At 36.8% G+C, this 67,943-nt stretch overlaps 9 protein-coding genes across 24 annotated transcripts; 1 reads left to right on the forward strand and 8 right to left on the reverse strand.

Annotated features, from left to right (window-relative positions):
• The first annotated feature begins 1,180 nt into the window (after positions 1-1,180).
• On the forward strand, positions 1,181-10,046 carry LOC113710668 (uncharacterized). Its single transcript, XM_072066347.1, has 14 exons — positions 1,181-2,004; positions 3,252-3,446; positions 3,569-3,646; positions 4,314-4,508; positions 4,631-4,708; positions 5,376-5,570; positions 5,693-5,770; positions 6,438-6,632; positions 6,755-6,832; positions 7,539-7,573; positions 7,651-7,716; positions 8,029-8,161; positions 8,397-8,860; positions 8,985-10,046. The coding sequence occupies exons 1-14, from the start codon at positions 1,854-1,856 to the stop codon at positions 9,927-9,929; spliced, it is 2,886 nt and encodes a 961-aa protein (XP_071922448.1). The 5' UTR covers positions 1,181-1,853; the 3' UTR covers positions 9,930-10,046.
• Positions 10,047-10,053: 7 nt separating this feature from the next.
• LOC113709217 (salt stress-induced hydrophobic peptide ESI3) lies at positions 10,054-10,867 on the reverse strand. Its single transcript, XM_027231921.2, has 2 exons — positions 10,461-10,867; positions 10,054-10,273 (listed from the first exon to the last, which is right to left on the reverse strand). The coding sequence occupies exons 1-2, from the start codon at positions 10,539-10,541 to the stop codon at positions 10,190-10,192; spliced, it is 165 nt and encodes a 54-aa protein (XP_027087722.1). The 5' UTR covers positions 10,542-10,867; the 3' UTR covers positions 10,054-10,189.
• Positions 10,868-11,564: 697 nt separating this feature from the next.
• Positions 11,565-15,929, reverse strand: LOC113707647 (G-type lectin S-receptor-like serine/threonine-protein kinase At1g11330). 2 transcript variants are annotated; one of them, XM_072065438.1, is made up of 7 exons: positions 14,499-15,926; positions 14,178-14,285; positions 13,907-14,103; positions 13,617-13,827; positions 13,248-13,485; positions 12,972-13,122; positions 11,565-12,884 (listed from the first exon to the last, which is right to left on the reverse strand). In XM_072065438.1, exons 1-7 carry the CDS (start codon positions 15,778-15,780, stop codon positions 12,582-12,584), a joined length of 2,490 nt encoding a protein of 829 aa, XP_071921539.1. In that variant the 5' UTR covers positions 15,781-15,926; the 3' UTR covers positions 11,565-12,581. The 2 variants fall into 2 exon arrangements, with proteins under 2 accessions (XP_071921539.1, XP_027085718.2); XM_027229917.2 differs by lacking the exon at positions 12,972-13,122 and having other exon boundaries at positions 12,748-12,884; positions 14,499-15,929.
• A 913-nt stretch (positions 15,930-16,842) lies between these two features.
• On the reverse strand, positions 16,843-20,366 carry LOC113708000 (G-type lectin S-receptor-like serine/threonine-protein kinase At1g11300). Its single transcript, XM_027230424.2, has 7 exons — positions 18,957-20,366; positions 18,646-18,753; positions 18,343-18,539; positions 18,050-18,260; positions 17,659-17,896; positions 17,381-17,531; positions 16,843-17,285 (listed from the first exon to the last, which is right to left on the reverse strand). The coding sequence occupies exons 1-7, from the start codon at positions 20,245-20,247 to the stop codon at positions 16,992-16,994; spliced, it is 2,490 nt and encodes an 829-aa protein (XP_027086225.2). The 5' UTR covers positions 20,248-20,366; the 3' UTR covers positions 16,843-16,991.
• A 6,837-nt stretch (positions 20,367-27,203) lies between these two features.
• LOC140014785 (G-type lectin S-receptor-like serine/threonine-protein kinase At1g11330) lies at positions 27,204-30,605 on the reverse strand. Of its 3 annotated transcripts, XM_072066208.1 has the most exons (7): positions 29,126-30,599; positions 28,804-28,920; positions 28,557-28,702; positions 28,258-28,468; positions 27,891-28,128; positions 27,619-27,769; positions 27,204-27,531 (listed from the first exon to the last, which is right to left on the reverse strand). In XM_072066208.1, the coding sequence occupies exons 1-7, from the start codon at positions 30,438-30,440 to the stop codon at positions 27,229-27,231; spliced, it is 2,481 nt and encodes an 826-aa protein (XP_071922309.1). In that variant the 5' UTR covers positions 30,441-30,599; the 3' UTR covers positions 27,204-27,228. The 3 variants fall into 3 exon arrangements, with proteins under 3 accessions (XP_071922309.1, XP_071922310.1, XP_071922311.1); XM_072066209.1 differs by lacking the exon at positions 28,804-28,920 and having other exon boundaries at positions 29,126-30,601; XM_072066210.1 differs by lacking the exon at positions 27,204-27,531 and having other exon boundaries at positions 27,671-27,752; positions 29,126-30,605.
• A 362-nt stretch (positions 30,606-30,967) lies between these two features.
• LOC113708875 (G-type lectin S-receptor-like serine/threonine-protein kinase At1g11300) lies at positions 30,968-34,454 on the reverse strand. 3 transcript variants are annotated; one of them, XM_027231552.2, is made up of 7 exons: positions 33,100-34,450; positions 32,729-32,836; positions 32,471-32,643; positions 32,188-32,398; positions 31,826-32,063; positions 31,588-31,738; positions 30,968-31,483 (listed from the first exon to the last, which is right to left on the reverse strand). In XM_027231552.2, exons 1-7 carry the CDS (start codon positions 34,400-34,402, stop codon positions 31,181-31,183), a joined length of 2,487 nt encoding a protein of 828 aa, XP_027087353.2. In that variant the 5' UTR covers positions 34,403-34,450; the 3' UTR covers positions 30,968-31,180. The 3 variants fall into 3 exon arrangements, 2 of the variants coding, with proteins under 2 accessions (XP_027087353.2, XP_071922308.1); XR_011821462.1 differs by having other exon boundaries at positions 31,449-31,483; positions 31,588-31,707; positions 33,100-34,454; XM_072066207.1 differs by lacking the exon at positions 30,968-31,483 and having other exon boundaries at positions 31,691-31,727; positions 33,100-34,454.
• Positions 34,455-38,989: 4,535 nt separating this feature from the next.
• On the reverse strand, positions 38,990-43,486 carry LOC113710744 (G-type lectin S-receptor-like serine/threonine-protein kinase At1g11300). Of its 5 annotated transcripts, none has more exons than XR_011821463.1 (9): positions 42,139-43,483; positions 41,769-41,876; positions 41,478-41,668; positions 41,175-41,385; positions 40,782-41,019; positions 40,471-40,621; positions 40,228-40,366; positions 39,990-40,076; positions 38,990-39,165 (listed from the first exon to the last, which is right to left on the reverse strand). XR_011821463.1 is itself a non-coding variant. In XM_072066211.1 (9 exons), exons 1-9 carry the CDS (start codon positions 43,415-43,417, stop codon positions 39,104-39,106), a joined length of 2,514 nt encoding a protein of 837 aa, XP_071922312.1. In that variant the 5' UTR covers positions 43,418-43,485; the 3' UTR covers positions 38,990-39,103. The 5 variants fall into 5 exon arrangements, 4 of the variants coding, with proteins under 4 accessions (XP_071922312.1, XP_071922313.1, XP_071922314.1 ...); XM_072066211.1 differs by having other exon boundaries at positions 39,917-40,051; positions 42,139-43,485; XM_072066212.1 differs by having other exon boundaries at positions 39,990-40,051; positions 42,139-43,484.
• A 3,565-nt stretch (positions 43,487-47,051) lies between these two features.
• Positions 47,052-51,621, reverse strand: LOC113710395 (G-type lectin S-receptor-like serine/threonine-protein kinase At1g11300). Of its 4 annotated transcripts, XM_027233368.2 has the most exons (9): positions 50,210-51,621; positions 49,815-49,922; positions 49,529-49,719; positions 49,226-49,436; positions 48,833-49,070; positions 48,547-48,697; positions 48,212-48,442; positions 48,061-48,122; positions 47,052-47,227 (listed from the first exon to the last, which is right to left on the reverse strand). In XM_027233368.2, the coding sequence occupies exons 1-8, from the start codon at positions 51,501-51,503 to the stop codon at positions 48,084-48,086; spliced, it is 2,463 nt and encodes an 820-aa protein (XP_027089169.1). In that variant the 5' UTR covers positions 51,504-51,621; the 3' UTR covers positions 47,052-47,227; positions 48,061-48,083. The 4 variants fall into 4 exon arrangements, 3 of the variants coding, with proteins under 3 accessions (XP_027089169.1, XP_071922316.1, XP_027089168.1); XR_003452860.2 differs by having other exon boundaries at positions 48,061-48,442; XM_072066215.1 differs by lacking the exon at positions 48,061-48,122.
• Positions 51,622-60,501: 8,880 nt separating this feature from the next.
• On the reverse strand, positions 60,502-67,281 carry LOC113709674 (uncharacterized). 4 transcript variants are annotated; one of them, XR_011821469.1, is made up of 4 exons: positions 67,034-67,281; positions 62,288-66,820; positions 61,699-61,766; positions 60,502-60,722 (listed from the first exon to the last, which is right to left on the reverse strand). XR_011821469.1 is itself a non-coding variant. In XM_027232501.2 (3 exons), the coding sequence occupies exon 2, from the start codon at positions 66,800-66,802 to the stop codon at positions 62,318-62,320; it is 4,485 nt and encodes a 1,494-aa protein (XP_027088302.1). In that variant the 5' UTR covers positions 66,803-66,820; positions 67,034-67,281; the 3' UTR covers positions 61,491-61,766; positions 62,288-62,317. The 4 variants fall into 4 exon arrangements, 2 of the variants coding, with proteins under 2 accessions (XP_027088302.1, XP_071922323.1); XR_011821468.1 differs by having other exon boundaries at positions 61,699-61,780; positions 67,034-67,280; XM_027232501.2 differs by lacking the exon at positions 60,502-60,722 and having other exon boundaries at positions 61,491-61,766.
• Positions 67,282-67,943: the final 662 nt, after the last annotated feature.

Here is a 67,943-nt window from a genome sequence, read left to right on the forward strand (position 1 = left end):
ACAAATTTTCTTTTGTGCCTCAGTTAAAGTCACACCCTTTGCTGCTGCAAAAACTCCATTTTCTACCACATTCCAGTACTCCTTTGATCGAAGAAAATTTTCCATGAGCATTGCCCAATGATCGTAGTGACCATCGAACCTCGGCACTGCTGGTTGAATAAAGGCACTCTCTGTTGCCATTTTCGTTGCCTGCACTCCCTTAGAAGATTGCTGCTTCTACGTACCGAGCCTCTTGCGAGGCTCTGATACCAGATGTAAGGTTAACAGGAAAGAGTATTGCAGAGGAAAGAAAAAATGTGGAAGGAATTCTCTGTTATTGAATGAGAAATATTTAGGCTATATATAGCCGTACAAAACAAACAGAAAATACAATAAATAAGGAGTCTCCTGCTAACTAACTCCTAAACCGAAAGACCTATTCTAAAGCAAAGAATCCCAAATGGAATGGGATTTACTGGCTAATATTGACTAAATCTAACAATGGGGATATCGTCCCTCGCCCCATTTAAAACGGGAGAGAAAAATTCCCTCTTCCCCGCCCCCGCCCTATTACTTCCTTCGCGGGGCGAGTACCCGTCTCCTTTGTCATCCCAAATTTTACAGCAACTAGTGTTTCATTAATCTTACTTGTGCTATCATCTTACCACGTCCAAGCGATCGATGGTTACATTATTGTGAATGGACACCCTGAAAACAGAAGTCCCCTAAAAGTTGAAATTCACGATCAAATGGTTGTATTGGTTAGGAAGATCAAACGGTTTCCACATTGCCAATAACACCAACCCTTCTCCTCAGGATCTCTGTATAGTTTGTCGTTGCCACTTGCCACCCACAACTTTGGTGTTAGGTTTCACTTGTAAAGTGTTGCACCTTTTCCATTTAATGTTAACGTGATACATATAAACGGAATACCATCCAATTTGTATTGCTCGTTCAATTTGGTTATCTTCTTATTTCAATCTCCTCTTCTATTTGTATTTTACAGACTAGTGTTAAAAGACAAAAAAAAAAATCAAATCCCTGAACCAATTTTCGTAAAACAAGAGTCTGTTAAGTTCCACGCCTCTACATTATACCTTCTTACCCTGCACTTCTATAACTATTGAAATTTTAAACCCTGCATTAATCATTCATCTAATGCACCTTCTTACCCATCTCACTAGAGGATTAAAACAGCCGAAACAAACGAACATCATCAAATTATAGTGTTGAAACTTATAATTTTACTTTTCGAAGTAACTCAAAATCGTTGTCAAGTTAGTTTTGGGTATTTAATCTAAATTTGAATTGAGCTCAAATAGTACTCCATTTCTTTTCCATCTCAAGTGTATCTCCCAAATTTAGCCCCAAAGGAACTCCTAGCAAATACCTCTTAACGTTGAAACTTGGTTTTACGATATGAACTAACTCAAAATCGTAGTTTTATGTTAGTTTTTTAGTATCAAGTCTAAATTTGAGTCGAGTTAGAATTGCAGTTATCTTCCCTCTCAAATTTAGGGAATTCTACAATCCCAATTATGATTTCCATAATTGGGTTTAGGTAATTAAACCTCAGGCGCCTTGGCGACCGTTTCGTAATAGTTATTTGTAATCAATGATTATTTTTTAAAACCCCCATTAATTGCCAAAGTGAGAAAGAAAATCTGCCAATATTTCATCAAAAATTCAAATTCCGGCATTTCAACGTATATTTCCCCCATCATCACAAAAGCTTAACGCTCCAGCACCACCAGAATATATTGTGAATTCGTATACAAGTACTCTTGGTACTTTGAAGTTCAAGACCAAGCCAAATTTAGGCATGCATGCGTGCATGGCGATTGCAGATGCGGTTGAGTGAGTAAAGCTGCAAAATGGAAAGTGGAATAGTGAAGCAGGAGCTTAGTTTCATATATGGCGATCTTGAAGGTGAAAAGCTTATCGATATTACAGAGGAGGATGATGATCTTCTCATCAATTCTGATTATTTTGATTCTCTTGAAGACCAATATATTCGCCTCTCAGGTTAATTTTTTACTCCTTTCATTATTTTCTTGATAGTCTTGTCCCTTTTTGTTCATGTTCTTGGACTTCAAAATTGATATCGCTGTATTGATGAACTTGAATGCATCTTCGGATTTGTTGAATTGGGTCTTCCCAATTTTCACCTTTTCTTGTGAAACTACTGCTCGAAGTAACGCTTTCTTGATCGAATTGAGCTTAAATTTTGAGCATTAACCTGGAGACAATTCTGGTGTGGGATAGTTCTTTATAGCTGGAAGGGGTTATAAAGTTACAATCTTGGGGCAATATCATGATGCACTCTTGTTTTGATCTCTCTGTTTATGTGGAATATCTGCATTTTGGGAGAAGGAAAAAGATGGAAATAAACGTTTACTTCCGTTTTCCTTGATCTATTTCACTACTGGGAAATCGATTATTCATATTCTTGTTGACCCCATACTATTGGTTCAAATGGGCTTAATGCATCTTTCAATGGAGGTCAATCATGATTAACAAAATCTTGATTTTGTCACGTTCACTCTGTTCTTCTCTATAATCTGATGAAGGACAAGGTCATTTCAACAATGATTTGTGTCCCCCCCCCCCCTCTTTCCCCCTTTTGTCCCTCCACCTAATCTAATATAATGTAATTTTCAGGGTCTATAAATTTTTTGGACCATGCATAGAGTGCTTTAAGTTGAACAAGCTGAGGCCTTTAAGAGGGAAAATACAAGAAATCATAATCTTTGTATTACCCAAAATCTTTGAAAAAAGGTTGTCAGGATCTGTCTTCATCATTTTAGAATCTGCAACCACTAATGGACACATTTTTCGTGTTCTTTTTGTAAAGCTATTGTCGAGTGGAGATATTGTCTGTGTCTTGGTCTTATGTTGCACATATGCATTAAATTTAGCACTAAAAGTTATACTTCTCATTACTTGCTCTCTGAGAATAGTGCAATTCAACTGTGTAATCTATGTGCCGCATGTATAGCAAAGGAATCAATAGTTGCAATGGTTTTATGTATTTATGTAAGGGAATTGAGAATAGAAATAGTTGATGACTATGAGTAGTAGTCTAGGACATTTGAGCTGAAGTGCTCACCCTCTATGCATATGTCACAAGTAACTGAAATCAAAATGAAATAACATAAGTACATCAGCAGTTGTAGAGATCGCCGATTAAAACATCTTTTATCCACTCATTCGATTTCAAACTCTCTCCTCTCCCCTGATATAAAGGTCATTGAAAATATTGACTCTTTCAGCAAGATATGATAATCCAAATAAGCATGAGGGCTTCAAGTCGCCAGAGTCTCAACCGTCTCAAGAAATTGAAAGCACACCACTGGAAAAGCTCCAGCAAGAGGGACAGAAGCTATCTTGTCATGATTTTGTGCCAGCAAGACCAAGCTACTTGCGCCAAAGTTTGGCTTGGGACAGTGCCTTCTTTACTAGCGCAGGTGGCTTTCTCGATCAATGAGAGACTAAACGTCTTTAGATTTACTGCCTTTGAATTATATCTTCTATGCCTTTATGCACCTGTTCATTTTCAGAATTTTCAGAATGTTGTTCCTTTTACTAGGAATTCTTGATGGTGATGAGTTAACTTTCATTAATGAAGGCTTCAGGACAGCTGAAATGCAAAGACCACCTGATACTGGTAACAATGATGCTTTTTCTCTAGGTAGCTTTAAGTTTGATCTGTTCTTTTATAAGCGCGTGTTGAAATATGAACCCAATAAAATTTTGAGTGTCGTTAGTGCAAGTTGTGAACTACCATCTAGAAATGCAAGCTTGCATAACATCCAAATCGGAGAGTAAGTACATTTTATAGCGACTGAGATGAACTTGAAGAAGAGCTGAACCAGGTCTTTTCCTTCTCTTTCCTTTCTGTTCAGAGCAATTGAGCATAAGGCTTGAGCTTTACTCCGAGATTAATAAGACACAAAGATGGTCTTACAGTGTCCCCTTTTCTGCATGTTAACTGACATAGAGAAACTATAGGTTGTTGGAGAGATTTAGTGATGAATAATGGCAGCTTAGTACTAAACCAGCCGTAAGTTGTTTTCTGCAATGGTTTTATGTATTTATGTAAGGGAATTGAGAATAGAAATAGTTGATGACTATGAGTAGTAGTCTAGGACATTTGAGCTGAAGTGCTCACCCTCTATGCATATGTCACAAGTAACTGAAATCAAAATGAAATAACATAAGTACATCAGCAGTTGTAGAGATCGCCGATTAAAACATCTTTTATCCACTCATTCGATTTCAAACTCTCTCCTCTCCCCTGATATAAAGGTCATTGAAAATATTGACTCTTTCAGCAAGATATGATAATCCAAATAAGCATGAGGGCTTCAAGTCGCCAGAGTCTCAACCGTCTCAAGAAATTGAAAGCACACCACTGGAAAAGCTCCAGCAAGAGGGACAGAAGCTATCTTGTCATGATTTTGTGCCAGCAAGACCAAGCTACTTGCGCCAAAGTTTGGCTTGGGACAGTGCCTTCTTTACTAGCGCAGGTGGCTTTCTCGATCAATGAGAGACTAAACGTCTTTAGATTTACTGCCTTTGAATTATATCTTCTATGCCTTTATGCACCTGTTCATTTTCAGAATTTTCAGAATGTTGTTCCTTTTACTAGGAATTCTTGATGGTGATGAGTTAACTTTCATTAATGAAGGCTTCAGGACAGCTGAAATGCAAAGACCACCTGATACTGGTAACAATGATGCTTTTTCTCTAGGTAGCTTTAAGTTTGATCTGTTCTTTTATAAGCGCGTGTTGAAATATGAACCCAATAAAATTTTGAGTGTCGTTAGTGCAAGTTGTGAACTACCATCTAGAAATGCAAGCTTGCATAACATCCAAATCGGAGAGTAAGTACATTTTATAGCGACTGAGATGAACTTGAAGAAGAGCTGAACCAGGTCTTTTCCTTCTCTTTCCTTTCTGTTCAGAGCAATTGAGCATAAGGCTTGAGCTTTACTCCGAGATTAATAAGACACAAAGATGGTCTTACAGTGTCCCCTTTTCTGCATGTTAACTGACATAGAGAAACTATAGGTTGTTGGAGAGATTTAGTGATGAATAATGGCAGCTTAGTACTAAACCAGCCGTAAGTTGTTTTCTGCAATGGTTTTATGTATTTATGTAAGGGAATTGAGAATAGAAATAGTTGATGACTATGAGTAGTAGTCTAGGACATTTGAGCTGAAGTGCTCACCCTCTATGCATATGTCACAAGTAACTGAAATCAAAATGAAATAACATAAGTACATCAGCAGTTGTAGAGATCGCCGATTAAAACATCTTTTATCCACTCATTCGATTTCAAACTCTCTCCTCTCCCCTGATATAAAGGTCATTGAAAATATTGACTCTTTCAGCAAGATATGATAATCCAAATAAGCATGAGGGCTTCAAGTCGCCAGAGTCTCAACCGTCTCAAGAAATTGAAAGCACACCACTGGAAAAGCTCCAGCAAGAGGGACAGAAGCTATCTTGTCATGATTTTGTGCCAGCAAGACCAAGCTACTTGCGCCAAAGTTTGGCTTGGGACAGTGCCTTCTTTACTAGCGCAGGTGGCTTTCTCGATCAATGAGAGACTAAACGTCTTTAGATTTACTGCCTTTGAATTATATCTTCTATGCCTTTATGCACCTGTTCATTTTCAGAATTTTCAGAATGTTGTTCCTTTTACTAGGAATTCTTGATGGTGATGAGTTAACTTTCATTAATGAAGGCTTCAGGACAGCTGAAATGCAAAGACCACCTGATACTGGTAACAATGATGCTTTTTCTCTAGGTAGCTTTAAGTTTGATCTGTTCTTTTATAAGCGCGTGTTGAAATATGAACCCAATAAAATTTTGAGTGTCGTTAGTGCAAGTTGTGAACTACCATCTAGAAATGCAAGCTTGCATAACATCCAAATCGGAGAGTAAGTACATTTTATAGCGACTGAGATGAACTTGAAGAAGAGCTGAACCAGGTCTTTTCCTTCTCTTTCCTTTCTGTTCAGAGCAATTGAGCATAAGGCTTGAGCTTTACTCCGAGATTAATAAGACACAAAGATGGTCTTACAGTGTCCCCTTTTCTGCATGTTAACTGACATAGAGAAACTATAGGTTGTTGGAGAGATTTAGTGATGAATAATGGCAGCTTAGTACTAAACCAGCCGTAAGTTGTTTTCTGCAATGGTTTTATGTATTTATGTAAGGGAATTGAGAATAGAAATAGTTGATGACTATGAGTAGTAGTCTAGGACATTTGAGCTGAAGTGCTCACCCTCTATGCATATGTCACAAGTAACTGAAATCAAAATGAAATAACATAAGTACATCAGCAGTTGTAGAGATCGCCGATTAAAACATCTTTTATCCACTCATTCGATTTCAAACTCTCTCCTCTCCCCTGATATAAAGGTCATTGAAAATATTGACTCTTTCAGCAAGATATGATAATCCAAATAAGCATGAGGGCTTCAAGTCGCCAGAGTCTCAACCGTCTCAAGAAATTGAAAGCACACCACTGGAAAAGCTCCAGCAAGAGGGACAGAAGCTATCTTGTCATGATTTTGTGCCAGCAAGACCAAGCTACTTGCGCCAAAGTTTGGCTTGGGACAGTGCCTTCTTTACTAGCGCAGGTGGCTTTCTCGATCAATGAGAGACTAAACGTCTTTAGATTTACTGCCTTTGAATTATATCTTCTATGCCTTTATGCACCTGTTCATTTTCAGAATTTTCAGAATGTTGTTCCTTTTACTAGGAATTCTTGATGGTGATGAGTTAACTTTCATTAATGAAGGCTTCAGGACAGCTGAAATGCAAAGACCACCTGATACTGGTAACAATGATGCTTTTTCTCTAGGTAGCTTTAAGTTTGATCTGTTCTTTTATAAGCGCGTGTTGAAATATGAACCCAATAAAATTTTGAGTGTCGTTAGTGCAAGTTGTGAACTACCATCTAGAAATGCAAGCTTGCATAACATCCAAATCGGAGAGTAAGTACATTTTATAGCGACTGAGATGAACTTGAAGAAGAGCTGAACCAGGTCTTTTCCTTCTCTTTCCTTTCTGTTCAGAGCAATTGAGCATAAGGCTTGAGCTTTACTCCGAGATTAATAAGACACAAAGATGGTCTTACAGTGTCCCCTTTTCTGCATGTTAACTGACATAGAGAAACTATAGGTTGTTGGAGAGATTTAGTGATGAATAATGGCAGCTTAGTACTAAACCAGCCGTAAGTTGTTGATGATCTGACTGGGTATGTCATTACATGCTTGTAGCAGCCATGACTTCTGTGCGCTATTGAAATGGTGTTCTGAGAGATGTTCGAGGCTGAAAGTAAATGTGCTGTGTGGAGCAGGAATATCCTGTTTGCACATAAGCCTCTTGCCTAGGGAATCTATATTTTTGTGGCCTCCAATGGTCCTTTGCTTGTTTGTGGAAGTCATTCCCTCTTCATAAATTGCTCAGCTGGTATCTTTTCATTCTGCTATTCATTTTTTTATTTATCAGAACCAATGCTTATTGTATGGTGCTCTTTTCAGCTTCAAGGAAAACCAAGATTGGCATTCAGAATAAGGTACGTCAAATCATCAGAATCTGAAATGTGTTGCTTATTTCATTGAGAATGAATCAACTTGTCCTTTGGTTTTCTAGATTAAATCATCAGCTTTAGAGGGAAGAAACGTCAATACTCAAAGATCAGTCAAGAATAAGGCTGAGGTTTGTCATTTCCTCATTGTACAGCCAATGCATAATTGCATAGAATGAATTGATGCCTTCTTTTGCTCAGTAGCATGTTTAATAGAAAGTGTATCATCTCCAGTTGCTGAATGAGGTCCCTTTCCTGTAATCAAACAGCTGAGGTGCTGTATTCTTTCTTTTGGGGAATTAGTTTGGGGGGGGGGGGGGATAAAGGGCAAAAAGAAATATTTTAATCTCATGCCATAGTTTCTTCATGTTTTAGCATAAACAAATTATTGAGGTTCCAAATGATTGACATCGTCAATTTTTCTCATCTTTTGATCAATGAAGCACATGTCTAAAGGAGAAGAGACCCCTTCCCTGCCTCTCAAGGCTCCCAAGGTACTCAGGCGAATGACAAATGCATTGATGGGACAAAGCAAGAGTGCTAAAGTGGAGAATGTAGCTGCCAAAACTTCATCTGGTAATGCGTTACATCCTTGGAATACAATGAACTTCGAACTTTTGTACGTGTTTAGATGTAAGTATGTAACCAATTGAGAAATCTGCTTTGGGAAACTCATGCATTTATCCAGCTCTGGTTCAATTTGATTTTCTGAGTGCTGCCAAAGCTTCAACAATTTCTAGTTCTTCACATGATAGAAGTACAACTGCGTCATCTATTAAAGTTCTTTCTTCTCTTCTGAAACGAAAAACAGGATCAAGAAACAGCACAGTGTCTGACTCGACTTCCACTTCTGACGCTGCAGTGAGATACCTGTCCAAAAGTAAAGGGTTGAGAAATTGTAGATTGTCAACTCAATCATTGTCACTTTCCAACAATTTTTCTTCCGTATCACCCGCTGGTTCTTCCTTCGGTATGTCATCCTCTGGACCAGGATCAAGAACCAAGCAAAAATCTAATGATACAGAAGTTCATTTTGATACTCCAGTTACATTGACAAGGACCAATACACAAGATGAAGTAAATCCATCACCACATTTGACAAATAACCTCCACAGAAAATTCACTGCTTGCCTGCTGAATAAGCAAACAAATTCTCTAGTTCTTCAGAGCAAACAAGGTTCAGCTGATGCTTCTCATGTCCCAACTGAATCTAGGAAAAAGCTTAAACCATCATATCTTCGCATGCCATCACCAAAGATTGGGTTTTTTGATGAGGTACTTTTAGTTTCACCGGCTAATTTTTATGAACACATTGATCTACTTACCCTGAATAAGAACTCTTTAGTTTAGTTCATTTGTGCGGCTTGCTGTTCAGTGATATGTCTCTCCTGTGCAGCAGAAATCGTTGATCCCAACTGTTGGACAAGGTTTACAGTTTCATTTTGAAATGCAGTGCACCCCACCTACAAAATCTGGGCCTACAAGTAGGAAAACACCTGATAAACCTCTAAAAGCAAGGACTTCGTCAGAGACAAGGTGCATGAAACATGGTTCACAAAGCACTAATCCTGTTAAAGACAAAAAGCGAAGAGATGTTTCATCAGATGGAAAGCTCAAGAGTTGTTCCCCACAAGGTTGGAGCACCATGAAATCTGGGTCAGATTCAAGTTTGAGATTTCAGTCTGGTACATGCGGGGAAACAGAAGAAAAATTTTGCTCAAAATGCAGGAAAGTTCATTCCGGGAAATGTGAGCAAAAAAGAGTTGGCCACACTGATGAAAGGACAAGGGTTAAGGGGAGACTGAATAGTAGGTTAAGCAGAGATGCTATGGTGCAAAGAACTGATCCTGTCCTTCAACCACAGCCATCAGCTCCGGTTAAGAAAGAGAAAAATAGCCGCAAGCAACACAATGCCAATAATTCGCATTCATCAGTTGAGGACAAGGCAAAAACTTTGGCAAATCTTAAGGATCAAGTTAATGATTTAAGCAGGTATTTTGAGGTCATTGATTTGAGCAGGGAAATGCTGACAGATCAGAAAGAACATGATAATGGTTGCCCTGTTTCTCAGGTTGACAACAATATATCGAAATTGAATGGTGACAACAATGTCATCATGGCACATGGTCAGAAACAGGACATGCTGCCTAACACAGTCCCGGGTTCTAGTCCGCTCTCAAGCTCAAGAACTCCATTGGCTGACAAAACTTCCATCTCCAATGCAACTGGATTATTTACTCAGTCAACGACAATAGAGAAGTTAGCAGAGAAGCCATCAAAATCCCCTGCTCCAGAAGGCCTTCCTAATTACAAAGAGAACACCTTAGCCCTATATGAACTCTAGAATTTCCTCGTTGATGAAGAATGCAGAAGTTGTCATGAAGGTTTTAACCGGCTAATGTGGATTTTAATTATATTACCAGTGATCTTGGCTTGAACCAATTAGATCAAATAATAGACATGAGACGGAACAAACAGATCTTAATTTGGTCATTGTAAACATACACATGATATAAGTGCCAACTGGGAAAAGGAACCACAAGAGATTAGCAGTTTATTCTAAGAAGCATGAAATAGATCTACAAAAGACAAATCCAACTCCTGCTATCCCACTAATACATAGATTGCATAAACGATTCCCGGTATGTATCCCAGTATAGTCAGCAACAAATCAATCCAGAATTCCACCTGCAATTTCAAGAAAAATAAAGCAAAAAGAAGGAAACAATGTCAATGCCTGCCATCATTAATAACTAATCTGAAGAAGAAAGATTAAAATGGCAGTTGTAATTCATTGCGGTGAAGTTCTTTGGCACATTTTGTTATAAAACTCATACAGATGAAACTAATGCAGAAAGAAAAGCAAAGGCATTACCCCACATCCATAACGGAGGAAGACTCCAACAGGGGGTAACAATATTGCCAATAACACTTCAAGAAACGTCTCTGAGCCCATACTCCGATTTGATCTGCTTAGATTGAAAGGTTTTTGCTAGCTATCCAATAAACCCCCCACAAATTATTTGTCCCTGCTACTAATGAATGTACACAAGGCTAATTCAGTTCCTTAAAATTTGAGGGCTAATATCTAGTTATGAACGTAGAGAATAAAAGCAGTTTGAAACGGCAGATGAGGGGTTGTAGCCATGGAAATGTGTCAGCTATGCAGGAGCAATGGTGATATAAACCGACCACGTGGAAGTACACGTGGCATGATGTAAACATGTTTAGTTGTCTCCTTCCCCTTGACCCGGATCGTAGCCAGAAGAAAGAAGAAATAGCTTTAAAGTTAGCGTCAGACTCCCGTCTGATGGAGAAACCACAAATCAATACTTATGAAATCTTTTAATACATTACAAAAAATTAATTTTTACCCTCATCATCTAATCACATTTTACTTACCTTTGTAGACTCATAATCACCATAATCTAGATACGAAATTACTAAAACATTATAAACCAAAGTTCTTTAGTGAAACAATTTTATATCAATTTGATTTACGTAAAAAAAAACAAAAATTTTGAATAAAATTAATTCATTTTAATTATTTTTAAATTGTACACACATTGGATGTGCCTATAATACTAGTAACAATAGTTGCTATATATAATATATATATATATATATATATATATATATATATATATATTTAGCAATAATTTCACTCAGAAATTTGTCTCTTACACTTATTCATTATTGAGCGAATTGGAGTGAAAAAGAAAAAGTAATTTGAAACTATGAATATCACTCTCCTAACCTTTTTTTTTTTAATTACCAACTTTTCTTTAAATATTCACACACAAGGACAAGAATTTCAAGGAGAACACTTTGTCCAATATGTGATTTGTTGGGTAATAATTATTCATGCGCTAATTAGTAAAGAGTTACCCATTAAACATTTGCTACAAGTTCGAGATGGCTATAATGTACATTGGACATGCTCGAAAACAAATAGTAGATTTCAAAACAGGCAGCGGGCTATGGACAAGAAGAAGTATAGTATTCAATATTCCTGCATGGAAGAATCCGTTATTGGCCTTCCATAACTGTTTAATAAGCTGAGAGGCCATTAATGGAATAGAATAATGTGTTCGAATTTCGAATTTGGACAGTTCTCAAGGCCTTCATTCCATTTCAATCATACCAGGGATGAGAAATGTGGAGATGGAAATTTCCTTGGACGGAGAGGACCACCCAATAATCAAGAAATTACCTGTTCAAGCAAAGCTCAGCTGATCCTTTTCACTGCAGAAACTTTTGCTTTGCTTCTCAGTTGGAAATCTGATAATTACACTCCAAAGCTGTAGACTTCTGATCCAATTTGATTCCATTGAAATTTTCTTAAATTTGGGACTTGTGGTAATCAAGTATGGTTTGGGATCCTGTCATCCTGAAGAGGCCCCGTCATGGTAATGGTGTCTTAAGGCTCCGCAATCTTCTACACAAAGCAAGCACAAAAAGAGAAATACTAGACAATGAATTTGTCAGTGCTGTCATTTTCGGGGACCCAATGAGAGAAAATTGTGTCTATGATTCAAGAAACTGCAGAAACTTTGCACTTCATTTCTTCTTCCTCTTACTTGTGTCTAGTTGATATTTCTAGGAAATTCCTGACTCACTAGATTAGTCATTAGCGGCAGCTATTGAGACAAATAGGCAAATGCATCCCTCGTTTGAAAACCCCCATTTTGAGCCTGTGCTGCAACTGATATGATAAATATCTTGAAGCCATTGAAAAAAAGTTATCAAGTACTTTTCACAAAGGAAAACGTGCTAAAAGGTTGCCACCATAGTTCTTCTAAAGCATTCTAAACTTGCATAATTACCAACAAATGTTACAGAAAAAGGTTGAAGTGATGCATGCTAATAGGCTTGCTTGCTTGTAACAACCTTAGATATAATACCGCTCAATTATTTACAACTTCTGTACAGGCAGTATCCATTAGTGAAAGCTCAAAAAGAGAACTAAAGGCATTGTATAAGATTTTAGAATGAGCTATCTGCCTTGAATAATTGTTAAACTGACATCATTAACAGAATGTCCACTTTGTTGCGAACCTTCACCTTCCGATGAACCCAATCTTGCAGTATAAGCTGGTAATTTAGGAGGAGGCAGCTCTGCAATTTCACTGTTCAGCATTGAAAGAACATTAGACACATTTGGCCTATCATTAGCAGATTCCTGCACACATAATAGTCCCACGTGCACATATCTCAAGATCTCCATTTCAACCCGTGGATCAGATAATGCTGGATCTACTAATTTTGCGGCTTCGTTTTCATTCCATAGTTTCCAGGCCTGAAATGTTGAAAACATGGCAAAATGTGGATTTAGCGAGAAGCTAAACGAAATGCATATGAAGTTCTAAATCGGTAGAAAACTTACATATCCTATCAGACTCAGATCATTCTCGTCATCATGGGAGCTAGTATTTTTCTTTCCACTTACAATCTCTAATAACAATACCCCGAAACTGTATACATCTGATTTCTCTGAAAACTTACCCTTCATCGCATATTCAGGGGCCATGTAGCCACTGCATCATCATATTATTCAGGCATGAAGATTTAGCTTTGTAGTTTTGTTAATTAAGGTTGGTAAGAAGAGAGTTGGAATTTATCATGATTGAACAGAAGGTAATTTAAGAAGATATGTACTCACTATGTCCCTACAACTCTATTTGTGTTGGCTTGATCCTGGTTGCCTCCAAAAAGTCTTGCTAAGCCAAAATCTGATATTTTTGGATTGAGCTCTTCGTCTAGGAGGATGTTGCTTGGTTTCAGATCCCTATGAATAATTTTCAACCTCGAGTCTCTGTGAAGGTAAAGGAGGCCTCTGCCAATCCCTTCAATGATTAATTTGCGTCTGTTCCAATAAAGTAAATATCGTTTTTGTAAATCTGAAACGATAATGAAGTAGAGGGTTAGTACAGTTCATTAAAGTAGGTGCTCTAATGTGCTAGCAATCAGGAGTCTATGGAACTGCAACATCTCTAAGGAAAACAGGATTAATCATCTTTCATCTACTAACCAAATAGATAGGCATCCAAGCTTTTGTTTGGCATGTATTCATAGATTAACATTTTTTCTTCTCTTTCGACACAGCACCCCAGGAGTCTAACAAGATTACGGTGTTGCAACTTGGAAATGAGCTCAACCTCATTCATAAACTCTTTGATCCCTTGATTCGAAGAATTTGAAAGCCTTTTCACCGCAATTTTCTGGCCGCTTAATAGTATCCCCTGCAAATAAGTTGAACAAGATTAGTAAATCGTTCATGGATTCCTTCAATCCATTTAATTCTTGAGTTACAGAAAACACCTTGAACACTGGACCAAAGCCACCTGTGCCTAGCTTATTCTTCAGATGAAATGTATCTGTTGCAATAGCCAGTGTCTCATAACTGTACAACGGCAGCTCTTCGAGCTTTGATTGTTCTGGCTTGTCACTCAGAATGCTTTCCTTTTTAGACGCTTCCCACTCTTCAAATAATGGCAATTCAGCATTTTGCTTATTCCCTGATTACGAGCCAAAATGTAAGTAGATGTGTAGTAAGTGATGACCGTACTCTTCTGCAAATTTAGCATGTTACCTCTGTGCCTTGTCAACCACTTCCTTAAACAGAATGCCGACATGGCCAGGAATAAAAGTCCCAAAACTACTGTGCTTGCAATGACGGCTTTCATGTTCTTCCGGAAACCTGCGTTCAGGGTGTTGAAGCTGGTTAAGAAAATTTAGAGCAAAGGAACTGGAAGTAATCATTCAATTTGATTTCTTTTCGGTTGAAAGGTAATCATTAAGAAAATGGGTTGAGGAGATTTTACAAATCGCAGCGTAAATTCTATTTCCATCAGGTTTGTATCTAAAGAACACGGGTATGCAACAGCAACAATAGCATAGCACAATGTATTACCAAGTTCCGTATGGGCCACCCTTATGTGAAGGTCTGCCCCATTAAAAGAGAACTGTTGTATGTCAATTAGGCTGCTGCTCCAGTACATACACCCAATCCCTGTACTATAGGCATATGCTATGCAGGAGCAATTGTTTAAGCACTGATTACCACAGTCTTGTTCTGTAGCTGACCTGAGGAGCTCCATTAAATGAGCAAAATCTGGAATTTTTATGTTTGCAAGCTTCAAAAATCCATCTGGTTTGCCCTCTTGACGAGCAGAGATGTTTCTGTCGCACTGCAGCAATGCCTTTCTGGAGCAGCCACCAGTCCAGTTTCCCTTGTCCCATTCCTCCTTGTTTTTTGGTTCAAAACCTTGCAGACATATACAAATTGGCGAATGCTGAGGATTGCAACTTCCGAAAGGGCCACATTTGCCATACACATCACATTCACTCTTTAGACTTGTCCACGCAACCTTGGAGTGCCCATCTCTATAATACGAAACCTTCTCAGCTAGAACCCCTGAAGAATTCAATACATAGTATAACAAAGCAAGATCATTGATGAAGGAGTGTGTAAAATATTCAGATCCATTAGGGTCTGTCACCAGATCAAATCGATTCTGGTATGCAGAACTCATTTCAGGAATTCCAATAAACACGTTTCCATTCCATGGACCACTCCGCCAGTAAGGTTTACTATGATTCCAGATGAAAAACTCTGGGATTTGAAGAGGGTCAACGCCAAAAGAGAAGTTTCCAACTGAGGGATCAGAGGGACTTCGCCATGAGGTCAGCCGGATCATATTATTTTTGCTTATCACACCTATTTTCATTGTCCTCACAAGAGTATCCGTAGGAGTCTGAAAACTTTCCCACAAAATTCTTCCATTTGAGTTGTCCCTCAAGACCAAGTTCCCAGTATCCAAAAGTTGTGCACTAGAATTTGCCACAGAATTTGCTACGTTAGACGACCATAGTACGTTCTTCTGCCCATTCAAGATCACAGCATTACCATCTTCTGAAATTGTCAACATTCCTGCAGAATCCGTGATGGGGTCGTCTCTGTTAGCCACCCACACAACACTCTGTGCTGGAATATTGAGAATGATTCCAACATAGCGGTCACTAGTATTTACAGGACTGAAGAACGCTAATTTAAAGTTTTGGCTTGCGGAAACTATAGTTGCAGAATCTCTCATTGGCTCGTTGATAGTTATGGTGTCTAGAGCAATGAAAACTTCTGAGCAAAAACAAGCAAACAGGAAAAGGAGAGGGAGCAGGTTTTTGAGACCCCTCATTTTGATGGCCAAGTGAAGAGAAATGTATATGGTTTTTTATGAAACAATGCAAGAAATGCAGCTGCTGAGAGTATTGTGACTTTCCATGAACCTCGTTTGTTCCTCTTACTCACTTCCACTCAAGTTGCTCCAAGTCTGCGCTTTGTAATTGTATCCGACTTGGGAAATCCTATTAATCATCGAAAGCAACAAAAAAAGTAAAATACACACACTAGTTGAGTCAATTAAGGATAGTGAATGGTACTGATAGGAATAAAAAGTGTTTGAACTTGGTCATGAACCTCAAGCTACAGAGATATTTGACCTTTCTTCTTTTCTTTGTATCTCAACCATCTACTTTGATTGGTCGTTCTTGGCGTCGGCACTCGGCGGCCTACCAACCGACGTATTTTTATTTCCAAATAATCAACGCGTGATTTTCAAAAAGAAGAGGGTCCAAATAGTTGAGATTCCTCTTTGGGAATTGGGATAATTGGATTACTGTTTCTAGTGGCGATTGTATGATGTCTTTTCCTCCGGACTATTTGATCTATAAAAATGTAATTAGTATATTTAACTGCTCCAACTGAACCACTCTGAACTTTGTATTTTTGCCACATTGCAAAGATTCTTCCAGCGAATACTTCTAACTTAGTTTAATTAATTTAGTCCTACCAAAATAAAAATAACTGATTTGCTGTTAATTAAGGTGGCAAATACAATTAAAAAAAAAAAAGGTGGCAGATGAATGAAGAGCAATGTAACATGGCCAAGACAGAATGTAGTGGGTGTAAGGTTTAAGGGAAAGTGTATAGATGCATAATCTATATTTGTCTATCTATTACTATTCAAGTACTCATATCTCTATGTTTATCTATATTTATAGTCTGTATCTGCGTTTGAAAGTTTCCATTTTGAGACCCTGAAGCGACTGATGCAGTAGATATCCTGAAGCCATCCAAGAAGGTTCAAGTCCGGGTACTTGCACAATTCAAACGTGCTAAAAGATTGCAGCTATAGTCTCTAAAGAATTCCCCAACTTCCGCAGTTACCAAGTAATGTAACTGGAACGAAGTTGAAGTGTTGTATGGTAAAAATTTTCATTGCGTGACAATAGAAAATAGCTATGTATCCTCAGCTGAGTCATTCATTTACAACTTTTCTCTACGCAGTATTCATCAGAGAAAGATCAAGAAGAAAGCTAAAGGCTATGCATACAACAACAGAATGTGCTATCTTCCTTGGAGAGTTGTCAAACTGACATCATTAACAGAATGTTGTGAAGATTCACTTTCTGATAAACCCAATGTTGCAGTATAAGCTGGTAATTTAGGAGGAGGAAGTTCTGCAATTTCACTGTTCAACATTGAAAGAACATTAGACATGTTTGGCCTATCACTGGCAGATTCTTGCACACACAATATTCCCGCATGGACATATCTCGAGACCTCCACTTCAACTCGTGGATCAGATAATAGTGGGTCTAACAATTTTATGGCTTGTTTTAAAGTCCACAGTTTCCAGGCCTGAAATGTTGTAAATACAACATGAAGTGGATTTAGCGATCAGCTAAGTAAAGTGGAAATGAAGTTTTATTGACCCTAATCATGTAGAAACTTACATATCCTATCAGACTCAGTTTGTTCTCGTCATAATGGAAGCTAGTATTTTTCTTTCCACTTACGATCTCTAATAACAATATTCCAAAGCTGTATACATCTGATTTCTCTGAAAACTGGCCACCCATCGCATATTCAGGAGCCATGTAGCCGCTGCAACGCATTGTTTAGGCATGAAAATTTAGTTCTGGAGTTACACTTTGTTAATTAAGGTTGGTAAGAAGAGAGTTTGAGTAAATCATGATAGAACAGAAAGCAATTGAAGAAATTATGTACTTACTATGTTCCTACAACTCTATTTGTGTTGGCTTGATCCTCTTTGCCTCCAAAAATTCTTGCTAGGCCAAAATCTGATATCTTTGGATTTAGCTCTTCATCTAACAGGATGTTGCTTAGTTTCAAATCTCTGTGTATAATTTTCAATCTTGAATCTCTGTGAAGGTAAAGGAGGCCTCTGCCAATCCCTTCAATGATGAATTTGCGTCTGTCCCAATCTAGTAAATTTCGTTTTTTTGAATCTGAACAGAATTAGATTAGAATGAAATAGAGAATTAGAAACTAGGTGCTTGGGGACAGTACTTCTACGCTTATCTGAAATGCTACGTATGCTAGTATTCTGGAGTCCATGGAACCTAAATGGAAATAGGTATATACACCATTAACTTACTAACCAATTACGTAGGAATCCAGGCTTTTGTTCGGCATGTATTCATAGACTAACATTTTTTCCTCTCTTTGGACACAGCAGCCCAGGAGCCTAACAAGATTACGGTGTTGCAGCTTAGAAATGAGAACCACCTCATTCATAAATTCCTTGATCCCTTGATTCGAAGAGTTTGAAAGCCTTTTCACCGCAACTTGCTGGCCATTGAAAAGTTCCCCCTGCAGATTAATTGAACAAGATAAATAAATCATTCATGGATCCCTTCAAAAATCCATTTGATTCTTGAGTTGTATGAAATACCTTGAACACAGGACCAAAGCCACCTGTCCCCAGCTTATTCTTCGCATGAAAATTTTCGGTTGCATTAGCCAGTGTCTCGTAACTATATAATGGCAGCTCCTCAAGCTTTGATTGTTCTGAGTTGTCACTCACACTGGTTTCCATTCTGGACACTTCCCAGGCTTCTGACAATGTCAAATTGACGTTTTGCTTATTCCCTGATTATGAGCAAATATGTGAATAGATCTGCAGCAAGTAAAGACTCCTCTTTGACAATCTTAGCATGTTACTAACAACTCATCTTTGACAATTTTAGTATGTTACCTCTATGTCTAGTCAACCACTTCCGCAAAAAATATGCTGATATGGCCAAGAATAAAGACCCCAATATTACTGTGCTTGCAATGACTGCTTTTATTTTGTTCAGAAAACCTGCACGTCAGGGAGTTGAAGCTGGTCAAGAGAATTTAGAGCACGGGAACAAAAAGTACTCATTAGATTTGGTTTCTTTTTTTGTCGAAACATTAGTCATTAAACAAATAGATCGAGGAGGTTTCAAAAATCAAAGTGTAAATTCTATCAGGTTTGCACTTAAAAACACAGGTTTGCAGCAGTAGTTAAGCATAGTGTGGTACCTGGTTTTGAATAGGCCACCTTTACGTGAAGATCTGCCCCATTGAAAGAGAATTGCTGTATGTCAATTAGGCTACTGTTCCAGTGCATACATCCAATACCCGTAGTATAGGCATAAGCGATGCAGGAGCAATTGTTCAAGCACTGGATACCGCATTCTTCTTCTGTCGCCCTGAGGAACAGCATTAAGTGAGAAAAATCGGGAACCTTTATGTTGTTAAGCGTCAAAAATACATCTGGTTTCCCGTCTTGACCAGCAGAAATGTTTCTGGCGCATTGCAGCAATGCCTTTCTGGAGCAGCCGCTGGTATAGTTTCCCTCCTCCCATTCCTCCTTGTTTTTTGGTTCAAAACCTTGCAGACATGTGCAAATTGGCGAATGCTGAGGATTGCAACTCCCAAAAGGTCCACATTTGCCATAAACGTCACATTGACTCTCTAGACTTGTCCACGAAACATCGGAGTGTCCATCTCCATAATACGAAACCTTCTCCATGAAAACCCCTGAAGAATTCAACACATAGTAGTACAATGCCAAATTACTTGTGAAAGAGTGGGTAAAATATTGAGATCCATTTTGATCTGTTACCAGATCAAATCGTCTCAGGTACGATGTACCCATTTCAGGAATTCCAATAAACACGTTACCATTCCACGGACCACTCCGCCAATAAGGTTTGCTATGATTCCAGATGAAAAACTCTGGGAGTCGAAGAGAGTCAACGCCGAAAGAGAAATTTCCAGCGGAGGGATCAGAAGGGCTTCGCCACGAGGTCAGCCGGATCATGTTATTTTTACTTGTTACACCTATTTTCATTGTCCTCACAATAGTATCCGTAGGAGTCTGAAAACTTTCCCATAAAACTCTTCCGTTTGAGTTGTCTCTCAAGACCAAGTTCCCAGTATCCAGAAGTTGTGCGCTAGAATTTGCCACAGAATTTGATACATTAGATGACCATAATACTTCCTTCTGCCCGTTCAAGACCACAAGATTACCATCCCCTGATATTGCCAACGATCCTGCAGAATCCTTTATGGGATTGTCTCTATTAGCCACCCACACAACACTTTGTGCTGGAATGTTGGTAGTGATTCCAACATACCGATTATTAGAATTTGCGGGAGTGAAGAATCCTAATGTGAACGACTGGCCTGAGGAAACTATTGTTTCAGGATCTTTTATTGGGTGATCGGTTGTTATAGCGTCCATAGCAATGCAATCTTCTAACCAGAAGCAAGCAAACAGGAAGAGTAGAGGCAACAAGTTTTTGAGTCCCCTCATTTTGATGGCCATATGAAGAGAAATATGTCTTCTACGATATAAGCAAATTATACAACTACCAAAGAGTATTGAGACCTTCCAGGCACCTCACTCCTTCCTCGTACTTGCTTCTATAACCCAATCGCTCCGCGGCTGCGCTTTCCTTCTGAATTTTAAAAAAAAATTGGCTAATGAATAAAAGCGACAAAGAAGAAGAGATGGACAAGTTTGAGCTAATTTTATACACATGCAAATCGCAACACCTATAATATCTAATCTTAAGGGAAGAGAGATTCACCTACCCAAGGGATTAGAGGTCAAGGTCCATCTTAACGCTTTAGAGAAAATACATAAATGTAAGAGAAGGTAATAATTATTTATATATATACATAAACATGATAGATTGGATGAAATTTAGATGTGCTAATGTGTACCCATTCGGTACCCGTTAGAAAAATCCTATTAAAAATTTTTTTAGGTAATTTACATATCTCCACTCTAAATGGAGTTGGGGGAAGGCCAATTTGACAAGTTGGTAGACGAGTTGGGCTGAATAAGGGCAGCAAAATAGTAGTATTAGTAGTACTTGGAACGTTTTCGAACTTGGGGGGTCAGAATCCTCATTCTAGAGAGATTAGATCTTTCTTGCCTTTTATCGGTCCGTTTTGGCGCGCTATTAGACGGCCAACCGGCAAAACTTCCAAGGGTTTCCATCAATAATATGAATACACGACGAAAAAGTTTGAGTTAGTAGAGATGCCTCTTTCAAATGACCGGATGATGAGTTTCAGGAGTAGTAATTGCATGGTTTTTTCTTCCTCTGGAGTTGGTTTAACAGTCAAATTGTGAATATCCTATTTAACTGCATTTACTTTTCCGCTCTATCTTTGTACTTTTCGCCACAAATTTCAGTACATACCCTGAAATTATTGTTAAATGGAGGTGTGTCTACGTGCAATGAAAAATAAAATTATGTCCATTTTCTGTAAAAACTATTTGGCTATTAAGCATTGGAAGAATAGTTGACAGACAAATTCGGCCTATCTTTTGCAGAGTCTTGCAGGCATAATAGTCCAACATGGATGCGTCTCAAGACCTTCATTTCAATGGACGGGTCAAAAACTGTCGGAAAGATAAATTTCACCGTCTCACGCGCATTCCACAGTTTCCAGGCCTGAAAATTATGAGAACGAAATTGTTAGGATCCAAACGCGGAACAAACAACTATTGATATATCAAATATATAATAATTTAATGATAAGCAAGCCACAATCATGAAAGATAAACGTCACACAGTATTTAATGTGGTTCGTCTCCACCATTGAGTCTACGTCTACGAAGAGAAATCTATTTTTTATTACGAGGGAAAAATCCCATACAAAAATACAATTTGAATCCAAACTCAATTCTTGTATACCATTTCTTATCTCCCAAAAATCCTCTTTCACCCTATATATAAGGTTACATGTCCCTTCTTATGTGCCCCTCGTGTGTCTCTTTGTAATATGTTAATCTACTTATTTATAGAGAATATTATTTGATTAAAACCCAAATAACAACAAAAAATCTTTCTAGACTTGTACAGAATAGAAAATAATTTCTAAATTGTAAACAAATTAGAAATATTTTTGACTACTATTTCAAGTAATTAAAACTAATTAAAAAACTAATTACTTCTACATAAATTAAAAAACTTGTCTAAAAGAAATTAAATCAATTTCCTAACAAATTTTCACTTTGGCGAAATTTTTTTTTAACAACCATTTGTCTTCAACTACTAAATAATATGGCATCGAACTACACATCCGAATCAATACAGTTCTGATACAAATTGATTCCATTGGCAAATGAACATGTGTAGTTATCTCGAATCCAACCTTCAGTTGACTCGCGGGAAGGTGCCTCAATTTACCATTTCCCTTTGTTGGCATCTAAGTGTCCATGAGCAGTCCAATCTCGCAACCAAACTCTGATACTACTTGTTAGGATCCAAACGCGGAACAAACAACTATTGATATATCAAGTGCACATCAATTTAATGATAAACAAGTCACAAGTATGAAAGATAAATGACACACACTATTTTACGTGGTTCGCCTCCACCATTGAGTGTACGTCCACGGAGAAAAATTCGTTCTTTATTATGAGAGAAAAATCCTATACAAAAATACAACTTGAATCCAAATCTAACCTTTGTATACCATCTTTCATCTCCCAAGAACTCTCTCTTACCCCATGTATAAGGCTACATGTCGTTTCTCGTGTGCCCATTGTCTGTCTCTTTGTAGTATACCAACCTACTTAGAAAACTAATGCTAATTCCTAGATTTGTACAGAATAAGAAATAATTTCTAAATTTTAAACAAAATAGAAAATTTCTTAACTACTACTTTAAGTAATTAAAATCAATTAAAAAACTAGTTACTTTCACACAAATTAAGAAACTTGCCTAAAAGAAATTAATTCAATTTTCTAACAGAAATGATACTGGAACTAATCATGAACACATTGCCGTCCCATGGACCACTGCGCCAAAGAGGCTTGCTTTAATTCGAAATGAAGATTTCTAGAATTCCTGGAGGATTATAACCAAAAGAGAAGCTTCTAATGGATGGATCAGAATGACTTTTCCATGAGGTCGGCCGGTTCTTGTTTGGCACTTGCCATGGTTCGCCGTCGCAGGTCACGGTTGCATCGCTATCTCGGTTGTTCCATATCCGTCACAGCATATCAGTTAAATATTGGGTGATACGCACATTATAACATAAGAAAATTTTCAAAAAATTTAAAAAAATACTAAAATTAGAAAATACCAATAAATGTACAATCTGAAAAATATTCGAGTTGACTCTTAGTGAACTCGGATATATCGGTCGATACCATACATCATGGATTCGAATCGGTCAATGTCGATCGAGTCAGAGCGAGTCCCCTCCGTTGTTGTATGACTTGGTCAATTTGTATCGGAATTGGCTGATATTGCTAACCAATGTTTTGAAAACCGGACCGGACCGGCCGGTTTGACCGGTTGAACCGCGAACCGGCATGGCACCGGTCCGGTTCAATGCCATTGTTGACTTTGCTAGAAAACCGGTCAAAGACCGGTTGAACCGTGAAAACCGCCGAACCGGATTGAACCGGCGGTTTTCCGATTTTCAGCTTTCCTTTTTTTTTTTTTTTTTTTTTAAGTTTTGCAAAATACAGCTATCAAGATTCGAACCCAAGACCTTTGTAATAAAAGACCAATGTATTAACCGTTGCACCATCACATCTTATTAGTTTTTTTTTATAACTTATTTATATAAAGCAAACACTCATATTTCTTTTTTCCATTTTTCTTACAAAATCTCATCCCCTCATGGCTCTTTCTTTTTAATTTTCAACTCTCTCTCTTTCTCTCTCTATCCTCTTTTCTTTTGTCACTCCCTTTTTAATCAAACCTCTTTATTTTTAATTTATTGATGTTTTCTTCCATCTTTTAATTTTGTTTTTGTTCATTAAATTGAAAAAAGTTAAAAAAGAATTTTTTTTAACCCAAATTATTTAATGCCACAACCACTCACTTTTATCTTATTTTTTGTTTCTTATCAAGTTTACATTTCTATTTTCAATTTTCTTGACTTCCTTCGAACTCCAAATTTTCTTTTTTAAATTGCAATCTCTAAATTCCAAAACGTAAATTAAAATTTAAGTTCATAATATCTAATTCTCAGAGACATGAATTTTGTATAATTTCAAAATATTGTGATATTTTGGGGTTGGATTTAGATATAATTGAAATTGAGATGAAATTTATTTGTTTTAACTTATAATTTAAAAAAATTATTTTTAAAAATCCAAGTTATTAAAAAATAGTAATCTTTTCATCATATAAAATATTAAATTAGTCCATTACATGTCTTATTTTGTACATATATATATTTATATAAATTATTTTTTTAAAAATTCATTGAACCGAGGTTGAACCGGTCCGACCGGTTAAACCTCGACCCTTTCACTTCACCGGTTCAATTAACGGTCCGGTTTTTAAAACATTGTTGCTAACCCTTGCTGACAATAGTGTCTGTAGGATGTTGAAAACTTTCCTATACAACCATTCCATTTGAGTTGCCTCTCAAGACGAAGTTCCCAGTATCCAGCAGTTCTGCACTGGAATTTGCCACCACTGTAACATTAGAAAACCACAGCACCTTCTTCTGCCCGTTGAAGACCACGAGATTACCATCTTCTGAAATGGTAAATATTCCTCCAGAATCCTTCAAGTGTCTGTCTCTCTTAGCCACCCAAAGAACATTTGGCTGAGCAAAAATTATTGAAAATGATTCCGACGTAGTGATTACTAGTATTTGCAAGGCTGAAAAATCCCATTTTGTAATTTTGGCCTGCTGAGACTATAGATTCAGGGTCTCAAATCGGCCTAGTGATCGTAATGGTACCATCATCAGCCTCGCAATCTTTTGCAAAGAAGAAAGCAAAAAGGAGCAGTAGAATTACCAATTTTGCAAGTCTCCTCATCCTGACGCTGCAGAAAAAAGTTGTCTATGATTGATATTCATGTGGATTTTGAGTTTCGAGCATTGGCATTTGAATTCTTCCTCTTCATAATCTTACCGAGTTGCTGGATATTTCCTTCATTTCTGGATTCATAGTCAGCAATACAGAATAGACCCCTGGACTTCTAGACTAGTTAACCTCATTTATTTAACATTTTCTTTCCTTGACATTCTCATCCCTTTTTATACAACCGTAAATCTTGAAAAGTGATAATACCACAGCCACTTTTACTGAACTGTCAATAATGCTTGTGGAGTCAAATCCCTATGTTGCATGATTTCATTCTCCTCCAGACTTGTTTAGCTATCAAAAGGTAATAACTTAGCATTCAACTAACCATTCTAACTTATATTTGTATTCTTTTTGCCAATAGTAGTAAGATTCTCCTATGGAATCATTTTTAATTTAATTAATTTAATTTAATCTTACCAAAATAAAATTAATTAAAAAAAGCGTTAGAACTCCAAATATGCTTTCCTGCTTCGCTCCCTGGTAAAGTTTGACTAGCTTTTGACCATTGAAAGTTGGTGAAAGGTACTTCGCTGGTTCTCGTTTGCTTGCACGCCATATATGGCGGTCAAAGTAAAGACACCAAATATTATGGTGGACCAAGTCGTTTATTTATGGTGTTTTTCTTCGTGGCTATGGTGTTTTTCACTTGCAAAGTCATAGCCAATCAAAGGCTTTTGAATATTCACGGTCAAGATCGACCTTTTTTGAATATTCTGATTCGTGGCTTTTCATGGCATGCGTCTCTTTTTTTTTTTTTTGAACCATCATTTTTTTTCATTTCATTTTCAGCGTATGCAAACACATTTGGAACTACTTCACTTGTACAACTTGCTAACTTTATTCTATTGCCTTGCAATGATACACCCAATTTCATGCAATTCAATTTAGACATCCCTTTAACACAAGGTTCAAAAAGAAAGTCAAAACAAAAGGTCTTGGGGGTAACAATTGTGGCTATAAGACAAAGAAAAGGGATAAAGGCTCAAATCTTATCACTAATGGTAAACAAATGAGGGGCTGGTCCTTTAAGAAAGTCAAAAGGGATTAAATTCAAGATGCCCTTGTCACTTTCATGCATCAAATTCAACAAAAATGTGATCTCAACATGCATATAAAATGACAATACGCAGGCACGTCATAAAGTGAGAGCCTTATGATCATGATTTTGGGAAATTTCTTCCCAACACGTGACCAGAAGGCGCGACCATGTCATAAAGACTGGGAGTTTTCTAGCCTTGCACCGTGAAATTTTTTCCTAGCACGCGACCAGAAAGCATGGGCACGTCATAAAGTGGAAGAGTTTTCTGATCATGATTTTGGAAAATTTCTTCCTAGCACGTGATCAGAAGACATGGACACAGCTTGTTGACCCCTTGACCCTTAAAATTCTGCACTTCTGAAAATGACGGACTCGTAAGTTAAGTGCAGACGTGCCTTTATTCAATTACAAAACACAAACATTAAATGAGCAAAACAAAACACAAATATAAAATGAAAAAAACACAATTGAAAAAATATCAACAAAGTTGGATTGCCTCCCAACAAGCACCTTTCTTTAACATCTTTGGTTAGATGTATTTAAACGTCTTTAGTTTGTATAAGTTGGATCTTCAATTGCAACATCTCTACCTCTTCAACTGGAAATTCTTCATAATAAGGTTTGAGGTGATGCTCATTCACCACAAACTTCATGTTCGTTTTCAAACTTTGAATTTTCATTGCTCCATAGTGTCTATGGCGGTACAAACTGTTAAACAGCAAGCAAGCACAAGAACAAAAGATCCCCTCATTGAGACTGGAGATTCATTGTTTCTTTTTCTTGTCAGTGCTGCCATCAGAGTTAGGCCAGAGGAAGGTGCAGTCCTGGAGGAATGGCCTTAATGTTGGATATGTCAAATTCATTCACTCCCTGAAAGGAGTAACAAAGTAGGAGAAATAGGGAGTCCAAAATTGTGGCCGACGTTAATTGCTCCTCTGCCAAAATTTTTTGGTTTGCATAATCAGTCTCAACTGGTATAATATACATAATTATTTTTTTGCGCTATTGATTATTAACTGATAGTGAGTTGTATTGTCTTTGCATTAGGGACGAGTTTGACACATAGGCCAAATACTAGGAATTGAAATTGCAATTAATTCTCCCTATTCTAGTATTTTGTGGAGGTGTACTTGAATGGGAGAGTTTATAAATGCAACCAGGAATAAAACTGTATGCGTTAGACAAAGTGTTAATGCCAATCAGAACCTAGTTAAACATGTCATTATAAAATTTGATCAAAAAAATTAAAGAAAAAAATAAATTAAAATTGATACCTTCAGAATGGCAATTGGTTTTTACTGGAACAATCTAAAGAAACACTAGTGAATAAATGATTTGGAAAACCCTAATATTTTTGTTTGGATACCTCATTATTCTACTAATCTTTGCCCATATTGCTGTAAAATGTGCTATCGGCCTTCTACGGCTGTTATACTGACATCATTGGGGGAATGTATACCTTGTTCAGGATGTACAGTTTTTGAAGGACAAAATATGGCATTATAAGCTGGTAAGTTGGGACAAGGGATCTCAACCATTTCACTGTTAAGCATTGACAGAACAGCGGACACGTTTGGTCTATCCTTGGCATGCTCCTGCACACATAATAGTCCAACATGGATGTATCTCAAGACCTCCATTTCAATGCACGGATCAAAAATTCTTGGATCGATTAATTTCACTGTTTCACCTGCATTCCACAGTTTCCAGGCCTGAAAATTATGAGAACAAAATGCAACTGAAATTAATCATGAGTTGTATAAAAGTGGAATGAATTTTGCATATATATAGAAACTTACATACTCTACCAGGCTGTGATCATTCGCCTCGTTACCAAAGCTAGTGTTTCGCTTTCCACTCACAATCTCCAACAGCAGCACTCCAAAGCTGTAGACATCTGACTTTTCAGAAAACTTTCCTCTCATTGCATATTCTGGGGCCATATAGCCACTGCATCCCGTTATCAACAAGGGGTGAAATTGATTTATGCTTAAACTCAACAGAAATGAGAGGGGAAGAAGGGGGGGGGGGGTATTTGGAGTTGGAGTTTCCATGATCGAACTGTGCTTACTATGTCCCAGCAACCCTGTTCGTATTGTCTTGATCTTGGTTGCCTCTGAAAATTCTTGCTAAGCCGAAATCTGATATTTTTGGAATCAGCTCCCCGTCCAAGAGAATATTACTGGCTTTAAGATCTCTGTGGATAATTTTCAATCTCGAGTCCCTATGAAGGTACAAGAGGCCTCTGCAGATCCCTTCAATGATGATGGTGCGTCTATTCCAACCAAGTAAATCATGTTTGCATGTATCTGAAATCAGGCAGAACGGAGTGCTGTTTTATTGTTTAGTCAGACGATCATCCATCAACAATTCTGTAAATACAGTAGAAGACATCCTAGTAATCAACATTTCGGTACAGGAAATTATAGCTAGCTAACCAAATAGATAGGCATCCAGGCTTTTGTTTGGCATCAATTCATAGACTAGCATTTTCTCCTCTCTTTCAACACAGCACCCAAGAAGTCTGACAAGATTTCGGTGTTGGAGTTTTGAAATGACCAGAACTTCATTCTTAAACTCCTCAATCCCTTGAGTCGAAGAGTTTGAAAGCCTTTTCACTGCAATTTCCTGGCCGTCTATCAGTTTCCCCTGCATATGTGTGCTACACGATTATTGAGTTCTTTACAGTCCAAACTGCATAAGGTTCCGCAAAAAAACGAACGAACACTTGATATACCTTGTAGACTGAACCAAAACCACCTTTCCCAAGCTTGTTTTCCACATGAAAAGTATTTGTTGCGTTAGCCAGTGTCTCATAACCGTACAGATGAAGCTGATCTTCACTGTCGCTGAGCATGTCTTTCATTCTGATGATTGTTTCACCTGCTTCAAATAGCGAAAGTTAGCTTTGTGCACCATCTCCATATTGCGAATGCATGTAGCGAATATGTCGTGACTTTATCTTTGCTAATCTAGCGCTTTACCTCTATGATAAGGCAACCACTTCCATAAGAAATATGCAAAACCAGCGACGAACAAAGATATCACAACAACTATGCTAGCAATGACTGCTTTCTTGTGACTTTTGCTTTTGCTGTGATCTGCATTTCAGGTGGTTCAAAGCAGATTATGAGAATTTACAAGGAACTAGACATGTGCCATCATATCAAATTCCAGCATCATTTTGAGGTAGATTTGTGCAATAAATTATCAACACAGCATAAGAAGATTTCACTAGTCATAGACTGGATCACATCCATATATGCAAGATGCAAGTAATGAATAAGGGGCTGGAAAAGTAATTACCAAGTTCAGAATAAGCCACACGAACATATAGATCTGTCCCATCAAAAGGGAATTGTTGTACATCTATCAAATCGCCACTCCAGTGCATACATCCAATGCCCTTAGGATATGCATAAGCTATGCAAGAGCAGTTGTTTGAGCACTCATCACCACATTCTTCCTCCCTTATGAGGTTGAGGACGCCAATCAAGTAAGAGGAATCTGGAACTTTTACGTTGTTGAGCTTTAAATACCCATCTGGTTTGGCCTCCTGGCCACCAGATATGTTCCCCTGGCATTGCAGCAATGCCTTTCTTAAGCAGCCACCAGTCCAGTTTCCCCTGTTCCATTCCTCCTTGTCTCTTGGCTCAAAACCTTTCAAGCATGTACAAATTGGCGAACCCTGAGGATTACATATTCCAAAAGGGCCACATTTGCCATAGACATCACATTCACTCTTTCGACTTGACCATGTTACCGTGGAATCTCCTAGGTCATTGTTCCAAACGTTCTCCAGGTCAATCCCAGAGGAAGTCAATACATAGTGGTGGTATGTCAAAACAGAATCATTGACGCAATCGTAGGTAAGGGATGCAGAATCTGTATTTTCATTCACCATATGTAATACATGTCGACCTGAATACATGCCAGGAACTCCAATGTACACGTTGCCATCCCATGGACCACTGCGCCAAAGAGGCTTACTCTGATCCCAAATGAAGACTTCTGGAATTCCTGGATGATCAAAACCTAAAGAGAAACTTCCAATAGATGGGTCGGAAGGACTTTTCCATGAGGTAAGCCGGTTCTTGTTCTTGGGGCCTGCCCCTAGTCTCATTTTGCAGACAATGGTGTCTGTAGGATGCTGAAAACTTTCCCATAGAATCATTCCATTTGAGTTGTCTCTCAGGACTAAGTTCCCAGTATCCAAGAGTTGTGCACTACAATTTGCCACCGAATTTGAAGCATTAGAAGACCATAAAACCTTTTTCTGCCCGTTCAGGACCCTAAGGTTACCATTTTCTGAAATGGAAAATATTCCTCCGGAATCATTCAAGGGTTGGTTTCTGTTAGCTACCCAAAGAACAGTCAGTTGAGGAAATTTATTGAAAATGATTCCAACATAGCGATTACTAGTATTTGCAGGGCTAAAAAACCCCAATTTGTAGGTTTGTCCCGCGGAGACTACAGATTCGGGGTCACGAATCGGCTTAGTGATTGTAATGGTATCATTAGCTCTGCAATCTTCTGGGCAGAAGCAAGCAAACAGGAGTAGCAGAGGTACTAAGTTTGCAAGTTCCTTCATTCTCCTGCTGCAGAGAAAATGGTCTATCATTGTTTTGCAACTAACTATTTGAGTTTCGACACTTCACATTTGACTTCTTCCTCTTTCTATTCAAAGTTCAAACCGCGTTGCTGCTGGATAGTATTTCTTAATGGCAAGTTTTCCTTCATTCACCCACAACAATTCAGACAGCTGGACATATGCATTCATGTTTCAAAGTCGACATTTAGACCCCATGATGGCACTGTATTTATGCGACAAAAAAATTTCCACCTAACAGGATTCAACTTCTATAAAGCAAAATCGGAGATAATGTTCGCGGAAATTGGTTCAAGAAAAAAATCTACACTTATATTCGTCGTTGTGGGTCCTTTTAGAAGTTGTGCCGTTAACCTCAGGACAACGACAGGAATGAGATCAAAGAACATTTTGGTTCTTGTTCTTTTAGCATTGCAAGTTTGTTGAGAAACACACACCACTCATTGATTTACAAGTTGTTATTCTGAATCCAACAATCACTATAAAGTCTATAGTCACAGGTTTCAATTTTCTTTTTCCTTGCGTGTTTAAGACGTAGATAGCATCCAGACAACTAGCCATTCTTTGATTTAAGGTACAAAAGGCAATTTGAACCAAAAAAATTCATTGTTCGACAAGGATGGCAGCATAACCGAATTTTTTTTTTCCAGTACCCTCTAAAACAACATCAATGTGCTTCACATCTTCTGTGCACTCGAAAGATGAAAAACACTTACCCCCAAAAGAAAAAAAAAAACATGTATCGGGATGTGCTATCTGCCTAGAACACTTGTTAGACTTGCACCATTCACAGAATCTGTGCTTTTTTGAGAACATCGAGCTGAAGCACCCAATCTTCCTATATAAGCTGGTAAATTAGGACGAGGAAGCTCTGCAATTTCACTATTCAGCATTGACAGAACAGCTGAGACATTTGGCCGATCATTTGTATATTCTTGCACGCATAGTAGTCCTACATGTACGTATCTCATGACCTCCACTTCGATGCATGGATCAAAGATCAATGATGGGTCTATCAAATTTGTTATATCATTTTCATTCCACAAATTCCAGGCCTGAAAAATTTGGCAAGTTGATGAATTTTGGAGTTCAGAGATTGAAATGTTAGAAATGGAAATGAATCTTTAGAATTGCAGTCCTAATAAAGAAACAAGCTTACATATCCTAAAAGGCTGAGCTCGTACTCATCATGGTAAAAGCCCGTGTTTCTCCTTCCGCTTACAATCTCCAATAATAGCACTCCGAAACTGTAAACATCTGACTTTTCTGAAAATCTTCCCTGCATTGCATATTCAGGGGCTATGTAGCCACTGTTATCACATAATTTGGGGACGTGAGAACAAAGTTAATCTACGGAAGTTGCATTATAGGATATCATTTTAGCAGTATGTGCTTACTAGGTTCCTACAACCCTGTTGGTATTTGCTTGATCTTGGTTGCCTCCGAAAATTCTTGCTAAGCCGAAATCTGATATTTTTGGCTTAAGATCTTCATCTAAGAGGATGTTGCTTGCTTTTAGATCCCTGTGAATAATTTTCAATCTTGAATCCCTGTGAAGGTAAATGAGGCCTCTTGCAATCCCCTCAATGATGCTAATGCGGGTGTTCCAATCAAGTAAACCAGGTTTCGATGACTCTGAAAAGATCAGGAGGACTAAAATCATCATAGGTTTATCAAACAGTGTTGGGTTCCATAAAGAAAGACGGTTCTATGGAACTTTAGTAACCACATTGGAAAAAGAACCACCAGATTGACTAACCAAAGAGATAGGTATCCAAGCTTTTATTTGGCATGTATTCGTACACAAGCATTTTTTCTTCTCTTTCAACACAGCAGCCAAGAAGTCTTACAAGATTTCGATGTTGAAGTTTAGAAATCAGCATAACCTCATTCATAAACTCCTCAATTCCTTGACCAGAAGATTTTGAAAGCTTTTTCACAGCTATCCCCTGTCCATCTGATAGCTTTCCCTGCAGTTACATAACCGTTACATTTGCAGTATTCAACCATAGCAAACACCACATGCAGCTGAGGATGTGTACCTTGTAGACAGGGCCAAAGCCACCTTTTCCAAGCTCATTTTTTGGTTCAAAATCATCTGTTGCATTAGCTAAAGTTTCGTAACTATAAAGTGGTAGCTCTTCAAGCTTGTGTTGCTCCAAGTTGTGGCTAAATACTTCCCCTGCTTCAATTAATGAAATCTGATCTCCTTTCCCTGTGCTTATCATGAAATAGTGCTTGGTAAATTTATGATGAGGAAAAACAATATCTGAAAAATGAAGCTAAAATCAGAGTAATACCTTTCCGCTTAGCCAGCCACTTCCAACAAAAGTATGCAGACAATGCAAAGGATAAAGATGCTGCAATTACTGAGGTTGCAATGACTGCTTTCATGTCCCTTTTCTTGCCTATAAATGTCAAAGTTTCAAAGCATCTTCAGAAAGCCTACCATCGAGAAAGAACTAGCCAAATGCAATTCTATGTCATTTTGACTTTCTTGTAGAATTTATAGAAAAAATGTAAAAAGAAGTGAAGGAGACTTGATAACTTAGTTACATTCCAAAATATAGCCTTGATCGAATTCAAATCGTATTTGAATGCGGAAGCAGAAAGTAAAATGCTACATTAAGAGTACAGAGTTACTAAAACATTGTAATAAGAAGTGTCATACCAAGTTCAGAATAAGGCACACGTATGTATAAATCTGCCCCGTCAGAAGAGGATAACTGCTGTATATCAATTAAGCTTCCGTTCCAGTGCATACAGCCAATGCCCGGATAAGAGGCATAAGCTAAACAGGAGCAATTATTTGAGCACTGAGTACCACATTCGTCTTCTGAAGTTGCTACCCATTCAGCCAAATCTGGAACTTTAGTGTTTGGGAGCTTCAAGAATCCATCTTGTTTGCCCTCAGAACGAACAGAATTATTTCTCTCACATTGCAGCATTGCCTTTCTTGTGCAACCACTAGTCCAGTTTCCTCCTTCCCATTCCACCTTATCTCTAGGCTCAAAACCTTGCAAACATGTACAAATAGGTGAACCATGGGGTTTGCAGCTTCCAAAAGGTCCACATATGCCATAGACATCACATTGACTTCCTTGGCTTGACCATGTAACCTCCCAATCCCCTTTTCTATCTGATAAAACTTTCTGCAGTATAGACCCTGAGGAACTCAATTCAAGGTACAACAAACCACTATCATTTGAATACGTGAAGGTAGCATACACCAATCCTGTATCATCCGTTACCAGGCTAAAACCATTTAGATAAACTGGATCCATGCCAGGAACTCCAATAAAGACACTGCCGTTCCATGGACCACTGCGCCAATAAGGTTTATTGTCGTTCCAAAGGAAGAGTTGTGGAGTTTGCTGGGGTTCAATACCTAGGGAGAAACTTCCGATAGATGGATCAGAAGGATTTCTCCAAGAGGTCAATCGGATTTTCTGGCCTTTCGTACTCGAACTTAATCTCATCCGCCGGAGATATGAGTCTGTCGGAATCTGAAAACTTTCCCACAGAGTTCTTCCACTGGGATTGTCTGTCAAAACCAAGTTTCCAGTATCCAAGAGTTGTGCAGTAGAATTTGCCACAGAATTTGAAACTTTAGATGACCATAGTATCTCCTTCTGCCCATTCAAGACCACAAGATTGCCGTCTCCTGAGATTGTCAGAGTTCCTGATGAATCATTTAATGGTCTGTCTCTATTTGCCACCCATACTACTGCAACTGCAGGAACATTGAACATGATTCCAACATATCGATCACTACTATTTGCAGGACTGAAAAATCCTAATTTGAAAGTCTGGCCTGAAGAAACTATAGTTTCGGAGTCCTGCAGAGGCTGAGTGATTGTTATATAATCCACCGCTGTACAAGCATCTAAACAGAAGCAAGCAAGTAGTAGAAAAAGGGATCCCCTCGTTGGTGATTGAGAAGTTATCATTGATGATGAACAATCTAACTCCATTTCATTCCCTCCACAAATTGTTTATATCTGGGAATCTAATACGACAATACAAGATTTTTGCATTCTTCCTAGATATTTAGACCAAGTCATGCCATAAGAAAATTAAACCCATCGTGGCTCCTGTCATATTCATGAAGCCATCATGCATGATGAAATCCATGTGTTTGATTATGATAAACTAAAGGGTAAATTACATTTTATCCCCATGTGGTTTAGCCTTTTTTTAAATAACCCCCTATTATTTCAAAAGCTATATATAACCCCTCATGATTTGGATTAAAGTGTCAAAGTGACGGAACTTCTAAAAATGTCGGCAATACAAGATTTTTGCATTCTTCCTAAATATTTAGGCCAAGTCATGCCATAAGAAAATTAAACCCAATCGTGGCTCCTGTCATATTCATGAAGCCATCATGCATGATGAAATCCATGTGTTTGATTATGATAAACTAAAGGGCAAATTACATTTTATTCTCATGTAGTTTAGCATTTTTTTTACATAACCCCCTATGATTTCAAAAACTATACATAACCCCCTCATGGTTTGGATTAAAGTGTTAAAGTGACGGAAATAGTCATTTGTAACGGAACTTCTAAAAATGTCGGCAATACAAGATTTTTGCATTCCTCCTAGATATTTAGACCAAGTCATGCCATAAGAAAATTAAACCCAAACGTGGCTCTTGTCATATTCATGAAGCCGTCATGCATGATGAAATCCATGTGTTTTGATTATGATAAGCTAAAGGGCAAATTACATTTTATCCGCATGTGATTTAGCTTTTTTTTATATATATATAATTCTCCTATGGTTTCAAAAGCTACACATAACCCCCCTTGGTTAATAAATAATTTTCAACTTTACACAAGGGTATTTTTGACATTTTAAGTGACTCCGTTACGAATGATCATTCCCGTCACTTTGATACTTTAATTCAAATCATGAGGGGATTATATATAGTTTTTGAAATCGTAGGGAGGTTATATAAAAAAATGTTAAATCACAGGGGGATAAAGTAGAATTTGCCCTAAACTAAACGTTTTTAGAGCTTTGTCAGTATTTGAGGGAGGTAGAGTCAGCTTAATAATATATTGTCCCAGTTGATTGCATTATTACTCTGAATCAAGCTCATCATGCGGCTTAAACTTGAGAGTCGGTTACCATTTGTCCGCCGTCATTATTGAAGCTGACAAGTCAACTCAATAAACTACTAATCTTTAGGTAAAATCCTATAACACAGCAAATTGCTACCGAGACCAACCTTTGGCGCTTGCAGTTGGCTCTGTAAAGCTTTACTATCTGAAACAGTATCTCCAATAAAAGCATTAGAAACTGTAACAGCGGATAGAAATGTTTGGAAAAAAGGATGACAAGTCATTCACCTGGCTTGGAAAAGAGGATAGAAATGTTTGGTATAATTAATTTTACGGAAAGATAAAACATTCTTCTACTGTTTCAAAGTAGCATATTTGACCTGAAACCTGAAATTAAGCCCAGTAGTTTGCGCATCAGCATTTTCATTTCTTTTTCTTTTTTTTTTTTGGAATAAACAGAATCGAACCTAAGACAAATCAAACACATTAACTACCGGATGTTCTACAAGATTTGACTACAATTTTTATACTTTTAATCCAAAAACCTGAACGTTTCAATGTTTTCATTCAGCTTGTTTCTAGAACTCCATAGAGAAAATTTATGCCAGACGCGGCTTCTCAAACTGATAGTTAGTTACTCTGTCTGAACTACAAAGCATCCCATTCTTCCTTCTTTTTTTTTTTTTAAAACTAATCCATCCTCTGCAGTGTGGTGGTTTGCTTTTATCTCATCAGGTAACCAAATTACTGTCAGAGGTTGTGTCCACGCACTAAAAGCTGTGGTATATGATCATGTTAGCATACTAAATCAAGACTCAAACATAGAAATTTTTATATTATTATTTAACAGTGTCAAGTTACGGTCTTAGTAATTTTATTTGAATCCAGTTACGATATTATTGTTATTGCGATTTGTCGAGAAGATTAAAATTTAATAACATTATTATTATGGTGTATGGTTAATATGTTATCATTAGCATTATTCCTCTTCTCTCATATATATTGTGTAAATTGCCTCCTCATCTACATTAGTTTTTGTGAAATTTATCTCCTATAATTTTTGGGTGAAATCTTTTTGAGTTCTACAAATCATTTGCTGCAAAAATAACAATAGTTAAAAGAACGAACCATTTCTTTACGAAAGGTCATATGTTCGAATTTCGTACTCGATGTAAAAATGATTATCAATAATCTATGATTCCAAAAACATGCTCTGATTTATGGTGGTGATTAGAGTCGAACCCATTATAACTTTTATTAGCAAAAAAAAAGGACAAAAGTTGGAGGCTTGGGAAAAGAAATCCCTTTTGCCTATAATATCATGTATGCTCTAATTCATGGTGGTGATCAAAATTGAACTCATTCAAACTTTTATTTAAAAAAAAAATGTTGAAGGCTTGGGAAAAGAAAGCCCTTTTGCATATAGCGTCCTGAAGACTATTTGATGAACCCAATGGTGACAACTAAGTTGCAATTTTAATTCTTTCAGCTCGGTGTCTTTGTCATGGATAAATTACACTTTACCCCCCTATAGTTTAGTATTTGTTTACATGGCCCTCCTATGGTTTCAAAAGTTATACATAATCTCCTCATGGTTTAGATTAAGATATCAGAGTGACGAAAATTGCAATTCACAACGGAGTCAACTAAATGTCAAAAATACATTTATGTAAAGTTGAAAATTATTTATTAACCACCGGGGGTTATAGATATTTATTGAAAATTATAAAGGAGATATATAGTAAAGCACTAAATCATAAGGGGTATATATGGTAAAACACTAAATCAAAAGAGAATTATATGGTAAAATAAAAAACCATATAAGGTTTGAGTGTCATACATATTCTATTTATATATTTTGGTTACTTCAATTATTTAGTTTTTAAACAAAGGTAACTTCGATATTCTCATAGGTTCCATAACGGATGATTATTTCCGTCAGTTTGACACTTTAATCCAAATTATGAGATGGTTATATATAGCTTTTAAACTATATGGGGTTATATAAAAATTAGTTATATCACAGGAAGTAAAGTGTAATTTGCTCCTTTGTCATTGAACATCCACTTTTAAATCCCTGTATAAAAAAGAGATTGATCTCGAAGATTGAGGAATGAACGAATGTTTTATATCTTTCTCTTCTTCTTTTCCATCGACTTTAGTATACCACTTAAAATTAAGTATTCCAAGATTGTACTATGTAACTACTCCATCTATCTTTGTGATGTAAACCAATGAGCAGATTCGGACCAGTTGGCAAACCAATGAGCCGATTATCAGCTGGGTTGGATATCTTATTATTCTTCAGTTCTCGATTGAAAATTATGTTTATTCTAATTAGTCTATTATAATTGATGATTGAAGTTACATATTATGTCCAGTTATGCCTAAGTTACCATCATGCCTTTTAATTAGAGTTAAACGCATCTCATTTCAGTTGTGGCACTAACCAAGAAAAAAAAAATTCCAATTGATTACATATCAATAATAAATGTGATTAGAATTAAAACAGCCAATAAAAAATATATTCACTAACCCTTGCTCTTATCTCAAATCATTATATGTAAAAAATTATCTTCAATTTTTGTTGGTTTTATGCACTGGCTAGACACATCATAGAAAATTTCTGTCTTACTATTACAACTTGCAACCCCGGTAAAATATATAGTAATTTAGCTTAGATACGATAACCTTCCATCTTTGAGTTTCTGTAATCTCCGAGTTTTTGTAAATTGTAATTATACAATGCATAGTAAACGTTTAATTTCTTTTTTACGTAATCAACATTTTGTGCGGCTCACAATTGATTAATTTTGTTCATCATAATTTCTTAGCCAATGTTATGCCCACAATCAAAACTCTACAAAATTACTGAAGTCCAAAAAGTTCAACATACTAGCCATTAAGATCCTAGACATTGAAGACTTTATTAATCCTGCAAAACATGTTTCACAACTAGAAATTGTGACTAGTCAATGATAGTCAAAAAAGGGTCTAAACAGTCACAAAAACTTTTTGTAACCACATTGTGACATGTATATGAAAGTCACGGATTTAATAGTCACAAAATTTTTTATGACTTGTATATGAAAGTCACATTATCAATTGTGACTTGTAAGAATACCTTTTATGACTTGTATTTTGAGTGTAATAAAAAGTCAAAAAAAATAGGATTTATTTGTGACATGCAAATAATAGTCACAAAAGATCTTTTGTGTCATGTTTTGCTGGTCACAAGTGCTATTGGGACCCACTAGTTAAATTAGACCCCAATAGCCTTGTGGCTAGCGGACTTGCGAGTCACAAAAACATCTTCTTTTTTCCTTTTTTCTTTTTTCTCTTTTCTTTCTATTTTTATTTCTTTTGTTTTTTTTTTTGGAAGGCCAAAACTTAAAAGAAATCCATTCGCAAGCCTCTTTAGTTGATGTCCATCAAGAACTAAGAAAAAGAAATAAATTCATTTATAGCAAATTAACTAGCTACTCCTTCGAGTATTAATGAATGAAACCTTCCATTAGTTAACATACTAATCGAGTCTCGCAGTATACACTAATGTTCATCAAAATTACAATATCACATATACAAATAGGCAGTACCATCTGAACTTCATAGAGAATGGCTCGAGCCATACGAAAACCTTCTAAGAGCCAAGAAATGATATCCTAAACCTGCAAAATGAAACACATTCAAAAAAGGAATTACATCCCGAACATGAACTTTCCATAACAAAAACCAATGATCCCTAAAGTGAGTAATCAGTTTGACCATAGCACCAAGATGATCTTCAATTTACAACATGGTCAATCAGTTTAAGCTTACGATTTTAGTGCTACTAGTATTTTTCAGACTCCATTTATGTGTGTCAAAGGAAAATAGGACATTGATAAATAGATAATCAAATTTAAAAGTGGTTACTTGTTTAATGTTATTTTACCAGTCTTCTGTACATCAACGAATTGAAATACCTACAAGCCAGTAACACTTTAGATTCTTTCAAACAAAGCAAATAAGTAAAGGTGAACTTCTCAAGTAATTAGCATTATTGGATTCCATATTCAAGCTTAGTGGTTCTAAGTGATACATGGTCAAAAGTCATGCATGAAAATTCGTATATAGATAAAGAAATATGAACATAAAAATTTCCTAAAATTGAGTTATCTGTCGACTAGGAAAAGTACTAAAAATCCAATCTAGAACCATGGGTAAGACATTGACATCCAAATACATCATCCAGAAACTAATTGGTTTTCTGCAAATAATCCAAATTGTGCGTTGAAATCTGCTCTTATCTCTGAGAAAATAATTTCAGATGCATAAAGTCAGCCTAAGAAACAGAGACTAGAAGAAAGTATTCATAGGAGAGACTATTGCTAAAACTGTTCATGATAGCAAGTAAATAGTTATTTATATACTTTATACCCAGTAAGCTGTCAAATATACGGTCAGACTGAGATGCATAAACATAACCAAGCAGCTGATTGTATGCTGATACCTCCAAAGCAAACTGATGTTGTGCTACATCCATCTTGTTGAATGCATTACTAGTACTGCATGCTGTGAAGTGGATTCTGTTATCGGCCTTCAACAATCGTTACAGTGACATTGTTATAGAACCCTTTGCGAAGAAGAATCACTTTCTGAAGATCCTAATCTTCTTGAATATGCCGGTAATTTGGGAAGAGGGAGATTTGAAATTTCACTGTTAAGCATGGATAGAACAGAAGAGATACCTGGCCTATCTTTTGCAAATTCTTGCACGCACAATAGCCCTGCATGGACGTATCTCAAGACCTCTTTTTCGATACCCGGGACAAAGATAGCTGCATCTATCAGTTTAACTGCTTCTTTTTCATTCCACAATTTCCAGGCCTGAGGAAGCAAAATGAAACAGTGAATTTAATTTGCTTTACGCAAGAATGGGATAAGGAACTTTGCCCTTATGATACTCTTCATAGTCGAAGGTATTATCTTACATATCCAAGTAGACTCAGCTCATTCTCGAGATAATAGAAGTTACTATTTCTCCTTCCTGTCACAATCTCTAATAGCAGCACCCCAAAGCTGTAGACGTCTGATTTTTCTGAAAATATGCCTTCCATTGCATATTCGGGGGCAATGTAGCCACTTACGTTCATCACCATACATACATACATACATACATACATATATATATATATGCAAAAGAGTAAAAAATTACTTTGAGTTATGAGGACTGCAAGGGGAAGAAAAACAGTTTAGACATGATGAACTGATTGAATTAAACAAGAGAGCGACATATACTCACTATGTACCCACAACCCTCCTTGTATTGGCTTGATCTTCATTGCCTCCGAAAATTCTTGCCAAGCCAAAATCTGATATCTTGGGTCTCAACTCTTCATCTAAGAGAATATTGCTTGCCTTTAGATCTCTATGAATGATTTTTAATCTTGAATCTCTGTGAAGGTAAAGGAGGCCTCTGCCTATCCCATCAACGATGGTGACGCGTTTTTTCCAATCGAGTACACTTGGCTTATCAGAATCTGAAAGAGCAATAATGACGTAGATCAATATGACTCAGCATAAGGTATTACGGAAAATTTCCTGTGCCATATAGTGCTGCTAGTCGAAAAACCTGGTTTTTTGGAACTGAAGAAAAAAAAAAAAAAAAAAAGTGCTGCGATGTTCATCAACAAACCAAATAGATGGAAGTCCAGGCTTTTGTTTGGCATGTATTCATAGACTAGCATTTTCTCTTCTCTTTCAGCACAGCAGCCAATGAGTCTAACAAGGTTCCGGTGCTGGAGTTTAGAAATGACCACAACTTCATTCATAAACTCCTCAATGCCTTGGCCAGAAGTGTTGGAAAGCCTTTTCACTGCAATTTCCTGGCCATCTAACAGCTTTCCCTGCAGATGCAATGATAATTAAGTTCCAATCCTAGCAAACAACTCATGTAGTTCTTGAAGCAGCGTGGAATACCATGAGGAGCTTACATTACCTTGTAGACTTGACCAAAACCACCTTTGCCCAGCTCATTGCATTGTTCAAAGATATCTGTTGCTTTAGCTAGTGTTTCATAAGTATACAGAGGTAGCTCTTCTAACTTGGCTCGGTCCCCAGTTTTGTTGACCATGTTTTCCACATTATACGTAGGTTCAAACGAAGACACCTGATCATCTTGGTCTTTACCTGTTTATGAGCAGGTGGTAGGTGAATGCATGAATATAAATCACAACACACGAGAAATTAATTAAGCACAGTTTGAGCATATTAAAGTAAGTAATCTCACCTTTGTGCTTAGTCCACCATTTCCAACAAAAATATAGAGAGACGGCAATAAATAAAGGTGCTGCTATTGCTGAGGTTGCAATGACTGCTTTCATGTCCCTTTTCTTGCCTATAAATGTCAAAGTTTCAAAGCATCTTCAGAAAGCTACTATCGAGAAAGAACTAGCCAAATGCAATTCTATGTCATTTTGACTTTCTTGTAGAATCTATAGAAAAAATGTAAAAAGAAGTGAAGGGGATTTGATAACTTAGTTACGTTCCAAAATATAGCGTTGATCGAATTCAAATCCTATTTGAATGCGGAAGCAGAAAGTAAAATGCTACATTAAGAGTACAGAGTTACTAAAACATTGTAATAAGAAGTGTCTTACCAAGTTCAGAATAAGGCACACGTATGTATAAATCTGCCCCGTCAGAAGAGGAAAACTGCTGTATATCAATTAAGCTTCCCTTCCAGTGCATACAGCCAATGCCCGGATAAGAGGCATAAGCTAAACAGGAGCAATTATTTGAGCACTGAGTACCACATTCGTCTTCTGAAGTTGCTACCCATTCAGCCAAATCTGGAACTTTAGTGTTTGGGAGCTTCAAGAATCCATCTTGTTTGCCCTCAGAACGAACAGAATTATTTCTCTCACATTGCAGCATTGCCCTTCTTGTGCAACCACTAGTCCAGTTTCCTCCTTCCCATTCCACCTTATCTCTAGGCTCAAAACCTTGCAAACATGTACAAATAGGTGAACCATGGGGTTTGCAGCTTCCAAAAGGTCCACATATGCCATAGACATCACATTGACTTCCTTGGCTTGACCATGTAACCTCCCAATCCCCTTTTCTATCTGATAAAACTTTCTGCAGTATAGACCCTGAGGAACTCAATTCAAGGTACAACAAACCACTATCACTTGAATACGTGAAGGTAGCAGACACCAATCCTGTATCATCCGTTACCAGGTTAAAACCATTTAGATAGACTGGATCCATGGCAGAAACTCCAATAAAGGCACTGCTGTTCCATGGACCACTGCGCCAATAAGGTTTATTGTCGTTCCAAATGAAGAGTTGTGGAGTTTGCTGGGGTTCAATACCTAGGGAGAAACTTCCGATAGATGGATCAGAAGCATTTCTCCAAGAGGTCAATCGGATTTTCTGGCCTTTCGTACTTGAACTTAATCTCATCCGCCGGAGATATGAGTCTGTCGGAATCTGAAAACTTTCCCACAGAGTTCTTCCACTGGGATTGTCTGTCAAAACCAAGTTTCCAGTATCCAAGAGTTGTGCAGTAGAATTTGCCACAGAATTTGAAACGTTAGATGACCATAGTATCTCCTTCTGCCCATTCAAGACCACAAGATTGCCGTCTCCTGAGATTGTCAGAGTTCCTGATGAATCATTTAATGGTCTGTCTCTATTAGCCACCCATACTACTGCAACTGCAGGAACATTGAACATGATTCCAACATATCGACCACTACTATTTGCAGGACTGAAAAATCCTAATTTGAAAGTCTGGTTTGAAGAAACTATAGTTTCGGAGTCCTGCAGAGGCTGAGTGATTGTTATATAATCCACCGCTGTACAAGCTTCTAAACAGAAGCAAGCAAGTAGTAGAAAAAGGGATCCCCTTATTGGTGATTGAGAAGTTTTCATTGATGATGAACAATCTTACAATCTAACTCCATTTCATTCCCTCCACAAATTTTTTATATCTGGGAATCTAATACGGCAATACAAGATATTTGCATTCTTCCTAGATATTTAGACCAAGTCATGCCATAAGAAAATTAAACCCATCGTGGCTCTTGTCATATTCATGAAGCCATCATGCATGATGAAATCATGTGTTTGATTATGATAAACTAAGGGCAAATTACATTTTATCCTCCGTGATTTAGCATTTTTTACATAATTCCCCTATAGTTTCAAAAGCTATAGATAACTCCCTCATGGTTTGGATTAAAGTGTCAAAATAACAGAAATAGTCATTTGTAACGAAACTTCTAAAAATATCAAAATTATCCTTATAAATACATGACACACTAATCCCCTTATGGTTTTCAAAATATACACCTAACCTCCCTTGATTAATAAATAATTTTCAACTTTACATAAGAGTATTTTTGACATTTTAGGTGACTCATTTACGAATGATCATTTCCATCATTTTGACACTTTAATCTAAACTATAAGGGAGTTATATATAACTTTTTGAAGTCATAGGGGGTGACGTAAAAAATACTAAATTACAGGGGGTAAAGTAAAATTTGCCCTAAACAAGACTTTTTTAGAGTCAGCTTAATAATATATCGTCCCGGTTGACTGCACCATTACTCTGAATCAAGCCCACCATGCGGCTTAAACTTGTGAGTCAATTACCAGTTGTCCGCCGTCATTATTGAAGCTTACAAGTCAACTCAATAAACTAATCTTTAGGTAAAATCCTATAACGCAGCAAATTGCTACCGAGACCAACCTTTGGCGCGTGTAGCTGCAACTTGCAGTTGGCTCTATAAACCTTTACCAGCTGAATCAGTATCACCAATAAAAGCATTAGAAACTGTAACAGCGGATAGAAATGTTTGGTATAATTAATTTTACGGACAGATAAAACATTCTTCTACTGTTTCAAAGTAGCATATTTGACCTGAAACCTGAAATTAAGCCCAGGAGTTTGCGCATCAGCATTTTCATTTTTTTTTTTTTTTTTGGAATAAACAGAATCGAACCTAAGACAAATCAAACACATTAACTACCGGATGTTCTAGAAGATTTGACTACTATTTTTTTTACTTTTAATCCAAAAATCTGCAAAAATAGAAATTTTTATATTATTATTTAACAGTCTCAAGTTACGGTCTTAGTAATTTTATTTGAATTCAGTTATGATATTATTGTTATTGTGATTTGTCAAGAAGATTAAAATTTAATTACATTATTATTATGGTGTATGGTTAATGTATTATCATTAGTATTATTCCTCTTCCCTCATATATATTGTGTAAATTGCCTCCTCATCTACATTAGTTTTTTGTGAAATTTATCTCTTATAGTTTTTGGGTGAAATCTTTTTGACTTCTACAGATCATTTGCTGCAAAAATAACAATAGTTAAATGAACAAACCATTTCTTTACGACTCGATGTAAAAATGATTATCAATAATCTATGATTCCAAAAACATGCTCTGATCTTTGGTGGTGATTAGAGTCGAACCCATTATAACTTTTATTAGCAAAAAAAGGGCAAATGTAGGAGGCTTGGGAAAAGAAATCCCTTTTGCCTATAATATCATGTATGCTCTGATTTATGGTGGTGATCAGAGTTGGAACTCATTCAAACTTTTATTTTAAAAAAAAATGTTGAAGGCTTGGGAAAAGAAAGCCCTTTTGCCTATAGTGTCCTGTAGACTAACCCAATGGTGACAACTAAGTTGCAATTTTAATTCTTTCAGCTTGGTGTCTTTGTCATGGGTAAATTACACTTTACCCCCTTGTAGTTTAGTATTTGTTTACATAGCCCTCCTATAATTTTAAAAGTTATACATAATCTCCTTATGATTTAGATTAAGATATCAGAGTGACGAAAATTGCAATTCATAACGGAATCAACTAAATGTCAAAAATACATTTATGTAAAGTTGAAATTTATTTATTAACAACGGGAGTTATATATATTTATTGAAAATTATAAGGGAGATATATAGTAAAGCACTAAATCATAAGAAAGTTATATAGTAAAGCACTAAATCATAAGAGAGTTATATGGTAAAATAGAAAACCATATAAGATTTGAGTGTCATACATATTATATTTATATATTTTAATTACTTCAGTCATTTAGTTTTTAAATAAAGGTAATTTTGATATTCTCATAGGTTCCATAACGGATGATTATTTCCGTCAGTTTGACACTTTAATCCAAATTATGAGAGGGTTATATATAGTTTTTAAAACTATATGAGGTTATGTAAAAATTAATTATACCACAGGAGCTAAAGTGTAATTTGCTCCTTCGTCATTGAACATCCACTTTTAAATCCCAGTATAAAAGAGAGATTGATCTCGAAGATTGAGGAATGAATCCCACTTTTAAAATAATTGATGATTGAAGTTACATATTATGTCCAGTTATGCCTAAGTTACCATCATGCCTTTTAATTAGAGTTAAACGCATCTCATTTCAGTTGTGACACTAACCAAGAAAAAAAAATTCCAATTGATTACATATCAATAATAAATGTGATTAGAATTAAAACTGCCAATATAAAAATATATTCACTAACCCTTGCTCTTATCTCAAATCATTATATGTAAAAATTATCTTCAATTATTGTGGTGTCCCTTTTTTATTTAATGATAACTGAAGTTAACTACGTATATCATATATATTGGTTTAGAAGAAAATACGAAGTTAATGACTAGACAAAAGATCATAGATAGCTAATAAAAAGACAAAAAGTTAATTTATTTTTTGTTGGTTTTATGCACTAGCTAGACACATCATAGAAAATTTCTGTAACCTTCCATCTTTGAGTTTTTGTAATTATACAATGCATAGTAAATGTTTAATTTCTTCTTTATGTAATGAACATTTTGTGCGGCTCACAATTGATTAATTTTGTTCATCATAATTTCTTAGCCAATGTTATGCCCACAATCAAAACTTCACAAAATTTACTGAAGTCCAAAAAGTTCAACATTCTAGCCATTAGGATCCTAGACAATGAAGACTTTATTAATCCTGCAAAACATGTTTCACCGCTGGAAATTATGACTCGTCAATAATAGTCAAAAAAGGGTCTAAACAGTCACAAAAACTTTTTGTAACCACATTGTGACATGTATATGAAAGTCACGGATTTAATAGTCACAAAATTTTTTATGACTTGTATATGAAAGTCACATTATCAATTATGACTTGTAAGAATACCTTTTATGACTTGTATTTTGAATGTAATAAAAAGTTAAAAAAAGTAGGATTTATTTGTGACATGCAAATAATAGTCACAAAAGATCTTTTGTGTCATGTTTTGCTGGTCACAAGTGCTATTGGGACCCACTAGTTAAATTAGACCCCAATAGCCTTGTGGCTAGCGGACTTGCGAGTCACAAAAACATCATCTTTTTTCTTTTTTCTCTTTTCTTTCTATTTTTATTTCTTTTATTTTTTTTGGAAGGCCAAAACTTAAAAGAAATCCATTCACAAGCCTCTTTAGTTGATGTCTATCAAGAAATAAGAAAAAGACATAAATTCATTTATAGCAAATTAACTAGCTACTCCTTCGAGTATTAATGAATGAAACCTTCCATTAGTTAACATACTAATCGAGTCTCGCTGTATACACTAATATTCATCAAAATTACAATATCACATATACAAATAGGCAGTACCATCTCAACTTCATAGAGAATGGCTCGAGTTATACGAAAACGTTCTAAGAGCCAAGAAATGATATCCTAAACCTGCAAAATGAAACACATTCAGAAAAGGAATTACATCCCGAACATGAACTTTCCATAACAAAAACCAATGATCCCTAAAGTGAGTAATCAATTTGACCATAGCACCAAGATGATCTTCAATTTACAACATGGTCAATCAGTTTAAGCTTACGATTTTAGTGCTACTAGTATTTTTCAGACTCCATTTATGTGTATCAAAGGAAAATAGGACATTGATAAATAGATAATCAAATTTAAAAGTGGTTACTTGTTTAATGTTATTTTACCAGTCTTCTGTACATCAACGAATTGAAATACCTACAAGCCAGTAACACTTTAGATTCTTTCAAACAAAGCAAATAAGTAAAGGTGAACTCTCATGTAATTAGCGTTATTGGATTCCATATTCAAGCTTAGTGGTTCTAACTTCTAAGTGATACATGGTCAAAAGTCAAGCATGAAAATTCGTATATAGATAAAGAAATATGAACATAAAAATTTCCTAAAATTGAGTTATCTGTCGAATAGTAAAAGTACTAAAAATCCATTCTAGAACCATGGGTAAGGCATTGACATCCAAATACGTCATCCCGAAACTAATGGTTTTCTGCAAATAATCCAAATTGTGCATTGAAATCTGCTCTTATCTCTGAGAAAATAATTTGAGATGCATAAAGTCAGCCTAAGAAACAGAGACTAGAAGAAAGTATTCATAGGAGAGACTATTGCTAAAACTGTCCATGATAGCAAGTAAACAGTTATTTATATACTTTATACCCAGTAAGCTGTCAAATATATGGTCACCCAGACTGAGATGCATAAATATAACCAAGCAGCTGATTGTATGCTGATACCTCCAAAGCAAACTGATGTTGTGCTACATCCATCTTGTTGAATGCATTACTAGTACTGCATACTGTGAAGTGGATTCTGTTATCGGCCTTCAACAATCGTTACAGTGACATTGTTAATAGAATCAACCCTTTGCGAAGAAGAATCACTTACTGAAGATCCTAATCTTCTTGTATAAGCCGGTAATTTGGGAAGAGGGAGATTTGAAGTTTCACTGTTAAGCATGGATAGAACAGCAGAGATATCTGGCCTATCTTTTGCAAATTCTTGCACGCACAATAGCCCTGCATGGACGTATCTCAAGACCTCTTTTTCGATACCCGGGACAAAGATAGCTGCATCTATCAGTTTAACTGCTTCTTTTTCATTCCACAATTTCCAGGCCTGAGGAAGCAAGATGAAACAGTGAATTTAATTTGCTTTATGCAAGAATGGGATAAGGAACTTTGCCCTTATGATACTCGTCATAGTCGAAGATATTATCTTACATATCCAAGTAGACTCAGCTCATTCTCGTGATAATAGAAGTTACTATTTCTCCTTCCTGTCACAATCTCTAATAGCAGCACCCCAAAGCTGTAGACATCTGACTTTTCTGAAAACATGCCTTCCATTGCATATTCCGGGGCAATGTAGCCACTTACGTTCATCACCATATATATAGGCAAAAAGAGTAAAAAAGTAGTTTGAGTTATGAGGACTACAAGGGGAAGAAAAACAGTTTAGATTTATTATGAACTGATTGAATTAAACAAGAGAGCGAACTGTACTCACTATGTACCCACAACCCTCCTTGTATTGGCTTGATCTTCATTGCCTCCAAAAATTCTTGCCAAGCCAAAATCTGATATCTTGGGTCTCAGCTCTTTATCTAAGAGAATATTGCTTGCCTTTAGATCTCTATGAATGATTTTTAATCTTGAATCTCTGTGAAGGTAAAGGAGGCCTCTGCCAATCCCATCAACGATGGTGACGCGTTTTTTCCAATCAAGTACACTTGGCTTATCAGAATCTGAAAGAGCAATAATGACGTAGATCAATATGACTCAGTATAAGGTATTACGGAAAATTTCCTGTGCCGTATAGTGCTGCTAGTCGAAAAACCTGGTTTTTTGGAACTGAAGAAAAAAAAAAAAAAAAAAAGTGCTGCGATGTTCATCAACAAACCGAATAGATGGAAGTCCAGGCTTTTGTTTGGCATGTATTCATAGACTAGCATTTTCTCTTCTCTTTCAGCACAGCAGCCAATGAGTCTAACAAGGTTCCGGTGCTGGAGTTTAGAAATGACCACAACTTCATTCATAAACTCCTCAATGCCTTGGCCAGAAGTGTTGGAAAGCCTTTTCACTGCAATTTCCTGGCCATCTAACAGCTTTCCCTGCAGATGCAATGATAATTAAGTTCCAATCCTAGCAAACAACTCATTTAGTTCTTGAAGCAGCGTGGAATACCATCAGGAGCTTACTTTACCTTGTAGACTTGACCAAAACCACCTTTGCCCAGCTCATTGCATGGTTCAAAGTTATCTGTTGCTTTAGCTAGTGTTTCATAAGTATACAGAGGTAGCTCTCCTAACTTGGCTCGGTCCCCAGTTTTGTTGACCATGTTTTCCACATTATACGTAGGTTCAAACAAAGACACCTGATCATCTTGGTCTTTACCTATTTATGAGAAGGTGGTAGGTGAATGCATGAATATAAATGACAACACATGAGAAATTAATTAAGCACAGTTTGAGCATATTAAATAATCTCACCTTTGTGCTTAGCCCACCTTTTCCAACAAAAATAAAGAGAGACGGCAATAAATAAAGATGCTGCAACCACTATGACTGCAGTGACTGCTTTCGTATCCTTCTTTTTATCTGTATTTCAAGTGTTGAAAGCATAATCTCAGAATTTTCATACAAGGAATTAAGTAATATGCCCTCATTTTGGTCATTTTGATACCTTTCTGGTAGAAACACAAACAAATTTCATCATAACTTCAAATAGATCCAAAAAAATGTGAAAATTATCAGTTTTGGACTTTTGGATTGATTGCAAATTAAAAAAAAAAAAAAAAAAAACTGGGCACAAATCCTTAGACAAGTATAAGCAATTGATAAGTGAAACACCTAACCATAACAAGAGTATAGAAGATATATCTTACCAAGTTCAGAATAAGGTACGCGTACATACAAGTCTGCCCCATCATAGGAGAAGTGCTGCACATCGATTAGGTTGCCACTCCAGTGCATACATCCTATCCCTTTGTAATATGCATAAGCTGTGCAAGAGCAATTTTTCAAGCAAGAACTACCACATGCTTCTTCTGAGATTACTACCAGCACAAGGAAATCTGGAACTTTCATGTTTGGGAGTCTAACAAATCCATCTTCTTTGGCATCTGTACTGGAAGATTGATTTCTCTCACATTTCAACAATTCCTTTCTTATGCATCCACCACTCCAATGTCCTCTGTTCCATTCCTCTTCATCTCTTGGCTTAAAACCTTGCAAACACGTACAAATTGGTGACTGTAGACGATTGCAGCTTCCAAAAGGTCCACATTTGCCATAAATATCACATTGGCTTTCTAGACTTGACCACGTTACACTCCAATCTCCTTTTCCAATTGAGACCTTTGCCTGTAAACACCCTGAGGAATTCAATGAGTAGTAGAACAGAGCCGGATTATTTACAGAGTTGTAGGTAAAATAAGTAGATCCTGAATTGTCCTCCACCAGATCTAATCGACTCTGATAAGCAGAACTCATGCCAGGTATTCCGATGAACGTATTACCACTCCATGGACCACTGCGCCAGCAAGGTACATTATTCTCCCAAACAAAGAACTGCGGAGGTCGGAAAAGATGAAAGCCTGCAGAGAAATCTCCAATGGAAGGATCAGAAGGGCTTCTCCAGGAAGTTAGTTGGAGCTTCTCTTTTGCACCCGCACTTAATCTCATCTTTGGCACCAAAGAATCAGTAGGAATTTGGAAACTCTCCCACATCGTACTTCCATCTGAGTTGTCTGTCAAGACTAAGTTCCCAGTATCCAAAAGTTTGGCACTTGAGCTTGCCACCGACTTTGAAACATTAGAAGACCATATGGTCTCCCTCTCCCCATTCAAGATTACAAGGTCACCGTCTTCTGCAATTGTCAAAATTCCGGTAGAATCCTTAACAGGTTTGTCCCTGTTAGCCACCCATATAACAGTTGTTCCAGGAATATTGTACATGATTCCAACATAGCGATTACTAGTGTTTGCAGGACTAAAAAAGCCCAACTTGAAGGTTTGCCCGGAGGATACTATAGTTTCATTGTCTTGGACAGGCCTACCGATAGTAATGGTGTCTATGGCAGTACCACAAACTGTTAAACAGGAAGCAAGTACAAGAACAAAAGATTCCCTCATTGAGACTGGAGATTCATTGTTTCTTTTTCTTGTCAGTGCTGCCATCAGAGTTAGGCCAGAGGAAGGTACAGTCCTGGAGGAATTGTGTTAATGTTGGATATGTCAGATTCATTCACTCCCTGAAAGGAGTAAGAAAGTAGGAGAAATAGGGAGTCCAAAATTGTGGCTGCCTGTATCTCTACGATGAGCCTTGAATTAAATGGCTAATCCAATTATTAGACCTCGTGTTTTTTTCCTGCCTTTGACGTTTCTGTCCTGGTCCTCCTGGATGGCTACGTGACTAGTACTTGAGTTACCAGTGGTCTGTTGGCCTAATTGTCTGCTAGATCAGTAACTTGTGGTATCAATTGTCCTTGCTTAGCACATCAAGAATGACTAAACACAGTATGAAATTTTTTTTTTTTTTTTTTGCATCATTTATCAGCTTGCTCAATATGATCTCCCTTGGAACGACTATTAGAAAAAAAAAGTTATAGAAAAATCAGGAAAAAGGGTTTAATCTGCCAAATTGGGGACATAATTGTGTCATGGTAGACAGAGAGGATAGATGTTCTTGCTGGGGCAAGTCATTTAAAGCTCCAAGACAAAAAGTACAGAACAAATTGTAGCATGCATCCATAAAGGCCAAAAAAAATATTGAAAAACATTTCCACGCACTCCCACTCAATTCTAGCTCAAATAATAAATAAATACGAAGATCAGATGTTCCTTCTAGTATTTTATTTTATTCTCATTCTTTTTCTTTATTTGGTTGCTGCCCTACCGGTTACTACTATACTATACTCTTTTCCTTGCTTTGCTTTTGATCTACCAAAGATTAATCCACGTGGCTCGTATATCATCAACTTTAATCACTGAACCTATTCTATTAAAGTTGTAAGCTTATTATAGTACTAAATCACAGGAAGGGCATACTTTTATGGGCAAATTCCACTTTACCCCCTTGTGATTTAGCTTTTTTTTTTACATAACCCCCTTATGGTTTCAAAATCTATACATAACTCCCTCATGGTTTGGATTAAAGTGTCAAAGTGACGGAAATGATCATTCGTAATGGAGTTACCTAAAATGTCAAAAAATACCCTTATGTAAAATTGAAAATTATTTATTGACCAAGGGGGGTTATGTGTATATTTTGAAAACTATAAAGGGGTTATATGGTAAAATATTAAAACATAAGGGGATTATATGGTAAAACATAAAAATCATACGGGGTTAGTGTGTTGTGTATTTATAAGGGTAATTTCGATATTTTTAAAAGTTCCGTTACGAATGATTATTTTCGTCACTTTGATACTTTAATCCAAATCATGAGAGGGTAATATCTAACTTTTGAAATCATTGGGGGTTATATAAAAAAGTAATAAATCACAGCGGGATAAAATATAATTTGCCCTACTTTTATTCCATTGACAAGACAAGCTCAACATGCTATTCTATTAAAGTTGCTGCCCAACATGCTGCGTCATTAAAATTAATTAAGCAAATCAAAGTGCTTTTAGTTCTCTCAAAGACTGGTTCACCTTGTTTTGGCAGTTATCATGCACTGGATGTATGCGCTGTCTTTGAAATAAGCAAAAATTTTCTCACCCAAAATAAGCTCTTGAATTGACACATTGATCTAGTCCAATTCTATCATGCTGTGTTTGTAATCCTTCTTCGCGCAAATGGACTAAATATTATGGACTAAAACTAGATTTTTTTTTTTCCCTAAAAATTTTATAGACATCATTACTGGCACCCCGACTCGACATGAATATCAAACAACTTCATCTAGGCATTTGCTAATATAAAGAACTTATATTCATTGATATTCATGAGAAGTTGGCTCGACAGAACCGACAAGGAAGGGGGAGAAAAAGGGAAACGACGTGGAAAACCAAGTGAAACAGGGGATAGTGGATATAGGAATCCAAGCAGCTTCAAAAGTTGGACGCTTGGGTAAATGAAAGCCCATTTGCCAAGAGTCAAGTGTGTCCTTCAGTTTGACAAAAAAAAAAAAAAAAAAAGTGTGTCCTTCAGTTGCTATTTGATGGAACCCAATGGTGACGACTAAGATGCTATTTTAATTCTTTCAAGAACATCAACTTTGAATTCGTACATGAATGAAGATTATCACGATACTCAAAAAAAAAAATGAAGATTATCAGGAAGTTAAGTGTTCGTGGATCGAGGAATCTGATGGATATTTTATATATTTTTCTTTTTGATTTTTATCAACTTTTGATTTGTATACCCCTTAAAAAATTAGTATGATAACACTTAGTAGCACTGTAGTAGAGTCAAACACATACTAGAGTTCAATATATGAATTTTCTAAACAAAAAAAAAAAGAATTAAATATTAGAGCTTTCTAACAAAAAAAAAATGTAACTATTAGAGCTTAATATATATCCGATTATCATTTGCAAATCTCAGCTCCTTATCCGCACTCCCTCATTTGGCTTACCTGAAAAATATGAGGAAGGAAAAATTAAAAAAGAGAATCTATATCTATATGTATTAGAGGGCAGGCTTTTTATGAGGAGTCTCCACAAACGTCAGAAATTTGAATCCCTTTTTACTACAATTTTAGATTTATTTTAATTCTAATTCAGTAATCTTCATCGTTTCTCCTTAACTCTTCCTACTTGCCAATTTACGTGATCCACTAATTCACAAAATCAAAACTCCAAAATTTTAACTAACAGATAATAACCACCCTTGCAAAATCACATCTGCAAATCCTAAATCAAGTTTGACACTTATCATACCACTGATAGTAATAATTAACTGATAATTTAAGAAACTCATTACTACGAAAATCACATATCCAAAACTTCGGAACCCGTTTGAATTATTATTCCCATAATTCCACGTATGTTATTATCATAATGTATTTTACTCTTATAATTATTCACAAAACTGATGATGACTAACCCATTTTCATTTGTCATCCACATAAACTAATACAATGAGAAAAAAAAAACTATGTATCATACTCTCACTATAGACGAATCCCACCTATAAGCATTTCAATCAGTGAAAGAGTCAGGATTATTTTCATGGGGGGCCAAAATTTTTCCTAACAAAATTATTTTAATATGCTATGTTCAAAATAATTTTCATCTATTTAAATATATGACATCTAAAAATATCAAATATTAACTTTAATTATAAAGGTATGTAACAAATAAATAATTTTTTTTGAAGAAAAAATTAATTTAAATGTAGTTAATTCATATATATATATATATATATATATATAGTAAATCTTATATACACTGACAGTGTATACACTATTACCGTTTGATTTTGTGACATGTGTGCAAAAGTTGAATTTTAAATTCAAATTTTGCATAGTTATCATTCATCCAATTCTGATAGTGTATAAACTGTCAGTGTAGGAAAGATTAATCTATATAATATATATATATATATATATATATATATATATATATATATATATAGACACACATACAATATGAATTAAAATTTTTAAAACTTAATAGGGCCATGGCCCCTATCAATCCCTCTTGGCTCTGTCATTAATTTCAATGGCACATCAATTCCAAACTTGCAAGATTGCAAAGGAGAAAACAACTGATCATAAAGCAAAATCTATACTGCAATGATCCCATTGAAATATTTCAAAAGATTCAGTAAATTCACTTCCAAAAAAGACAAGTCTCACTGAACATTCTTTTGTAGTACGAATTCTACAAAATTTAACAGAGTCAATTGAATTACCAATATTGACTTTCGTACTAAAGGTTTATTGGTATGAAAAATGTTTGCACATTCGTATAAGATTATCAAATTGAATGCATAATATTTGTAAGTATTTCATTTTGAAATCAAATGAAACATCTGATTACATTCATTTTTATCCACATATCATTCATTTTCTAATATAAATTTCTATTATTATATCAAGGTCCATCTTCCGCAAAAATGCAGTTCTTGAATGATGTGCACATTTTATCATATTTTGAACTATTGTTAGACAAATTTTAGATTTTAATTATATTGGTACAATTTTTTTTACTTTTTTTAATTCATCCTCTCTTTTAATTTCTTTCAATAATGTCAACACCGTGCGTAGCACGGGTAATCACACTAGGTATAGATGCATAAGAGAACTCTTAGAATCCTTCCTATTATCAAGTTCAGGGTTGGTTCAGCACGGGTAATCAAACTAGGTTTAGATGCATAAGAGAACTCTTAGAATCCTTCCTATTATCAAGTTCGGGGTTGGTTCGAATCTTGAACCTAATAATTGAGAATAGGAAGGGTGGGGGAAAGGTTGGAGGGGTAAATCAAAAAAAAAAAAGGAGAGATGGAGAAAAGCCAGAAAAAATGTGGAGAGAGCATTGAAGGAGTACCACCACAACAGAATTTTTGTCGCTCGAGTCCTACGGACCTACTCATGGACTTATATTGGACGAGATAAACAACATGATAAATGGAACTTCCCTTGGAGATATTTGGTTTGGTTTAGCTTTTAAAGTTAACAATGCCATTAATGACAGCCGAAAATCTTTGATTTTATACACGAGAGGATGCAAGATGAAAGGGTTGTAGAACATTATTATCTCCTCTCAAAAAGCAGTTTTGAGGTTCGTACCAACTAGATTTCTTTTTGCCTTACTTGTGCTATCAATTTACCATGCTGAAGCAGTAAATGCTTCCTCCTGGAGGGAAGATATCATGCTTACATTCGCAATGGCCTTCCTGATAACAAACATCTCCTGTGGCTTCATGTCCTTTCTGGAGATGATGATCTTAAATATCACTACTTGAAAGTGGGTGAAAGTTTTCACTGGACGTTTAGAATGAAATTTTCACTGGACTTAAATGTCACTATGTTAGTTTTTGTGAAATTTATCTCCTATAGTTTTTGGGTGAAATCTTTTTGAGTTCTACATATCATTTGCTGCAAAAATAACAATAGTTAAAAGAACAAACCATTTCTTTACGAAAAGGTTGGATGTACGAATTTCGCTCTCAATGTAAAAATGACTGTCAATAATCTATGGTTCCAAAAACATACTTTAGTCCGTGATGGTGATCAGAGTCGAACCCATTAAAACTTTTATTAACAAAAAAAAAGGACAAATGTTGGAGGCTTGGGAAAAGAAATCCCTTTTGCCTATAATATCCTATATGCTCTGATTCATAGTGGTGATCAGAGCTTTCAAATTTTTATTTTTTTTAAAAGAATGTTGAAGGCTTGGGAAATGAAAGCCCTTTTGCCTACAGTGTCCTATAGACTATTTGATGGAACCCAGTGGTGACAACTAAGCAGCAATTTTAATCCTTTCGGCTCTGTGTCTTTGTCATGGGCAAATCACACTTTTCCCCTGTGGTTCTGTGTTTGTTTACGTAACTTCTTTTGGTTTCAAAAGTTATACATAACATTTTCATGATTTAGATTAAAATATTGTGACGAAAATTGTAATTCATAACGGAGTTGATAGGGTGCAAAATTGTTATTTCAATTTATGATTATTTTTTCCTTGATTTTAGCAAAATATTATTTTAATTGATAGATTTTACTTATATTTGGTCAATGGTGCTAAGTGTAGGAAAGTGAGCAAAACGTGATTAAAAGGGGTAATTTTTTAACACATTAAAAAATAATTTGGTGGTAGCGCGTTCGAGACCCGTGTCCAAATCCAAAGAGCTCGGGAATTTACTGCATATGGAATTTCCTAATTTAGTCAACTATAGACGGCTTTTGGTTGAAAATTTGGAAGATTTTGATTATATTTATTAGTAGTAGTATTGGATTAGGAAATATGACTTATTATCTTTTGTAGTTGCTTTTTTTATTTAGAAAAATATTTTATTATTAGTAATAGATATCAATTAGGAAATTGGGAGGACCGCAAGGGACGCCCCGTTTGATTAGTACTTCGGCAATAGAGAATTAGGGTCGTGAGTCTTTGGTCTTGAAAAAAGGCGGCCGCTTGGCTTTTCTCTGGCTTCTTGATTATTCACTTTGGTAAAACACTCATGCGAATTCCGTTAATAAAATTGTGTGGCTCTTTCCCGATGACGTGCAACTAAATTTCTCTTTTCCAATTAAGGAATAATGAAGGATTTGATCCATCTACATCAGTGAGATCTAATTTTTTTTAAATTTTTTTATTCGTTAGTATTCGTATATTTTTTTAATTTAATTTGTCATGATTATTTTGTTGTTTGAATATTAAGAATCTGATATTTAATTCAACTTAACAAACTAATGCCAGTTAAGATAGTTAAAGCTGTAATTGTTTAATTATCTTAAATTAGTGGTGATTAGCATGATTAGTTTCATGTTAGGGAAACATATGATTTAATTTAAATAAATTCTGGTAGTGTATTTATTGATTAGAACAAGATTTTTCTAATTTCTAATGCAATTAAAAAATTAAATTCTACGGATGTACCTAGAGTTATTTCTTAGTTAGAGAAGTAGTTAATGAGCGTATCTTAGCAATTGAGACGATAAGGAAAAGTTAATTGTCATCGCGTGCTTGGCAACTTATTTATTAATGAATAGATAAAATAATTCTTGCATCGATGATTAGTTATATGAACCACTTATGAAGTTATATCCTTTCTATGTCTATGATGAGCCTTGAATTAAATGGGTAATACAATAATTCGTTTCATTATTATACCTCGTGTTTTTTTCCTGCCTTTGATGTTTCTGTCCTGGTCCTCCTGGATAGAGCTTTCTAACCAAAAAAAAAAAAAACTATTGAGCTTAATATATATCCGGTTATCATTTGCAAATCTCATCTCCTTATCCACACTCCCTCATTTGGCTTACCTGAAAAATATGAGGAAGGAAAAATTAAAAAAGAGAATTATAGATGCATGAGAGGACTCTTAGAATCCTTCCTATTGTCAGGTCAGGGTTGATTCGAATCTTGAATCCAATAATTGGGGGTAAGAACTATGAAGGTTTGGAGGGGTAAATTTTTTTTTTTAAAAAAAAAAAGGATGGAGAAAAACGAGATAAAATCATAAAATGTGGAGAGAGAGACGATTGAAGGAGTACTACCACAACGGAATTTGTGTGGCTTGAGTCCTACGGACCTACTCATGGACTTGTATTGGATGAGACAAACAACATGATAAATGAAACTTCCCTTGGAGATTACTAATATATTTGGTTTAGCTTTTAAAGTCAATAATGTCATTAATGACAGCCAAAAATCTTTGATTTTATACATGAGGGGATCCAACTTCCAAGATGAAAGGGCTTGCAGAACATTATTATTATTATCTCTTGTCTCAAAAAGCAGTATGAGGTTCGTACCAACTAGATTTCTTTTGTGCCTGACTTGTGCTATCAATTTACCATGTTGAAGCAGCAAATGTTTCCTCCTGGGGGGAAAGATATCATGCTTACATTCGCAATGGTCTTCCTGACAACAAACATCTCCTGTGGCTTCATGTCTTTTCTGGAGATGGATGATCTTAAATATCACTACTTGAAAGTGGGGGAAAGTTTTCACTGGACGTTTAGAATGAAGTTTCCTGGCATCACTGGAATTCTTTGGTCATTTTTGGTGGGGTGATCACAACTACAAGGAAGCAAGTTTTCCAGTTTTTGATGGCCATATATCAAGCGACCATTGTGGTGGCACTGGCACTGGCACTGGCACTGGTGTAGTGTATGTAATTGGCTAGTAAAATCAGATGGTTTCTATATTGCAAATGCCATCAACCCTGCTCCCAGTGATTGGGTTAAAAAGCATTGGTGGGATACTACAAAGAATGTTGTATGATACAGAGATTTTGGATTATAATCTTGTCATTAATGTTCCTCCAATTTATACATCTTTCAATTCCAAGTTCTTGGAAGATATTGTGGTTGTCAGGGGACGTGTACTCTTATCAAAATTAATGCACTTGTTCGGCTTTCAAGAACAATAATTCAAAGTGTGATGCACCGGTCTGGTCTAATGGTGGTTCAGTCCCCATCAGGTTCCCCCGACTCAGTTGGACCATCCCATAGAGTAGGTTTTTCCTCCCCTTAGGAGTAGGAGTATATTAGACAAGGCTAGATCTGCCGTTACATCAAAAAAAAAAATTCAAAAATTTAAGCTGTGGGGCTAGAATTGATTTTTCATTCAATAATGCAGGTCATCTCTATCTTTAGAGAACGTATTGCACTAAACAACATAATAAATATCTTTTCCCTGTACACCTGCTCCTTTAATGCAAACAAAGGATCACTCTTTTAGTTTGATACTGTTTCATTTCGACTGGCTTTGTCTTTTTTGCTCTGGTGAGTATGCGAATTCTGTCCAAGCCGACGATGTTTCAGCCTGGGCCTTGGTGGGATAAGTGTCGTCTTCATGTTGCAAATGACAACACCCCAACTCTTGTGGATGAGGATTCATGTTGCATAAGGTTTTTTGTTCTTTTCTATCTATGCCCAAATTTAATAGAGGGTGGGGAGGTTTGAAAAGGTAAAATCAGGAACTTGACCCCATAAAAGCTAATGGTTCAAAGGATCAAATTCAACTAATTAAACCTATTTGGTAGAAGGATCTTTAATTGGTTTTGTTGGGTAGTATTGAAGCCCTCTTACCCCAAAAGTGAGGAGTTTTTTTTTTTTTTTTTTACACTTATAGACTAACACACCACTATTTCCATAATTAATGTAAGATAAATTAACAATTTTCTCGTCACACATTGAGTCATAGGCTGGTTCTGAATCTTCTGATCATTCATCAACGTGATTATTGTATGATGAGCCTTTTTCTCGCATTTATAGAGTAGCACCAAACTCTGTCAACGACCGATATGGCACAAATCCCACAATCTCTCCCTTCACATATCAAGTCCTACGTGACGAGTCTTTCCCTTCCACTTATATAGACTAACACCCTCTAATTTCTTCTACAATTGATATGACATCGTCCATGGAAAAAAAAAAATTTTGTTTCAGCAAATATTAAATTATTTGACAAAAAATTTCTTGAGATTCTCCGGGCGAGCGCTAACTTTTAAGTATAATTACCTTTTTTATTTCACATACATCACAAGAAACAAAGGGTGCTACAATAACTTATATATATATATTTCTCGAATAATTTTTACCCAACATACTACATAATTGACGTCTTTATCTCGTAATGGAATTTAGGGTGATGCAAATGCTAAATCAACTGCAATTACTGCTAATTAGCATGACTAGAACATTAACCTCCCTTCCATGTCTGTTACAGCATTCCTCCTTTCCCATATTATCATCTGCTGCTAAAACCCATCATGCTTCTGTAAAATGATAAAATCCTCAAACGATAAAACAAATTGAAATATAAGACCCCTCCTAAGTCACCATATGAAACAAGAGGTTACAAGTTTATCTCATTTTCGACCCATACAATAAAGATTTCATGTAACAGTTGTAGGGGACTAGGACAATTCCAGGTATTGACTGCCCTCTGGAAAAGGGTAGTCATTTTCTGATATTTGGTCAACTAACAAGTTTGATCTGCCATATCTTCAAAAGCAATGTCAAAGACGAGAAAAAGGAAATTAAACAATGTGCATCTCATACTTCAGATCCTCCTCCACAGCATGGCTCACTAGAAGGCAGGACACTTTAACAGTAATCATAGCTCTGAAAGTTCAGTTGTTTATTTGGTCTGTTAACGTGCAACTTTGTGTTGTATCTCCAAGATTAAGAAAATAAAGCACTTCCATAAAGGATCCATTCACATGAAGCATTTAAAGATTTCCCTTTGCTCAAAAACTAAACAAAAGGACAAACAAATGAATGAAAATAAAGTAACAATGATATAATCATGCTCAGAAGAGGAGGAACTACTGAAGAATCGTTTTAATAAATGATAAGAAAAGTAAGAGCAAAATGGATGGATTACAGGCTTGCATCTTTTTAGGGAGTGGCATAAAATTCTCAAAATGCCTGCGATCTGAATTATACCCAAGAACAGCTTGACCAGATTTTAGACTCATCTAGGGCTGCAAAATCCCCATCATCAATCCACCAATAAAATGTATAAACACTACATACAACAGTGAAAGGGAAAACTAAAGATTAATCTGAATGATTTATAAGTCAATCACAGAAAAGATACTGAAGGTGGCAAGCAAAGCAAGACACCACTTGGATTCAGAACCAAAAGGCAGCACCAGGGCCATGCATCTCAATGTAGTATACATAAATACAGCAATTAAAACAAATTTTACATTTTTAGACAACAACCAGAAGAACTAATCTGGTTACCTCCTCCTTCAGTAGCCTATTCCAGTAAACATGTTGCTGAAGCAGCAGCACTCTGTGTAGGCCCTCAACTATATAGAAAAGGCTAAGGGGAGCAAGAAAAAGCATAGCTTCAGATATAGAAAGTACATATGAAATTTCCTGTTCAAAGCAAGTGACAATGTACAATAACAAATGTTATCTAGCAATAAACACAGAAATTAGCATACAGACATGAGAAAAGAAAAGCTCATTATCTATTTTAACATTACGAGATCCACTATTAAACTATAACTCATTTAATTTCTGCAGCAAACTCATAACACTTTCTTCATCATAACAATCTGAAAGGGTCACAAGCGTATGAATTGGTTGACCCTAAACAGTCCTTTCTAACCAGCTAAGTTCGGGATGCTAGAAATATCCAGAACATACATAACTTGTTTGACTCTGAATTTAAACATCATTCCAAGCACAAATATGGTTAAACGAGAGAACCCTGAATCTTATCTGTCATCAATTCTTAAAGAAAAAGGATTCCACCTTCAAATTGCACTAGTAATAAAGCAGAAAAATAATCTCAATTCTAAAAGAAGATTAACTATCTAAGTACCTGTAAGTCCCCTCAGCTAAGCAAGTAACATCAGGTTGCATCTTCTGATCCTTGCAACATAAGAAGGGGCAAAGTGCTAGAAGTGGTTGATGAAGAGTAGCTAAGCTGGTAACCAACGACCATTGACCCAAAAATATTGATCCTTCCTGCACTACTACGAGCAGCTTCTGCATCAGCACCCCTTTTAAAAATTACTCTGGCACGATGAGAATCACGATCGACTTCAGTTTCATATTCTTTCAGCGCCCCAAACCTTCTAAACATTTTATTCAAATTTATCTCTGATGGGAGACGATCTCCTTCGGAAAAGGTTAATATAAGTTCAGCTGGTGATATTTCAATCTTTTTCCGATCAGCATCCTCTGGTTGTTCATCTGCTGACATTTCATAATTTCCAGTAGAATACCTCTTTCTAGACTGTGACCTCCGGCCAGATTTATGGGCTTTAGTAGGCTCAGAAACCACAAGCTGATAATCCGTCTCACCGTTCTCATTATTCTGTAGTAATTGCTCCTCAGAGTAATTTTGAACAATTCTGTCAGTCCAATAAGAATCATTGACATCATCAAATTCAAATTCTTCAGTAGATCCTCCAATTGTATGATTAGCCTTTCTCTTTCTACTACCCCCCGGTCTCCCAACAGATGTGTGCTTCCTAACAATTGAATTTCTAAAGCCTGAGAAGAAAATAATAATGTTACTCAAAAAACTGTACCCTTTCTTTATATCACGAGCTGCCAACTGAAGTTGGGCTAGCATCTCCTCCAAAGAAGAAATTTCTGATGAAACAACTGTCAGTCCTTGTTGGGATTCTTCGTTTGCTAGCAGAGAAGCATCAGTTCCAGTTTGATCATTATGGCCTTTCAAAATTGGAGCAGACCCAGTCAGTTGGCTGGCTACTCTACGAATACAATCACCAACTTTAAACGATGGCTTAGGACTTGAAGATGTCGTAGAAACTTTTGCAGCATAAAAAGTTATTCTTCTATCTGATCCATCATTCAGAGAATCGACTGCTTTCCTTTTCTTCCCGGATTTACTCAGAGCTTTACCTTCTGAATAATCTTCACTATCCGGAGAATATTCCCGGTCACTCATCAACTCTGACAAACTTCTCTCCTTCCGAGTATGCACGCTATCTTTCAAATTCTGTTTTCTCTTATGTGAAGATGGTAGTTGCTCCTCGTCATTGGAAACAGGGACTGATTCATCAACTGCATCATTCAATGCCAAAGTCATTGCATCCCTTTCAAATGTTGCATCCCTTCCCTTAAAGACAGGTGGTTCACGATATCCCTTGAAATGACAAAAAGCAGTGAGCTGAGCTTGAGCAAGCACCAGTTCTAGTCTATCAACTGAACAGAATGGTGACTCTGCAAGTGATCTCATATACTGCAAAAGTTTATCAGGTTCAAAAGAGTCTGCTCCAGTAGTTTTGTCGACACCCTTTCTTCTGCTTGATTCCTCTCGGATCCCAGTGTTTTCAACAATCTGATATTCAATCTTTTCATATGCATCTCTTGGTATACAAGAGCAGGCTAGACCTAGCTCAACACGCCTTTTAACCTCATCCAAAGCACAGCTGACAGCATTTTGAAATGCTTCTGAGTTACTTTGCTTCTCTATCTGAGAGAAATGCGGCCGGAAGGGCTTTAGTAGAGATGCATCATTCCAAGCAAAAGTTCGGTCTCCAAAATATGCTACGAGAAAACAGTCCTTTTTGTAATATTTGACTGCCTTCTCTGAAGCATCAGCAGGATCAGATATTTGTCCAGGCCACCAAGGATGGCTTCTGACTTTTCCCCAGACTAAATCTGTTATGGAGAATTCATTTTCATTCTGTGGTGGCGAAAAATATCCAGCTTGATGTATACTCAGCAAGCTTGGAAGCTTTTCTGTTTTCTCTTCCATTCTTTCTGTTGGGTCCGTCTCAGAAGCATTTTCTGGACTTGATAAATCTTGCTCTTTATGGTCAACCTGTCCATCATGCTGGTACTGTTCTCCAACTCCTATATCTTTCTGGTCCTCTAAAGACTTAGTATCTGGAATATCAACCTGCATCAGATCATTAGGAATATCAATCTGCACCACGTCATTACCATTGGTCTGGCAGCATTCACTTTTGCTTTCAACCAACTGAGACACTGTACCAGATTCTGCTGTTCTATTGGTTTGATCCCCATTTGGCTGAAAAGTTTCATGACTGCCAATATCAACCTCGCCATGGAGACATTCAGAAACACCTGCGCCTTCAGATCGATCAGAATCTTGAGCATTAGAGAGAGAAGCATAAGCTCCTTGATTTAATGTATCTTTAGTCTGATCAACCTGCACCTCATGTGAGAGTGTTTCACTTATTTGAGCAACTACCTCTGCTTTATCACCTTGAATGGACATCGTAACCTCAGCATTTGAGTCTATTCTTTGAAAAGTAGCATTAGATACTTCCACTTTAGCACCTTCTTTAGTATCACTGTTTAAAAAACTGCCTTCACCCTTGTTTACACCCTCTTTCTCAATGTTTTCATCTAATTCTGTTAAAAGAGGCCTCCTGTCTATAGCATCACATACAGGAACCTCCACAGCCACCTGAGACTCAACAGAGGCTTCCATGGGAACAGCATTACCATTTTGTTCACTACATGAGACTGAACTTGACTCCAAGGCAACTTCCTTTTCATCCCCATCAATGACATCCAATGTGTTTAACTGCTCATTCTTTTGCACAGGTTCATTCCCACCTGAAACTTCACTGAAGTTTGCACCTTTTTTTTGATTTATTACTTCAGCATATTCTGTGGCCACCTGTCCATGCTCTTTGGAGATTTCCGAATCTGATTTCACAACTTCATCATCTCCTCTGAAATCTAAATTAGGCTTGATATCCTTCAAATGAGAGTCATCTCCAAGGCTGGTGGCCTTCGCAGCACTGTCTCCAGGGACAGGCGTCATTACTGGCTTCTCAGAATGTTCTTCAGTATTTCGTACAGGACATAAACTTGCATCAGGAGCATCCATGAGAAGTGCTTCATCTTTGAAATCCAGTACCTCGTCAATGTCCATTCCAATCCATTCTCCTCTTTCAACAACCAAAGACTGCTCAACTGATGGCTCTGGTGCAGCATGAGCATCCCCATGACTTCCACGTACTTTTTCCTCCTTCAAAACATCTTGTGCGTGGCTTATGCTCTCACTTTTTTCATCAGAAAGTGGAGCTTCAGGCTCAACACCAGAGTCCTGAAAATTCCCACCAGCAGGAATTTCTCCCTCTTCAACATTTTCAGTTTTTCTAATAGAACACTCAGGTTCCATTCCTGCAACAGCCTCACTCTTTGATCCTGCACCAACCTTTGTGCCTCTGAAAGTATCCTCTCCAACAGTATTTAAGCTGTCAGTTAAGGAGACACTGCTAACAACTGATGCAACTCCACCATCAACATTTTCATCAGGCCGCTCAGAAAAAGGCAATGTCTCTGCTCCCATATTACCTTGACTTGCAATGTTGTCAGCAGCCTTGTCATCCTCTATTGCCTGACCCTCTCCAGAAGAATGAAGAATTTGATCATTTGCAATAGTCTCTGTACCTGCAGTGCCAGGAACTAAGCTTTCTTCTGCAGTAGCCACCCCCAAATGCCTGCCAAGAACATCTTCTGCTGGATCATTATTAAATTCAGCAATTGCATGACTCGAAGTATCTTTATCACAAGCCTCTGAAATTGTCATCTCAACCGCAGAAATTTGATCTTTCCCCAGAGTCTGTAAACTGCTCCTAGTTACACCACCATCCAGAACTTCATCACTCCGACCTGTATCGCCTTCTTCATTCATTTTAGAAGCTTCCTTCTGACCTACTCTGTCTTGCTCGCGATCTGCTTCAGTACATGAAGATGCAACAACAGTATCGATTCCAGGATTCCAGACCTCATCATCCAAAACACCAGTGTCTTGTTCTATATCCCCCATTGCTTTATCACCTCCATCAACCAATTCTGTTTCCTCTACCACCTTCCCCTCAACCAACACACCCTCTCCCTCATCTGTAGCACTCGCCTCTACCCTCTGTGCAACATCCACGTTTGTTTGCTCACCAGATAAACCTGGAGTCACCTCAACTTCCTCCCCACCAACAACCTCCCCAGATGTATCATCCAACATCTGCGGAAAATCCTGAAACCCTTCAACCACAGTATGAGTCCTATCATCCCACAGTTGGCCACCCAAATCCCCAACTTCTCTTGACCCAATATCGCCCCCTACCACAACTTCATTTGCAAAAGACTCCATAACTCTTCCCAAACCATCACTATGACCGCTCACACCATCAACAAGGACATCAGAACCCACAACCTCTATCATTATCTCCTCTCCATCTCCCCCATTATAAGATTGCTCATCTACCTGTCCCTCACAAGCCATATTTCCCATCAGGGTTTCATCACCACTAGGCATAGTAACAGTCACAGTAGAAAAGTCTGCAACACTAGCTACTGAACCCACATCATCATGCTCGTCCATAGAAGACAGAAACAAAATCTGAGAAAAGATTTCAACTTTATCATGAAAGGTGCCAAACTTTACACAATAACTGAAACTTTAACATAAACCCTAATTACAAAACCACTCGAATCTAACCACAAAATGCATAAAAAACAGAAAAGAAAAGGAAAATTGCAAGAATCACAAAATACATGTCAAAAGAAGTAATCTCATATTCTCTGAATCAAATAAAGGTAATAAAGATGGTACCTTGTTTTTGGGTCGTCTTCTGAAGGGTGAAAGCTGAGATTTTTTCAGGGTTTTTTTTGGGAAGAGAGAGAAAACTTGAAGGTACAATGCGATGTATCGAGGAGGAGAGTCTAAAAGTGTCAAAATAATAGTTACACTTCCCAGTTAAGAGGTCAGCAGAGGTAAAAGTAAAAGCCGAAAACAGGTGTTCTCTTGTCCTATATGGTTAAAATTTTAGGAAAAAAAATATGAGATGAGCCTTGGCTATTCAGGTATTAGAAACTTCCCCCACTGACAAAATGACAAGTAGCTGTGTGGATTGTGCATTTGGGTACATCTAAAGAGTATTGCGGTGGGACCTTCAGAAATTCTCTCCACCAATATTGAGGTGTTTTTTTTTTTCAGCAACGAGACATTTGTATAATCTACTCTATCCTAATTTAGGGGAGAGGGGGAGCCTAAGGAGGCTGTGGTAGGGGTTAGTGGGTATACAGACCCAACTAGACCAAGAGAGTGCTATGACACAACCCTTAAATTTTTTCCGCTGCAGGTGAGGTTTGAACCCTCAACCTACAGCCCAAGGAGAGACCCTCCCTGGTGGCTACTGAGCCATTGGCCCAGTGGTTACCAATATTGAGGTGTTAACTTGCCATTTTCTACTCTGCTTCTTTTCCAACACAGGCATGCATCAGATTCTTGTCTCCCAAATTTTACTGCCCTGTGGTTTCTGGTGGGGTGAATATGACCTCACGTTTGTACTCTCACTTTTCAAGGCTTCGTTTAAGACATCAAATACTCACTCTAAATGGACATGAGGATCCGCCCCAGAGTTAAAAAGGTTCATGAATATTCAGTTTTCCATCCAGCTCGTGAATAACTTTAGAATTTGTTCTCCTAGCGCAGATTATTGGGAAAAATTATCGGGCGTCTT

This window comes from Coffea arabica, chromosome 9e (genome assembly GCF_036785885.1).
Source record: "Coffea arabica cultivar ET-39 chromosome 9e, Coffea Arabica ET-39 HiFi, whole genome shotgun sequence".
NCBI classification, from domain to species: domain Eukaryota; kingdom Viridiplantae; phylum Streptophyta; class Magnoliopsida; order Gentianales; family Rubiaceae; genus Coffea; species Coffea arabica.

Coding starts and splice junctions, on each gene's coding strand:
- LOC113710668 (XM_072066347.1), top strand. CDS start 1,854: ATGGAAAGTGGAATAGTGAAGCAGGAGCTTAGTTTCATATATGGCGAT. Junction 4,509..4,630: donor TGCCTTCTTTACTAGCGCAG/GTGGCTTTCTCG, acceptor TCCTTTTACTAG/GAATTCTTGATGGTGATGAG. Junction 5,771..6,437: donor GCAAAGACCACCTGATACTG/GTAACAATGATG, acceptor TGACTCTTTCAG/CAAGATATGATAATCCAAAT.
- LOC113709217 (XM_027231921.2), bottom strand. CDS start 10,541: ATGGGCTCAGAGACGTTTCTTGAAGTGTTATTGGCAATATTGTTACCC. Junction 10,274..10,460: donor TCCTCCGTTATGGATGTGGG/GTAATGCCTTTG, acceptor TTGAAATTGCAG/GTGGAATTCTGGATTGATTT.
- LOC113707647 (XM_072065438.1), bottom strand. CDS start 15,780: ATGAGGGGTCTCAAAAACCTGCTCCCTCTCCTTTTCCTGTTTGCTTGT. Junction 14,286..14,498: donor GGTGGCCCATACGGAACTTG/GTAATACATTGT, acceptor CCCTGAACGCAG/GTTTCCGGAAGAACATGAAA. Junction 13,828..13,906: donor GCTTTGGTCCAGTGTTCAAG/GTGTTTTCTGTA, acceptor ACTTATTTGCAG/GGGATACTATTAAGCGGCCA.
- LOC113708000 (XM_027230424.2), bottom strand. CDS start 20,247: ATGGCCATCAAAATGAGGGGACTCAAAAACTTGTTGCCTCTACTCTTC. Junction 18,261..18,342: donor GCTTTGGTCCTGTGTTCAAG/GTATTTCATACA, acceptor ATTAATCTGCAG/GGGGAACTTTTCAATGGCCA. Junction 17,897..18,049: donor CCTGGATTCCTACGTAATTG/GTTAGTAAGTTA, acceptor AATTCTGTTCAG/ATTCAAAAAAACGAAATTTA.
- LOC140014785 (XM_072066208.1), bottom strand. CDS start 30,440: ATGATAGACCATTTTCTCTGCAGCAGGAGAATGAAGGAACTTGCAAAC. Junction 28,703..28,803: donor GTGGTTGCCTTATCATAGAG/GTAAAGCGCTAG, acceptor TATTTGAAGCAG/GTGAAACAATCATCAGAATG. Junction 28,129..28,257: donor CCTGGATGCCTATCTATTTG/GTTAGCTAGCTA, acceptor GCCTGATTTCAG/ATACATGCAAACATGATTTA.
- LOC113708875 (XM_027231552.2), bottom strand. CDS start 34,402: ATGGAGTTAGATTGTTCATCATCAATGATAACTTCTCAATCACCAACG. Junction 32,399..32,470: donor GCTTTGGCCCTGTCTACAAG/GTACACATCCTC, acceptor ATGTAACTGCAG/GGAAAGCTATCAGATGGACA. Junction 31,739..31,825: donor AACAGGGTTGTAGGAACCTA/GTAAGCACATAC, acceptor ATGTGATAACAG/TGGCTACATAGCCCCTGAAT.
- LOC113710744 (XM_072066211.1), bottom strand. CDS start 43,417: ATGAAAACTTCTCAATCACCAATAAGGGGATCCCTTTTTCTACTACTT. Junction 41,669..41,768: donor ATGGTGGACTAAGCACAAAG/GTGAGATTACTT, acceptor GCTCATAAACAG/GTAAAGACCAAGATGATCAG. Junction 40,052..40,227: donor ATTTGCAAAAGATAGGCCAG/GTATCTCTTCTG, acceptor TCCACTTCACAG/CATGCAGTACTAGTAATGCA.
- LOC113710395 (XM_027233367.2), bottom strand. CDS start 51,503: ATGGCAGCACTGACAAGAAAAAGAAACAATGAATCTCCAGTCTCAATG. Junction 48,698..48,832: donor AGGAGGGTTGTGGGTACATA/GTGAGTACAGTT, acceptor GATGAACGTAAG/TGGCTACATTGCCCCGGAAT. Junction 48,443..48,546: donor AGCTGAGTCTACTTGGATAT/GTAAGATAATAT, acceptor TTGCTTCCTCAG/GCCTGGAAATTGTGGAATGA.
- LOC113709674 (XM_027232501.2), bottom strand. CDS start 66,802: ATGGACGAGCATGATGATGTGGGTTCAGTAGCTAGTGTTGCAGACTTT.